Source organism: Pseudophryne corroboree, chromosome 2, assembly GCF_028390025.1.
Source record: "Pseudophryne corroboree isolate aPseCor3 chromosome 2, aPseCor3.hap2, whole genome shotgun sequence".
NCBI classification, from domain to species: domain Eukaryota; kingdom Metazoa; phylum Chordata; class Amphibia; order Anura; family Myobatrachidae; genus Pseudophryne; species Pseudophryne corroboree.
The window spans coordinates 514,989,073-515,060,874 of NC_086445.1; the positions used below are offsets into that span (position 1 = coordinate 514,989,073).

Genomic DNA, 71,802 nt, shown 5'->3' on the forward strand with positions numbered 1-71,802 from the left:
TGCTGTTTATATCGATTTTTGCGCCTAATTATGTGCCCCCCCCCTCTCTTTTTATCCTCTTCTACCGTGTATCTGCAGGGGAGAGGCCGGGGAGCTTCCTCTCAGCGGTGCTGTGGAGAAAAAACATGGTGCTGGTGAGTGCTGAGGAAGAAGCCCCGCCCCCTCGACGGCGGGCTTCTGTCCCGCTTAAATATAAATTTTCTTGGCGGGGGCTCATTCATATATACAGTGCCCAACTGTATATATGTTCACTTTTGCCAAAAGAGGTCCATATGCTGCCCAGGGCGCCCCCCCCCCCCCCCCCCCCCCCCTGTGCCCTGCACCCTTACAGTGACCGGAGTATGTGAGGTGTGTTTGGAGCAATGGCGCACAGCTGCAGTGCTGTGCGTTACCTCATGTGAAGAACGGAGTCTTCTGCCGCCAATTTCGAAGTCTTCTTGCTTCTCATACTCACCCGGCTTCTGTCTTCCGGCTCTGCGAGGGGGACGGCGGCGCGGCTCTGGGATCGGACGACGAGGGTGAGATCCTGTGTACGATCCCTCTGGAGCTAATGGTGTCCAGTAGCCTAAAAAGCAGGACCTAGCTTCAGAGAGTAGGGCTGCTTCTCTCCCCTCTGTCCCACGATGCAGGGAGTATGTTGCCAGCAGAGCTCCCTGAAAATAAAAAACCTAACAAAATACTTTCTTACAGCAAGCTCAGGAGAGCTCACTGAACAGCACCCAGCTCGTCCGGGCACAGATTCAAACTGAGGTCTGGAGGAGGGGCATAGAGGGAGGAGCCAGAGCACACCAGAATCTAAATTCTTTCTTAAAGTGCCCATGTCTCCTGCGGAGCCCGTCTATTCCCCATGGTCCTTACGGAGCCCCCAGCATCCACTAGGCCGTTAGAGAAATATGAACTAAATGTTTTAGTCTTGCAGCCAATTTTTCCCTGCAGTTTCCTGACCTCAAAACGTTTTGCGAGAGCTACCTCGTCAGGGGTTTCAGCCCTTCAGGCTGTATTACAGAGAAAGATTGGATAATAGATGGTAATAAATGGAATCTGTAAATGGTATTATACTAAGTCAACGCCTAGTCAGGATGAAATAATTTATCCAGACAAACCGTGTAAAGGCAAAAATCCACCTATGATCAAACAAAAAATTAATAGTTATGATAAATGAAACAAATTTTGCACAACTGAGCTTTGCTAAACTAACCCAGCTGTTCCGCCACACGCAAGATGGCCGCATAATGGCACCTTGTGACTCGCTGCGTGAGGCGGCGACTTCTAGGGAGAGGCGCATTCACGTGACCCACGCCGGGGTTAGATCCGCTTAGCGGCTGCGACTTATTGTTTCTTCTCGGGGGTCAGAGGTCACCGGGGCGGTGTGTGACATAGCTCCGGTGCATGTGCGGAAACAACATGTCTGTGCCGCTACTCACCGACGCTGTGACCGTCCCCGGAGGGGAGCGAGAGACGGCGGCGGTAAGACCCATCTGCGTCCAGACATTGGGGTAGATGAGCATGTGCACCATAGGCGGGTCTGGCCATGACCATAGAGCCCCTTTATAGTGTGCGGCCGTCCTGCCACTCCGCTGCTGCTGGGTTCCCTGTGTGTGGTCAGACTGCGGCTGTCTAGTCACTGGCTGGTGGTGAGCGCTGGGTGGGGACTCCCCTCTGATTACCATCACCTTCCTCTAGTATACGGCTGTAGGTAACGCTGCCTATATGTGTCCCCCTACTGATGTGATTTATGTGTCTCTGCTGCCAACAGGTGATCTTCCTGCATGGGCTGGGGGACTCCGGGTAAGTTCAGTGTTTTGATTTGACCGACAAGTGACTACTACACAACGTTAGATTTGGATTAATATGTACAAAATGAAATTATTTTCATCCTTTCTGAATGCATGCTGGTCAGTGTGGTGCTGGTTGTTTATGGACTACTTACATTGATAAAAGCTAATATTAAGAGACAAATAATATCATATTGTACGTTCCAGTCAGTTTAGTGTATAGGTCGCTATAGTCTGAGAAAACTATTAGTGAAATTGCATGATCTTGACTTGGGAAACTGCTAATATTGGAAACATAGCGCAGGCAATATAAAATTGTTTCCCTTATGAGTTTGGGATTGGTGCATGTAATTTCATTTTATACAATAGTGCTCCTTTGTTTTAGTGTCAGTTTGTCAAACTTGAAACTTTTTATTTAAGATTTTCTATATCCACATTAACCATTACTTCCCTGGGGTTGGGTATGAAATGCCGGCTGTCGGGATGCTGGCGGTCAGGAGACCGACAGCGGGATCCCGACAGTTGGAAGTCCTAGCAGGGGTTGGCAAGTGCTCTAACCCTCCCTTTAAGGTGCCTAACCCAAAAGACCCCCACCCACCCGGTAACGCCTAAGCCTAACCCCCACTCTTCCTGCACTCTAAACCTAACTAACTGTCCGCTCTTCTCCGCCCCTCCCCCCTCTTCCCCGCACACTGATCCTAAATCCCAGGGGGTTTCCTAAACCGAACCCCCATATCCATAGTACTTACCCGGTCTGCTGTGTGTACAGTCGGGATTCCATCAGTGTTTTGTCCTCTTTCAGTATTTCGGTGCGACTGTAGGGATATTAACCGCATCCCCTTCCCTGTAACGATCAACAGCCATCCACAACCATCCACCACTGCTGTAGATCTGCTCAGCTAGTCCACTCTATTCTCCTGTAACCCACCAGCTGTTCCCTTCAAACTAAGGGGAATTTTTAATTACGAGTGATATTCTTGTTATCACTCGTTCCTAAACTTAAATGATGCTCCAGCCAATCAGCTCATGTAATTGTTCAAACATCACAGGAGCAGATTGGTGTACCATTTAAGATGAGTGATAACAAGAATATAAATAGTTATTAAATATGACCCTTAGCCCACCCCCTTTTTTTTTTTTTTTTAAGAACGTGACGGGGCTCTAATGTCAATCACAGCAGCCACAGCTCTAGGACAGCCAACCAATCATCAGATCAAGTTAAAAACCATTGCTTGTAGGTTACATTCTTTCTCAATGGGGTGAATTTAAATGTTTTGGATGTCTAATCCATCTAAATGGGACATTTTAGACGTCCAAACAATTGTCACAATTCAATTGATGTTTGGGCACACATGCATATCCGCTGACTCCAATTCGGACATGCAAAGTGCTGATTTAGCACACATTTCTCTTCGCACCTCAGTAGGCTGCATGAAGATATGTCATCCCCGCAGCTTCAGGGCGTCTAAATGGAGCAGCAATTGAATTATTCTGTTTTGCACATCCTAATGAGAGCGGCGGGGTAGAACGTTTGAATCTGCCCCATTGACTGCTGTATACCTTTCTTTTCCAATAATGGAGTTTTGACTCCACCCACATCTTCTGCATTAATTTGCAAAAGAATATTATTGAAGGATATGTAAAACAAAACAAACAAAATACACCGAACAAGTCATGTTTTGAGGATTTCTGTTTGTGGAAGTATGTGGGATAGTTACTGACCCAGCAAAATAGACTAATTCACTTGTTCAAGAATAAAGAACGCCACCAAACAGGTCCTGTTTTGTGGTACTTGAGGTCTGCAGACGGAGACGTGGCCAGAGTCTGCGTGTCAACATAGGTAAGTCGGCATGTATGTAATAAAGTTTTATTTTCAAGGTGTGTGTGTCCTGTTTTTATTTGGGTATTTTTTTTGCAGTAGAACTACAGGTACCAGCGGGCCCGTTTCCCCCCCGCATGCTGGTACTTGTGGTTCTCCAAGTACCGGCTTGCGGGTGAGGCTTGCTGGGACTTGTAGTTCTTCTGCAAAAAAACAATATTCTTAGATTTTACTCAAGGCTATCAGCCCCCCATCCGCAGCCCTTGGATGGGGGGGACAGCCTCGGGCTTCACCCCTGGCCCTTGGGTGGCTGGGGGGACGGACCCCTTGATTGAAGGGGTCCCCACTCCTCCAGGGTACCCCGGCCAGGGGTGACTAGTTGGATATTTAATGCCACGGCCGCAGGGCGCTGTATAAAAGTGACCACCGGCTGTGGCATTATCTGTCCAGCTAGTAAAGCCCGGTGCTGGGCCAAAAAATACGGGGGACCCCTACTCTTTTTGTCCCCCGTATTTTAACAACCAGGACCGGGCGCAGAGCCCGGTGCTGCGCCCGGTCCTGGTTGTTAAAATACGGGGGATCCCCTGTCATTTTTTTTCCCGTATTTTGGCAACCAGGACTGGCTCAAAGAGCCCGAGGCTGGTTATGCTTAGGAGGGGGGACCCCACGCAATTTTTTTTCGGGGTTTTTCCTGTTTTTTTAGCATTTTTAAAAATCGAATCAAAATCCGTCAAAACGGGCGTTTTTCGACAGCGGGACTGTCGAATTCGTTTTTTATTGAATATGTCGAATTCCGGCACCCACCTGCCGGAATTCGACGGTCGAATTAAAAATCGGGCGAAAAATTGCCGCAATTCGCCCGGAATTGCATATACCCCTATAAATGTCACATAGAATTCCATCACCATAGAAAGTATGAAGTGAATGCTGATATCTGCAATCTACAGCGGGAGTTTCTTTATCCCTTTTTATAATCCACACAATTTACTAATGAATACTGAAATGCTGATATTAGAACTCTTTACACAGCTTCTATTTACAGAAACCATTCACATCAGTTTGTGTATGTATGTATACATGTGTGTGTGTGTGTGTGTGTGTATATATATTTCTCTGACGTCCTAGTGGATGCTGGGAACTCCGTAAGGACCATGGGGAACAGACGGGCTCCGCAGGAGACTGGGCACTCTAAAAGAAAGATTAGGTACTATCTGGTGTGCACTGGCTCCTCCCTCTATGCCCCTCCTCCAGACCTTAGTTAGAATCTGTGCCCGGCCAGAGCTGGGTGCTCCTAGTGGGCTCTCCTGAGCTTGCTAGAAAGAAAGTATTTGTTAGGTTTTTTATTTTCAGTGAGATCTGCTGGCAACAGACTCACTGCTACGTGGGACTGAGGGGAGAGAAGCAAACCTACCTGCTTGCAGCTAGCTTGTGCTTCTTAGGCTACTGGACACCATTAGCTCCACAGGGTTCGAACACAGGGCCTGACCTCGATCGTCCGGAGCCGCGCCGCCGCCCCCCTTGCAGAGCCAGAAGACAAGCGATGAAATCGGCGGCAGAAGACTCCTGTCTTCATTAAGGTAGCGCACAGCACCGCAGCTGTGCGCCATTGCTCCCACAGCACACCACACACTCCGGTCACTGTAGGGTGCAGGGCGCTGGGAGGGGCGCCCTGGGCAGCAATAAAAATACCTTTGGCATAAAAATACACATAATACAGTCTGTGACTGTATATGTGTAAAACCCCCGCCATTTTTAGTCAGAAACAGGACAGAAGCCTGCCGCTGAGGGGGCGGGGCCTTCTTCCTCAGCACACCAGCGCCATTTTTTCTTCACAGCTACGCTGGAAGGAAGCTCCCCAGGCTCTCCCCTGCAGTATCCTGGTACACAAAGGGTGAAAAGAGAGGGGGGGGGGGGGCACATAAATTTAGGCGCAAAAATGGTATATACAGCAGCTACTGGGTAAACACTGAGTTGTAGTGTAATCCCTGGGTTATATAGCGCTGGGGTGTGTGCTGGCATACTCTCTCTCTGTCTCTCCAAAGGGCCTTGTGGGGGAACTGTCTTCAAATAGAGCATCCCCTGTGTGTGGGGTGTGTCGGTACGCGTGTGTCGACATGTCTGAGGTAAAAGGCTCCTCTAAGGAGGTGATAGAGCGGATATGTATGTGAGAGGGTGTCTCCGTCGACAACGCCGACACCTGTTTGGATATGTGTAAGTGCTAAGGTGAATTTATTGCACAAATTGTTAGGGAACAGACAGGAAATCTACCCATGTCTGTCCCTATGTCACAGAGACCTTCAGAGTCTCACAATGCTCACTATCCAAAATAACAAACACTGGTATCGACACGGAGTTTAACTCCACTCAAAAATGTTTTGCATATCACTAATGACTCATCTGTCCCTGACACGAGAGTACACATGTTTAAGGGGAAGAATGCTGAGGTAAATTTCCCTCCTCTCATGAGGAAAAAGAGCGGGAATCTCCAGACAAGAGACGGCAGCTTCCCACAAGAGAATTCTCAGGCTGTATCCTTTCCCCACTAGGGCCAGGATGTGTTGAGAATCTTCCTCTAGGGTGTCCTGTTTGCACAGACGGTAGCACTTGCTATTCTCAGGGATCCTGCAGATAGCGTGCACATTCTAGTATACTACCCAGACCGGCGATTGTGTCGGCATGGGTTTATAGCGCTGTGGCAGCGTGGACAGGTACCTTATCAGCAGAGATTGAGACCCTAGTAAATATATTAAAGATGCTGTCTTAAGTGATAGATATATAGTTATAAAGCATGCCCAAAGAGACATGAGTATACTGGGTCCTAGAGTCAAAGCTATGTCGATCTCTGCTTGACGTGTCCTGTAGAATATGCATTGGACAGATGATGCCGACTTAAGAGGCATATGGAAGGCTGAGGATTGTGTGGAGAAGGGTTCTCGGGCCTGGTCTCCACAGCTATAGCTGGTAATTCTGCTAGTTTGCCTTATATTCCTGCACAGCCTAAGAAAGCACGACATTATTAAATGCAGCCTTTCGAATAAAGAAACAAGAAAGTCTGAGGTGCGTCCTTTCTTGTCAGAGCCGGGATCAACACAGCTAGTTCCCAGGAACAGAAGTCCTCCCCGGCCCCTACAAAAATCCACCTATGCCGCTGGGGCTCCACAGGCGGAGCTAGGCCCGGTGGAGACACGCCTTCGTAAGTTCAGCCACAAGTGGGTTCACTCCCTGTTAGGTCCCTGGGCAATAGATATTGTGTCTTAGGGATACAAGCTGGACTGTGAGAAGATGCCCCCTCACCGACGGCCCTGCGGGCTTCCCCCCAAGAGGGGGAGCCAGTGTTAACTGCAATTCACAAATTGTATCTTTAACAGGTGGTGGTCAAGGGTCCCCTCCTTCAACAAGAGGGTGTTATTATTCGACCATGTTGTAATCCCGAAACCAGACTGTTCGGTCAGACCCATATTGAATTAAAAATCCCTGAACATATACCTGAGAAGGTTCAAGTTCAAGATGGAATCGCTAAGAGCGGTCAGGGCAAGCCTAAAAAGAGGGAGACTTTATCGTGAATCGGGTCATAAGGGATGCATACCTTCATGTCCCCATTTATCCACCTCATTAGGCGTACCTCAGAATTGCGGTACGGGATTGTCATAACCAAGGTAATGGCGGATATGATTGTGCTCCTGCGGAAGCAAGGTGTCACTATTATCACGTACTTGGACGATCTCCTCATACAAGCGAGATCAAGAGAGCAGTTGCTGAACAGCGTATCACTTTCTCTGGAAGTGTAACGGCAACACGGCTGGATTCTATATATTCCAAAGTCGCAGTTGGTTCCTACAGCTCATCTGCCTCTCCTAGGCACGATCCTAGACACAGACCAGAAAAGGGTTTATCTACCGATAGAGAGAGCTCAGGAGCTCATGACACTGGTCAGGAATCTATTAAAACCAAAGCAGGTGTCAGTGCATCACTGCACTCGAGTCCTGGGAAGGATGGTGGCATCATACGAGGCCATCCCCTTAGGCAGGTTCCATGCGAGGACCTTCCAATGGGAGTTACTGGACAAGTGGTCCGGATCACCTCTTCAGATGCATCGGTTAATCACCCTATCCCCCAGGGCCAGGGTGTCACTCCTGTGGTGGCTGCAGAGTGCTCACCTTCTCGAGGGCCGCAGATTCTGCATTCAGGACTGGATCCTGGTGACCACGGATGCAAGCCTCCGAGGGTGGGGGGCAGTTACACAGGGAAGAAATTTCCAAGGTCTGTGGTCAAGTAAACAGACTTGCCTTCACATCAATATCCTGGAACTAAGGGCCATATACAACGCCCTAAGTCAAGCGGAGATCCTGCTTCGCGACCAACCGGTTCTGATCCAGTCAGACCGCAGGGGTTCATGTAAACCGCCAAGGCGGCACAAGGAGCAGGGTGGCGAGGGTAGAAGCCACCAGAATTCTTCGCTGGGCGGCGAATCAAGTAAGCGCACTGTCAGCAGTGTTCCTTCCGGGAGTGGACAACTGGGAAGCAGACTTCCTCAGCAGGCACGACCTCCACCCGGGAAAGTGGGTACTTCATCAGGAAGTCTTCACGCAGTTTGCAAATTGATGGGAACTGCCTCAGGTGGATTAGATGGCGTCCCACCTCAATAAAAAGCTAAAAAAGGTTTTAAGCCGGGTCAAAGGACCCTCAGGTGATAGCTGTGGTCGCACTAGTAACACCGTGGGTGTTCCAGTCGGTCTATGTATTCCCTCCTCTTCCTCTCATACCCAAGGGCTGAGAATTGTAATAAAAGGAGGAGTGAGAACAATATTCTTTGCTCCGAATGGGCCAAGAAGGACTCGGTACCCGGAGCTACAAGAAATGCTCTCAGAGGACTCGGGGCTTCTGCCTCTCAGACAGGACATGTTGCAACAGGGGCCCTGTCTGTTCCAAGACTTACCGCGGCTGCATTTGACGGCATGGCGGTTGAACGCCGGATCATAGCGGAAAAGGGCATTCCGGATGCAGTTATTCCTACGCTGATAAAGGCTAGGAAAGACGTGACAGCAAGACTTTTTCACTGTATATAGCGAATATAGGTTGCTTGGTGTGAGGCCGGGAAGGCCCTACAGAGGAATTCCAGCGGGGTCGATTCCTGCACTTCCTACAGTCAGGAGTGACTATGGGCCTAAAATTAGGATCCATAAAGGTCAAGATGTCGGCCCTATCCATTTTCTCTCAAAAAAAACTGGCTTCACTGCCTGAAGTTCAGACGTTGTTCCGGGGGTGCTGCATATTCAGCCTCCTTTTGTGCCACCGGTGGCACCTTGGGATCTTAACGTTGTGTTGGATTTCCTGAAATCCCACTGGTTTGAGCCACTTAAGACCGTGGAGCTAAAATATCTCACGTGGAAAGTGGTCATGCTATTGGCCTTAGCTTCGGCTAGGCGTGTGTCAGAATTGGCGGTTTTGTCATGTAAAAGCCCTTATCTGATCTTCCATATGGACAGGGCAGGTAGGGTGGTATCATCGTTTCATTTGAACCAGCCTATTGTGGTGCCTGCGGCTACTAAGGACTTGGAGGATTCCAAGTTGCTGGACGTAGTCCGGGGCTTTGAAAATTTATGTTTCCAGAACGGCGGGAGTCAGAAAGTCTGACTCGCTGTTTATTCTGTATGCAGCCAACAAGGTTGGCGCTCCTGCTTCGAAGCAGACTATTGCTCGCTGGATCTATAGCACGATTCAGCGGGTTCACTCTGCGGCTGGATTGCCGCATACAAAATCAGTAAAAGCCCATTCCACAAGGAAGGTGGGCTCTTCTTGGGCGGCTGCCCGAGGGGTCTCTGCTTCACAGCTTTGCCGAGCTGCTACTTGGTCGGGGTTAAACAAGTTTGCTAAGTTCTACAAGTTTGATACCCTGGCTGAGGAGGACCTTGAGTTTGCTCATGCGGTGCTGCAGAGTCATCCGCACTCTCCCGCCCGTTTGGGAGCTTTGGTATAATCCCCATGGTCTTTACGGAGTTCCCAGCATCCACTAGGACATCAGAGAAAATAAGAATTTACTCACCGGTAATTCTATTTCTCGTAGTCCGTAGTGGATGCTGGGCGCCCATCCCAAGTGGCGGACTCTCTGCAATACATGTATATAGTTATTGCTTAACTAAAGGGTTATTGTTATGAGCCATCTGTTAAATGAGGCTCAGTTGTTGTTCATACTGTTAACTGGGTATGGTTATCACAAGTTGTACAGTGTGATTGGTGTGGCTGGTATGAGTCTTACCCTGGATTCCAAATCCTTTCCTTATTGTGTCAGCTCTTCCGGGCACAGTATCCTAACTGAGGTCTGGAGGAGGGGCATAGAGGGAGGAGCCAGTGCACACCAGATAGTACCTAATCTTTCTTTTAGAGTGCCCAGTCTCCTGCGGAGCCCGTCTGTTCCCCATGGTCCTTACGGAGTTCCCAGCATCCACTACGGACTACGAGAAATAGAATTACCGGTGAGTAAATTCTTTTATATATATTGTCAAAGTCAGAAAAATATCACGCTGCACGTTGCCATATATGCACTTCATGCGTGTGCACGCTGCATATTTAATCAAAATGATGTATTTTATAAGTTAATTTCTCTATCGTCCTAGTGGATGCTGGGGTTCCTGAAAGGACCATGGGGAATAGCGGCTCCGCAGGAGACAGGGCACAAAAGTAAAGCTTTTCCGATCAGGTGGTGTGCACTGGCTCCTCCCCCTATGACCCTCCTCCAGACTCCAGTTAGATTTTTGTGCCCGGCCGAGAAGGGTGCAATTCTAGGTGGCTCTCCTAAAGAGCTGCTTAGAGAAAGTTTAGCTTAGGTTTTTTATTTTACAGTGAGTCCTGCTGGCAACAGGATCACTGCAACGAGGGACTGAGGGGAGAAGAAGTGAACTCACCTGCGTGCAGGATGGATTGGCTTCTTGGCTACTGGACATCAGCTCCAGAGGGACGATCACAGGTACAGCCTGGATGGTCACCGGAGCCGCGCCGCCGGCCCCCTTGCAGATGCTGAAGTTAGAAGAGGTCCAGAATCGGCGGCTGAAGACTCTGACAGTCTTCTAAAGGTAGCGCACAGCACTGCAGCTGTGCGCCATTTTCCTCTCAGCACACTTCACACGCTGTCACTGAGGGTGCAGGGCGCTGGGGGGGGCGCCCTGGGAGGCAAATGTAAACCTATATACTGGCTAAAAATACCTCACATATAGCCCCCAGAGGCTATATGGAGATATTTAACCCCTGCCAAACTTCACTAAAGAGCGGGAGACGAGCCCGCCGGAAAAGGGGCGGGGCCTATCTCCTCAGCACACAGCGCCATTTTTTCTCTCACAGAAAGGCTGGAGAGAAGGCTCCCAGGCTCTCCCCTGCACTGCACTACAGAAACAGGGTTTAAACAGAGAGGGGGGCACTAATTGGCGATATAAATATATATATAAAGATGCTATTAGGGAGAAACACTTATATAAGGTTGTCCCTATGTAATTATAGCGTTTTTTGGTGTGTGCTGGCAAACTCTCCCTCTGTCTCTCCAAAGGGCTAGTGGGGTCCTGTCCTCTGTCAGAGCATTCCAGGTGTGTGTGCTGTGTGTCGGTACGTGTGTGTCGACATGTATGAGGACGATGTTGGAGGAGGCGGAGAAATTGCCTGTAATGGTGATGTCACTCTCTAGGGAGTCGACACCGGAATGGATGGCTTATTTAAGGAATTACGTGATAATGTCAACACGCTGCAAGGTCGGTTGACGACATGAGACGGCCGACAAACAATTAGTACCGGTCCAGGCGTCTCAGAAACACCGTCAGGCATTTACCTCAGTCGGTCGACACAGACACGGACACTGAATCCAGTGTCGACGGTGAATAAACAAACGTATTCCTCATTAGGGCCACACGTTAAGGGCAATGAAGGAGGTGTTACATATTTCTGATACTACAAGTACCACAAAAAAGGGTATTATGTGGGAGTGAAAAAACTACCTGTAGTTTTTCCTGAATCAGATAAAATAAAATGAAGTGTGTGATGATGCGTGGGTTTACCCCGATAGCAAATATTGGCGTTATACCCTTTCCCGCCAGAAGTTAGGGCGCGTTGGGAAACACCCCTTAGGGTGGATAAGGCGCTCACACGCTTATCAAGTGGCGTTACCGTCTCCAGATACGGCCGCCCTCAAGGAGCCAGCTGATAGGCAGCTGGAAAAATATCCTAAAAAGTATATACACACATACGGTGGTTATACTGCGACCAGCGATCGCCATCAGCCTGGAGATGCAGTGCTGGGTTGGCTTGGTCGAATTCCCTGACTAAAAATATTTTATTGATATAGAGCATTTAATAGGATGCATTCTATATATATATATGTATGCGAGATGCACAGAGGGATATTTGCACTCTGGCATCAAGATAAGTGCGTTGTCCATATCTCCCAGAAGATGTCATGGACACGACAGTGGTCAGGTGATACAGATCCCATACGGCACATGGAAATATTGCCGTATAAAGGGAAGGAGTTATTTGGGGTCGGTCCATCGGACCTGGGGGCCACGGCTACAGCTGGGAAATCCAACCTTTTTACCCCAAGTTACATCTCAGCAGAAAAAGACACTGTCTTTTCAGCCTCAATCCTTCCGTTTCCCATGTGGGCAAGCGGGCAAAAGGCCAGTCATATCTGCCCAGACATAGAGGAAAGGGAAGTAGACTGCAGCAGGCAGCCCCTTCCCAGGAAAAGAAGCCCTCCACCGCGTCTGCCAAGTCCTCAGCGTGACGCTGGGGCCGTGCAAGCGGACTCAGGTGAGGTGGGGGGGTAGTCTCAAGAGTCTCAGCGCGCAGTGGGATCACTCGCAAGTTGACCCCTAGATCGTACAAGTATTATCCCAGGGGTACAGATTGGAGAGTCGAGACATTTTTTCCTCGCAGGTTCCTGAAGCCTGCTTTACCAACGGCTCCCTCCGACAGGGAGGCAGTATTGGAAAAAAATTCACAAGCTGTATTTCCAGCAGGTGATAATCAAAGTACCCCTCCTACAACAAGGAAAAGGGTATTAGTCTTCCACACTATATTGTGGTGCTGAAGCCAGAAGGCTTGGTGAGACATAGTCTAAATCTGAAATCTTTGAACACTTACATAAAAAGGTTAAAATCAAGATGGAGTCACTCAGAGCAGTGATAGAGAACCGGAAAAAAGGGGACTATATGGTGTCCCTGGACATCAAGGATTACCTCCATGTCCAAATTTGCCCTTCTCAACAAGGGTACCTCTGGTTCGTGATACAGAACTGTCAATATCAGTTTCAGACGCTGCCGTTGAATTATCCACGGCACCCCGGGCCTTTACCAAGGTAATGGCCGAAAAGATGATTCTTAAAAGAAGAAAGGCATCTTAATTATCCCTTACTTGGACGATATCCTGAAAGGGGCAAGTTTCCAGAGAACAGTTGGAGGTCGGAAAAGAACTATCTAAAGTAGTTCTACGACAGCACGAGTGGATTCTAAATATTCCAAAAATCGCAGCTGTTTTCCGATGATACGTCTGCTGTTCCTAGGAATGATTCTGGGCATAGTCCAGAAAGAGGTATTTCTCCTGGAGGGGAAAGCCAGGGAGTTATCCGACCTAGTCAGAAACCTCCTAAAACCAGGCCAAGTATCAGTGCATCAATGCACAGGAGTCCTGGGAAAAATGGTGGCTTCTTACGAAGCGATTCCATTCGGCAGATCTCACGCAAAAACTTTTCAGGGGGATTTGCGGGACGAATGGTCCGGATCGCATCTTCAGATGCATCAGCGGATAACCCTGTCTCCAAGGACAAGGGTGTCTCTTCTGTGGGGGCTGCAGAGTGCTCATCTTCTAGAGGGCAGCACATTCAGCATTCAGGACTGTGTTCTGGTGACCACGGATGCCAGTCTGAGAGGCTGGGGAACAGTCACACAGGGAAGAAATTTCCAAGGAAGTGTGGTCAAGTCTGGAGATTTCTCTCCACATGAATATACTGGAGCTAAGGGCAATTTACGATGCTCTGAGCCTAGGAAGACCTCTGCTTCAAAGTCAACCGGTGCTGATCCAGTAGGACATCATCATGGCAGTCGCCCACGTAAACAGACGGGGCGGCACAAGAAGCAGGAGGGCAATGACAGCAAGGATTCTTCGCTGGGCGAAAAATCATGTGATAACACTGTCAGCAGTGTTCATTCCGGGAGTGGACAACTAGGAAGATTTCCTCAGCATGAATGAATTCCACCCGGAAAAGTGGGAACTTCATCTGGAAGTTTCCACATGTTTGTAAACCGTTGGGAAAGACCAAAGGTGGTTATGATGGCGTCCCACATGAAGCGCCAGGTCTAGAGACCCTCAGGCAATAGCTGGGACGCTCTGGTAACACCGTGGGTGTACCAGTCGGTGTATGTGTTCCCTCCTCTGCCTTTCATACCCAGTGTATGGAGAATGATAGGAAGGAGAGGAGTAAGAACTATACTCGTGGCTCCGGTTTGGCCAAGAAGAACTTGGTACCCGGAACTTCAAGAGATACTAGAAAGGATCTTGATTCAGCAAGAATCATGTCTGTTCCATGACTTACCGCAGCCGCGTTGACGGGTGAACGCCGGATCCTAAGGGAAAAAGGCATTCCGGAAGAGGTCATCCCTACCCTGGTCAGAGCCAGGAAGGAGGTGACCGCACAACATTATCACTGCTTAGGTGAAAATGTGTTCCATGGTGTGAGGCCAGGAAGGCTCCACGGAAGAATTTCAACTAGGTTAATTCCTACATTTCCTGCAAACAGGAGTGTATATGGGTCTCAAATTGGGGTCCATTAAGGTTCAAATTTCGACCGGTCGATTTTCTTCCAGAAAGAAATTGGCTTCAGTTCCTGAAGTCCAGAAGTTGTTAAGGAAGTACTGCATATACAACCCCCTTTTGATGTCTCCAGTGGCACTGGGCGATCTCAACGTAGTTTGGGATTCCTAAAATCACATTGGTTTAAACAACTCAAATCTGTGGATTTGATATATCTCACATGGAAAGCGACCATGCTGTTGGTCCTGGCCTCGGCCAGGCGAGTGTCAGAATTGGCGGCTTTATCTCACAAAGCCATATCTGATTGTCCATTCGGATAGAGCAAAGCTGTGGACTCGTCCCCAGTTTCTCCCTAAGGTGGTGTCAGCGTTTCACCTGAACCAGCTTATTGTGGTACCTGTGGCTACTAGGGACTTGGAGGACTCCAAGTTGCTGGATGTTGTCAGGGCCCTGAAAATATAGTTTCCAGGTTGGCTGGAGTCAGGAAATCTGACTTGCTGTTTATCCTGTATGCACCCAACAAGCTGGGTGCTCCTGCTTCTAAGCAGACTATTGCTCGTTGGATTTGTAGTACAATTCAGCTTGCACATTCTGTGGCAGGCTTGCCACAGCAAAAAATATGTAAATGCCCATTCCACAAGGAAGGTGGGCTCATCTTGGGCGGCTGCCCGAGGGGTCTCGGCATTACAACTCTGCCGAGCAGCTACGTGGTCGGGGGAGAACACGTTTGTAAAATTCTACAAATTTGATACCCTGGCAAAAAGAGGACCTGGAGTTCTCTCATTCGGTGCTGCAGAGTCATCCGCACTCTCCCGCCCGTTTGGGAGCTTTGGTATAATCCCCATGGTCCTTTCAGGAACCCCAGCATCCACTAGGACGATAGAGAAAATAAGAATTTACTTACCGATAATTCTATTTCTCGGAGTCCGTAGTGGATGCTGGGCGCCCATCCCAAGTGCGGATTATTCTGCAATACTTGTACATAGTTATTGTTACAAAAATCGGGTTATTGTTGTAGGAAGCCGTCTTTCAGAGGCTCCTTTTGTTATCATACTGTTAACTGGGTTTAGATCACAAGTTGTACGGTGTGATTGGTGTGGCTGGTATGAGTCTTACCCGGGATTCAAAATTCCTCCCTTATTGTGTACGCTCGTCCGGGCACAGTACCTAACTGGAGTCTGGAGGAGGGTCATAGGGGGAGGAGCCAGTGCACACCACCTGATCGGAAAAGCTTTACTTTTGTGCCCTGTCTCCTGCGGAGCCGCTATTCCCCATGGTCCTTTCAGGAACCCCAGCATCCACTACGGACTCCGAGAAATAGAATTATCGGTAAGTAAATTCTTATTATTCCCCTGAGTTCAACAGGTATCAGTGGGTCTCAAGATGGCTCTTTGACCTTAGAGATTCCCCAAACAATAGCTTTCATGTTGGGAGGGCTTCACATGTTCTTATGCATAGTTAAGCACAGGAATAGTAATTGAAGATTAATTGTATTCCGAATCAGTTTCTTTCCCGCAGACGGAGTACAATAGCCTTTAATGACACTAAGCTTTGAGATTCAATGAGGAGGGCCAACACCTGTGTTTACGAATGGGGCTGGATTTGTCTCCAGAAGAATGATTGCTGGGATGTCATTGTCTCAACTGAAAGTGGACAGTGAGACAGTATTCGCCAAACAATAGCTTCCCACAAGACAGGAATTTGAAACAAGTGCATAACCAAGATCACATGGTCAGCTCTGCTCACTGATACAGCTAGCCCACATGCTGTGAAAGACACACACTTCCTGTGGTTGACACACCCCCACAGCTGTAATGCAGGTATGATATATCCACTGGAAATCACAGGGCACACTCACTCACACAGCTACATAGCACCCAGAAGCATGGCTGGCTCATCACCAGGACTGACCTCCTTACGAAGGCTAAGTATTGAATTCACATGGCTTAATGGCATAGAATAGTTTAAATATGTGTTTGTGGTAAAGTAGTTGTGAAATGATTGGCATAGAATAGTTAGTTTGGAGATACAAATGGCTTAAGGTTAATGGTGCTTGTGCAGTTGTGTGATTGTTGGGTGTTGGGATGATACTCTATGAAATCTGTAATGAATTGGAACAGTAGACAATCTGTAGCATAGCATCTCTGGTATACATTTATGGATGGTGATTTGTAACAGATTATAGTAGTTTTACATGATACATCTTGCTGAAGGTTAGAAGTCAAAACATACTTCCTTTTGTTACTGTAGTCATGTGCTTGTAGCAATAGCAGGCTGATACTTGAGGGTACCTGGTTATTGAGATACTGTGTTGGCTTGAAATTGTGAAAGGTGATTTAGATGGTTTGGAATTGTAAAATCAGAACATATGCATTGTGTTGAGGCTTGGACATTTTGGAATATAGTGGAGTCTTGTGTCTTCTGCTATGTGATTGTGGTGTAGCAGAGAGTGCCATGTGTTTGGACTTGCAAATCTAAAATGGCTGCTAGCATTCCCTTTTAAATCATATGTTACAGACTTTGGAATCATGGGAGTTTTTCCCAAAATGGAGTCTAGCTTCTGTCCCATGCGGTATTGTAGGGACCATTGTGTTGTTGCTGGGTGTTGTGTATATAGGGACAGCCAGCCTGGGTGAGCTCAATTTTTCTCTCCACAAAGGGTCTCAGCATTGACTAACTGCGCAGCGATTGTTTCTCACATGTGTAAATTCTCTGCAGACATATTGTCTCTTATTTAATGTTATAAGCCATTCTCTCTCTCTCTCCTTCCCCCCCCCCTTTAAATGTAATTGTATCTTTATTGTATTTTGTGTGTAGTGATTCGGTTAGGTATTTTATGTTATCTTGGTAGTGTATAACTTGTATTGTATTATTCTTTTGCGATTGAACGTTCATTCATTTCCTTAAAAGGCGTTAGACCCTTAGACCGGTATTTGAGTGTTTATTATATTGCTAAGGGGTTCTCAGAGCGTCACATACGCTCATACAGCTTTTAAACTAACAAGGTTACACTGTGTTGCATTTACACCTTATCACTGCACAAGGGTTTACAGTATAAGTACATTGTTTATGGTATAGTTATAAAAGTTTAATTCTGTAAGTGTCTGCGACGCCTGTGCTCACACCCTGTGCACAGCGTCTGCTACACTAAGGGCGTACCCTTGCGGTACCTTTTGCGCCAATTGCGTACTGTGTTTCTTAACCTTTTTAAAGTGTTTTAAATAGGATAAGCATATAGGCTTTGTCAATATATATATATATATATATATATATATATATATATATATATATATATATATATATATATGTATATATTATGATTCCAAGTAGCTGCTCCCTTAATTCTGTTCCTAATGAAAAGCAATAAATAAATAAATTATATATATATATATATATATATATATATATATATATATATATATATATATATAATTTTCTCATATCTCTTTGTGTGATGTGTGACCTATTTTTTTTATTGTATTCTTTTTTTCTTTTTTTTATAGACATGGCTGGGCTGAGGCACTATCTGCTATTAAATTGCCCTATGTGAAGTACATATGTCCACATGCGTGAGTATGATTCTGAAATATTTTGTTCTGCTGTTAGAGGATTCCTTGACTAAATAGTGTGCCTCACTTCTGGCTTACACATTAAGTATGATGCAATTTTTACTCCTGCAGACCTCGTATTCCCGTATCACTGAACATGAAGATGGTGATGCCAGCTTGGTAAGCATGTGTCCATGGCCAATACCTCTTTCATGGTAGAACCGCTGGGGTTTCCCATTTAAAAAAAAAAAATTTGCTTCTCCTTTCACTGCAGGTTTGACTTAATGGGCCTAAGTCCGGACGCTCCTGAAGATGAAGCAGGAATTAAGAAGGCTGCAGATAGCAGTAAGAATACATCTAGTGAATGCTGCAGAGTTACCTATCAAACTACAGAAGTTAACCTACTTAATGTTTTAAAGAAAAATAAAATTCACATCTTACTTTCTTTTAGTTAAGAGCATCATTGAGCATGAGGTAAAGAATGGAATTCCGGCAAATAGGATTGTCCTTGGTGGATTCTCTCAGGTGCGTAGTGTTACCCTTGTGGCAGTTGTGTGCTTTGACATGGGATACAGCCATGTTAGGTACCAGCATAAACACTGGATGATTACTGCTGCCTTGATTCATAGATCATCTTATTATGCCTACCTGTTGCAGAGAAATTTAATTAAAAGTGACCACTACATTATATTTTTATTTCTCCAACTTCTTAGCACTGTTCTCAAAAATCCACTAACTTGCACAAAACATTACATCTGCATAAGTATATTATCATAGTTTAAACCAGTCTTTACCCTTCATTGTCCTTTTCAGGGAGGTGCTCTATCTTTGTATACAGCGCTGACCTGTCAACACAAACTTGCTGGAATAGTTGGGCTCAGCTGTTGGCTGCCGCTACACAAGACATTCCCTCAGGTAAGGTTAGCGCAAGTTCTGTATTGCTGACTCTACATTTTAGTGACTGGATCCATAGAACACCACATTCCTTATTTTTAGCTGTTTGGATGGAGGTAAGGTCAGAGCATAATGTTGTATGGGCAAGAGTTTAAACGCTGAAATTTTTGATGCATGTACTTTCCAGGTTTAGTGTGCCTGAAAAATAAGATTTTACTCACCGGTAAATCTATTTCTCGTAGTCCGTAGTGGATGCTGGGACTCCGTAAGGACCATGGGGAATAGCGGCTCCGCAGGAGACTGGGCACAACTAAAGAAAGCTTTAGGACTACCTGGTGTGCACTGGCTCCTCCCACTATGACCCTCCTCCAGACCTCAGTTAGGATACTGTGCCCGGAACAGCTGACACAATAAGGAAGGACTTTGAATCCCGGGTAAGACTCATACCAGCCACACCAATCACACCGTATAACTCGTGATACTATACCCAGTTAACAGTATGAAATAGAACTGAGCCTCTCAACAGATGGCTCAACAATAACCCTTTAGTTAGGCAATAACTATAAACAAGTATTGCAGACAATCCGCACTTGGGATGGGCGCCCAGCATCCACTACGGACTACGAGAAATAGATTTACCGGTGAGTAAAATCTTATTTTCTCTGACGTCCTAAGTGGATGCTGGGACTCCGTAAGGACCATGGGGATTATACCAAAGCTCCCAAACGGGCGGGAGAGTGCGGATGACTCTGCAGCACCGAATGAGCAAACTCTAGGTCCTCCTCAGCCAGGGTATCAAACTTGTAGACTCTTGCAAAAATGTTTGAACCCGACCAAGTAACAGCTCTGCAAAGTTGTAAAGCCGAGACCCCTCGGGCAGCCGCCCAAGAAGAGCCCACTTTCCTCATGGAATGGGCTTTTACAGATTTAGGGTGCGGCAGTCCAGCCGCAGAATGTGCAAGTTGAATCGTGCTACAGATCCAGCGAGCAATAGTCTGCTTAGAAGCAGGAGCACCCAGCTTGTTGGGTGCATACAGGATAAATAGCGAGTCGGTTTTCCTGACTCCAGCCGTCCTGGAAACCTATACTTTTCAGGGCCCTGACTACGTCCAGTAACTTGGAATCCTCCAAGTCCCAAGTAGCCGCAGGCACCACAATAGGTTGGTTCACATGAAAAACTGATACCACCTTAGGAAGGAATTGGGAACGAGTCCTCAATTCCGCCTTATCCATATAAAATACAGATAAGGGCTTTTGTATGACAAAGCCGCCAATTCTGATACACGCCTGGCCGACGCCAAGGCCCACAGCATGACCACTTTCCACGTGAAGTATTGTAGCTCCACGGATTTCAGTGGCTCAACCCAATGCGACTTCAGGAAATCCAACACCACGTTGAGATCCCACGGTGCCACTGGAGGCACAAACGGGGGCTGACTATGCAGCACTCCCTTAACAAAAGTCTGAACTTCAGGCAGTGAAGCCAGTTCTATTTTGGAAGAAAATCGATAGAGCCGAAATCTGGACCTTAATGGAACCCAGTTTTAGGCCCATAGTCACCTCTGACTGTAGGAAGTGCAGAAATCGACCTAGCTGAAATTCCTCCTTTGGGGCCTTCCTGGCCTCACAGCATGCAACATATTTCCGCCATATGCGGTGATAATGGTTTGCGTTCACTTCTTTCCTAGCTTTAAATAGTGTAGGGATAACTTCCTCCGGAATGCCCTTTTCCTTCAGGATCCGGCGTTCAACCGCCATGCCGTCAAACGCAGCCGCGGTACGTCTTGGAACAGACAGGCCCCCTGCTGCAGCAGGTCCTGTCTGAGCGGCAGAGACCATGGGTCCTCTGAGATCATTTCTTGGATTTCTGGGTACCAAGCTCTTCTTGGCCAACCCGGAACAATGAGTATAGTTCTTACTCCTCTCCTTCTTATTATTCTCATTACCCTGGGTAAGAGAGGCAGAGAAGGGAACACATACCCCGACTGGTACACCCACGGTGTTACCAGAGCGTCCACAGCTATCGCCTGAGGGTCCCTTGACCTGGCGCAATATCTTTGTAGCTTTTTGTTGAGGCGGGACGCCATCATGTCCACCTGTGGCCTTTCCCAACGGTGTACAATCATTTGGAAGACTTCTGGATGAAGTCCCCACTCTCCCGGGTGGAGGTCGTGTCTTCTGAGAAAGTCTGCTTCTCAGTTGTCCACTCCGGGAATGAACACTGCTGACAGTGCTAACACATGATTTTCCGCCCAACGGAGAATCCTTGTGGCTTCTGCCATCGCCATCCTGCTTCTTGTGCCGCCCTGTCGGTTTACATGAGCGACCGCCGTGATGTTGTCTGACTGGATCAGCACCGGCCGGTGTTGAAGCAGGGGTCTAGCCTGACTTAGGGCATTGTAAATGGCCCTTAGTTCCAGAATATTTATGTGTAGGGAAGTCTCCTGACTTTTCCATAGCCTTGGAAGTTTCTTCCCTGTGTGACTGCCCGCCAGCCTCGAAGGCTGGCATCCGTGGTCACCAGGACCCAGTCCTGTATGCCGAATCTGCGGCCCCCTAGAAGATGAGCACTCTGCAGCCACCAAGGAGATCGTCCAAGTACGGGATAATTATTTCGGCCATTACCTTGGTAAATACCTCGGTGCCGGGGACAGACCAACGGCAACGTCTGGAATTAGTAATGACAATCCTGTACCACAATTTTGAGGTACTCCTGGTGAAGAGGGTAAATAGGGACATGCAGGTAAGCATCCTTGATGTCCAGTGATACCATGAAATTCTCCAGGCTTGCAATAATCGCCCTGAGCGATTCCATTTTGAACTTAAACCTTCGTATATAAGTGTTCAAGGATTTCAATTTTAGAATGGGTCTCACCGAACCGTCTGGTTTCGGTACCACAACATTTTGGAATAGTAACCCCGGCCTTGTTGAAGGAGGGGTACCTTGATTTCACCTGCTGGAAGTACAGCTTGTGAATTGCCGCCAGTACTACCTTTCTCCGAGGGCAGCATGCAAGGCTGATGTGAGGTAACGGCGAGGGGGAGTCGCCTCGAACTCCAGCCTGTATCCCTGTGATACTACTTGCAGAACCCAGGGATCCACCTGTGGGCAAGCCCACTGGTCCCTGAAGTTCCCGAGACGCGCCCCCACCGCATCTGTCTCCACCTGTGGAGCCCCAGCGCCATGCGGTGGACTCGGAGGAAGCGGGGGAAGATTTTTGATCCTGGGAACTGGCTGTCTGGTGCAGCTTTTTCCTTCTACCCTTGTCTCTGTGCAGAAAGGAAGCGCCTTTGACCCGCTTGCTTTTCTGAAGCCGAAAGGACTGTACCTGAAAATACGGTGCTTTCTTAGGCTGTGAGGAAACCTGAGGTAAAAAAATTTCTTCCCAGCTGTTGCTGTGGATACGAGGTCCCAGAGACCATCCCCAAACAATTCCTCACCCTTATAAGGCAGAATCTCCCATGTGCCTTTTTAAAGGCAGCATCACCTGTCCACTGCCGGGTTTCTAATACCCTCCTGGCAGAATGGACATTGCATTAATTCTGGATGCCAGCCGGCAAATATCCCTCTGTGCATCCTTCATATATAAGACGACGTCTTTAATATGCTCTATGTTAGCAAAATATTATCCCTGTCTAGGGTATTAATATTATCTGACAGGTTATCAGACCACGCTGCAGCAGCACTATTTATGCTGAGGCAATTGCAGGTCTCAGTATAGAACCTGAGTGTGTATATACAGACTTCAGGATAGCCTCCTGCTTTTTATCAGCAGGCTCCTTCAAGGTGGCCGTATCCTAAGACGGCAGTGCCACCTTTTTTTTTTTTTTTTTTTAATGCAACATTTTTATTGAAATTGAAAAAGTGCCACCTTTTTTGACAAACGTGTGAGCGCCTTATCCACCCTAGGGGATATCTCCCAACGTGACCTATCCCCTGGCGGGAAAGGGTACGCCATCAGTAACTTTTTAGAAATTACCAGTTTCTTATCGGGGGAACCCACACTTCTTTACACACTTCATTCACTCATCTGATGGGGGAACAAAACACTGGCTGCTTTTTCTCCCCAAAAATAAAACCCCTTTTATGTGGTACTTGGGTTCATGTCAGAAATGTGTAACACATTTTTCATTGCCGAGATCATGTAACGGATGTTCCTAGTGGATTGTGTATATATCTCAACCTCGTCGACACTGGAGTCAGACTCCGTGTCGACATCTGTGTCTGCCATCTGAGGTAACAGGCGTTTTTTTGAGCCCGTGATGGCCTTTGAGACGCCTGGGCAGGCGCGGGCTGAGAAGCCGGCTGTTCCACAGCTGTTACGTCATCCAGCCTTTTATGTAAGGAGTTGACATTGTCGGTTAATACCTTCCACCTATCCATCCACTCTGGTGTCGGCCCCACAGGGGGCGACATCCCATTTATCGGCCTCTGCTCCGCCTCCACGTAACCTTCCTCATCCAACATGTCGACACAGCCGTACCGACACACCGCACACACACAGGGAATGCTCTGACTGAGGACAGGACCCCACAAAGTCCTTTGGGGAGACAGAGAGAGAGTATGCCAGCACACACCAGAGCGCTATATAATGCAGGGATTAACACTATAACTGAGTGATTTTTTCCCTCAATAGCTGCTTGTATACATATATTGCGCCTAAATTTAGTGCCCCCCCCCCCTCTCTTTTTAACCCTTTGAGCCTGAAAACTACAGGGGAGAGCCTGGGGAGCTGTCTTCCAGCTGCACTGTGAAGAAAAAATGGCGCCAGTGTGCTGAGGGAGATAGCCCCGCCCCTTTTTCGGCGGACTTTTCTCCCGCTTTTTTATGGATTCTGGCAGGGGTAATTTATCACATATATAGCCCTGGGACTATATATTGTGATGATTTGCCAGCCAAGGTGTCTTATATTGCCCTCAGGGCGCCCCCCCCCCCCCCCCCAGCGCCCTGCACCCATCAGTGACCGGAGTGTGAGGTGTGCATGAGGAGCAATGGCGCACAGCTGCAGTGCTGTGCGCTACCTTGTTGAAGACAGAAGTCTTCTGCCGCCGATTTTCCGGAACACTTCTTGCTTCTGGCTCTGTAAGGGGGCCGGCGGCGCGTCTCCGGGAACGAACACCAAGGTCGGGTCCTACGGTCGATCCCTCTGGAGCTAATGGTGTCCAGTAGCCTAAGAAGCCCAAACTACCACCTGTTGGGTAGGTTCGCTTCTTCTCCCCTTAGTCCCTCGCTGCAGTGAGTCTGTTGCCAGCAGATCTCACTGTAAAATAAAAAACCTAAATATACTTTCTTTCTAGGAGCTCAGGAGAGCCCCTAGTGTGCATCCAGCTCAGCCGGGCACAAGATTCTAACTGAGGTCTGGAGGAGGGTCATAGTGGGAGGAGCCAGTGCACACCAGGTAGTCCTAAAGCTTTCTTTAGTTGTGCCCAGTCTCCTGCGGAGCCGCTATTCCCCATGGTCCTTACGGAGTCCCAGCATCCACTTAGGACGTCAGAGAAATAACTTTTTAAAAGAGATGTCAATCGGAGAGTAACTGCCTACAGGGAGCCATCCTCCAAAGATCTGGTAGAATATTGTGGTCCCTTGTCTGGGAGATGCTCTATAGAGCAGTGTAGTAAGCAGTGACTAACGCCCTGATTCTTAGATGTTTATTACGTTTGAAATAGTATGTAGCCGAGCTGCTCCAGAGGAACGATGTGACACCTTTTTGTTGAACCTTTTGATTTAAAACGCATTTAGACTTTCAAACAAGTTTCCATTCAGGCCCAAGAATACATATTTGCAATGCAGCTTGGTACATGTGAATTTTAGAAAAGATGGTACTGCCATTTTCCCTTCTGTTTATGCAGGCTTAATAATGTCTGTCTTGTTCTCCTCCCACTCTAAACTCCCATCTGCATCTCTGTACAGGCAGGATCTAAACTACAACCAGGTTGTAGGCAGCTCACTCATGATGTTACAGGGATAAAAATTAATAGATGTATAATGTTTTGTGAATTTTCCTAAGGCAAGAGGTGCACTCCCAATAGGGGACTAAGCACTAACCACAGGAGGCAGGCCACTTGGCATAGGAGAAGATCCCATTCCTTCAGATATCTTTTAAGTGTAATTTGAAAGGTGATATGGGCCATGATAGTGTCTTGTTTGTCTTGCGGCTTAAACCCTTAAGAAAAGCATGACTTTAAATGAGTAAAAAGTGAGTACTGGTTTGCCTGTTTATGCTAAAATGTGCTCTTTTAGTGAGGTAGACTAAATAAAGGGCAGGTTTTCTAAGTTAGATTGACTTGCAAAGGTACCCACGCATGGCACAATTTTTTTAAACGATGTGGGTGTTTCCATCCGCTCGGAACGACACATTTAAAAAGGGCCATGTGTGGGCATGATAACGACGTCAGTGCGCGCACCCGACTAAGTGGAGAACGATGCCCCGATTTCTCCCACCCCCTCCTCCCGTTGCCAGTATGGGCGGCACCTCACTGTGTCACGTCACTTGCAATGGGTCCCTGGAGGACACATCGCTCCGTGTGTGGGGTCCTTCAATCTAACTGCACAATAAGTTAATAAATGGAAAAAAAAGTTCTTATGTCCCTTTTTATTTATTTATTTTCTTCTTTTTGCTTTAAATTGCAGGCTGCATGTGGCGTAAATAAGGACATTTCTATCTTGCAATGTCATGGGGAAGCAGATCCTATGATTCCTGTCCGCTTTGGAACACTCACCTCAGAGAAACTGAAATCTGTGGTGAACCCATCAAAGGTTCATTTCAAAACATATCCGGGAGTCATGCACAGCACTAGTCAAGAGGTGAGTATGATGCTCTCAGCGTGTCCCCTTACTCTGCTTTCTATTTTGTGTCTCTGCTATGCTTCCTCACACTGCAGTCTGTAGTCACCATTTACTTTAAAATGCAATTCAGTTGAGTCTTCATTTGTCACTGAAGGGGGGCAACTGGGCTTTCTTACGTAGGGAATGTCCAGGAAAGGCATGTTGTTGGAACTGTAGCCTATGCAGAGCTGTGTAAATACGCCTGTATCCAAACGTAATCTTTTGTGCCACAGTTAGTGATGGTGCAAGTGTGTATTGGTGACTGGTTTCAAACCTAGTGTATGTAGGGCAGCTTACAAAGTGTGTGGTCTGCTTACAAAGATTCTCTGACGTCCTAGTGGATGCTGGGAACTCCGTAAGGACCATGGGGAATAGCGGGCTCCGAAGGAGACTGGGCACTCTAAGAAAGAATTAGGACTACCTGGAGTGCACTGGCTCCTCTCTCTATGCCCCTCCTCCAGAACTCAGTTAGAATCTGTGCCCGGCTCGAGCTGGATGCACACTAGGGGCTCTCCTGAGCTTCTAGAAAAGAAAGTATATTTAGGTTTTTTATTTTCAGTGAGATCTGCTGGCAACAGACTCACTGCTACGAGGGACTTAGGGGAGAGAAGCGAATCTACCTGCTTGCAGCTAGCTTGGGCTTCTAGGCTACTGGACACCATTAGCTCCAGAGGGATCGAACACAGGCCCAGCCTCGGTCGTCCGGTCCCGGAGCCGCGCCGCCGTCCCCCTTGCAGAGCCAGAAGCAAGAAGAACGTCCAGGAAATCGGCGGCTGAAGACTCCGGTCTTCCTTAAGGTAGCGCACAGCACTGCAGCTGTGCGCCATTGCTCCCCATGCACACCTCACACTCCGGTCACTGATGGGTGCAGGGCGCTGGGGGGGGGGGGGGCGCCCTGGGCTGCAATAAGATTACCTTACATTGGCAAAAAAATACACATAATATAGTCATTAAGACTATATATGTGTAGAATCCCCTGCCATATATCCATAAAAAAAGCGGGAGAAGTCCGCCGTGAAGGGGGCGGGGCTATCTCCCTCAGCACACTGGCGCCATTTCCTCTCACAGCTCCGCTGGAAGGACGCTCCCCAGGCTCTCCCCTGCAGTTTCCAGGCTCAATAGGGTAAAAAAGACAGGGGGGGCACTAAATTTAGGCACAAATACTATATATATATATATATATATATATATATATATATATATATATATATATATATATATATATCTATCTCTCTATCTGCTATAGGGTAAAATCACTCATTATAGTGTACATCCCTGTGATTTATAGCGCTGTGGTGTGTGCTGGCATACTCTCTCTCTGTCTCCCCAAAGGACTTTGTGGGGTCCTGTCCTCAGTCAGAGCATTCCCTGTGTGTGTGCGGAGTGTCGGTACGGCTGTGTCGACATGTTTGATGAGGTTTATGTGGAGGCGGAGCAGGTGCCGATAAATGTGATGTCACCCCCTGCGGGGTCGACACCTGTGTGGATGGATATGTGGAAGGAATTACGTGACAGTGTCAACTCCTTACATAAGAGGTTTGATGACATAGCAGATGTGGGACAGCCGGCTTCTCAGTCCGTGCCTGCCCAGGCGTCTCAAAAGCCATCAGGGGCTCAAAAACGCCCGCTACCTCAGATGTCGACACGGATACTGACTCCAGTGTCGACGACGATGAGACTAGTGCACATTCCAATAGGGCCATCCGTTACATGATTACGGCAATGAAAAATGTGTTGCACATTTCTGACATTAACCCTGGTACCACAAAAAAGGGTATTATGTTTGGGGAGAAAAAGCAACCTGTGGTTTTTCCCCCTTCTGAAGAGTTAAATGAAGTGTGTGATGAAGCGTGTGTTTCCCCCGATAAGAAACTGGTAATTTCCATTACCCCATGTTCCCTCACAGCCAAAGAAAGCACCGTATTATCAGGTACAGTCCTTTCGGCCCCAGAAAGGCAAGCGGGTTAAAGGCGTGTCCTTTCTGCCCAGAGGCAGAGGTAGGGGGAAAAAGCTGCACCAAAGAGCAAGTTCCCAGGAACAAAAGTCCTCTCCCGCTTCCTCTAAGTCCACCGCATGACGCTGGGGCTCCACAGGTGGAGCCAGGTGCGGTGGGGGCCTGTCTCCGGAACTTCAGCGACCAGTGGGTTCGCTCACGGGTGGATCCCTGGATTCTACAAGTGGTATCTCAGGGGTACAAGCTGGAATTCGAGACGTCTCCCCCTCGCTGTTTCCTCAAATCAGCCTTGCCAACTACTCCCCCAGACAGGGAGGCGGTGCTGGAGGCGATTCACAAGCTGTACTCCCAGCAGGTGATAACCAAAGTATCCCTCCTTCAACAGGGACGGGGTTACTATTCCACAATGTTTGTGGTACCGAAACCGGACGGTTCGGTGAGACCCATTTTAAAATTGAAATCCTTGAACACTTATATAAGAAGGTTCAAGTTCAAAATGGAATCGCTCAGGGCGGTTATTGCAAGCCTGGACGAAGGGGATTACATGGTATCACTGGACATCAAGGATGCTTACCTGCATGTCCCCATTTACCCTCCTCACCAGGAGTACCTCAGATTTGTGGTACAGGACTGTCATTACCAATTCCAGACGTTGCCGTTTGGTCTGTCCACGGCACCGAGGGTATTTACCAAGGTAATGGCCGAAATGATGATACTCCTTCGAAAAAAGGGAGTTATAATTATCCCGTACTTGGACGATCTCCTTATAAAGGCGAGGTCCAGGGAACAGTTGTTGATCGGAGTAGCACTAGCTCGGGAAGTGCTACAACAGCACGGCTGGATCCTGAATATTCCAAAGTCGCAGCTGGTTCTTACAACGCGTCTACTGTTCCTGGGGATGGTTCTGGACACAGAACAGAAAAAGGTGTTTCTCCCGGAGGAGAAGGCCAAGGAATTGTCATCTCTAGTCAGAGACCTCCTAAAACCAAAACAGATGTCGGTGCACCACTGCACGCGAGTCCTGGGAAAGATGGTAGCTTCTTACGAAGCAATTCCATTCGGAAGGTTCCATGCAAGGATCTTTCAGTGAGATCTGTTGGACAAGTGGTCCGGCTCGCATCTTCAGATGCATCGGCTGATAACCCTGTCTCCAAGGACCAGGGTGTCGCTGTTGTGGTGGCTGCAGAGTGCTCATCTTCTAGAGGGCCGCAGATTCGGCATACAGGACCTGGGTCCTGGTGACCACGGATGCCAGCCTTCGAGGTTGGGGGGCAGTCACACAGGGAAGAAACTTCCAAGGACTATGGACGAGTCAGGAGACTTCCCTACACATAAATATTCTGGAACTAAGGGCCATTTACAATGCCCTAAGTCAGGCAAGACCCCTGCTTCAACACCAGCCGGTGCTGATCCAGTCAGACAACATCACGGCGGTCGCCCATGTAAACCGTCAGGGCGGCACAAGAAGTAGGATGGCGATGGCAGAAGCCACAAGGATTCTCCGATGGGCGGAAAATCATGTGTTAGCACTGTCAGCAGTGTTCATTCCGGGAGTGGACAACTGGGAAGCAGACTTCCTCAGCAGGCACGACCTCCACCTGGGAGAGTGGGGACTTCATCCAGAAGTCTTCCAAATGATTGTACACCGTTGGGAAAGGCCACAGGTGGACATGATGGCGTCCCGCCTCAACAAAAGGCTAAAAAGATATTGCGCCAGGTCAAGGGACCCTCAGGCGATAGCTGTGGACGCTCTAGTGACACCGTGGGTGTACCAGTCGGTTTATGTGTTCCCTCCTCTGCCTCTCATACCCAAGGTACTGAGAATAATAAGAAGGAGAGGAGTAAGAACTATACTTGTGGTTCAGGATTGGCCAAGAAGAGCTTGGTACCCAGAACTTCAAGAAATGATCTCAGAGGACCCATGGCCTCTGCCGCTCAGACAGGACCTGCTGCAGCAGGGGCCCTGTCTGTTCCAAGACTTACCGCGGCTGCGTTTGACGGCATGGCGGTTGAACACCGGATCCTAAAAGAAAAGGGCATTCGGGAGGAGGTCATTCCTACGCTGATTAAAGCTAGGAAAGATGTGACCGTAAGACATTATCACCGCATATGGCGAAAATATGTTGCTTGGTGTGAGGCCAGGAGGGCCCCAACGGAGGAATTTCAGCTCGGTCGATTTCTGCACTTCCTACAGTCAGGAGTGACTATGGGCCTAAAATTGGGTTCCATTAAGGTCCAGATCTCGGCTCTGTCGATTTTCTTCCAAAAAGAACTGGCTTCACTGCCTGAAGTTCAGACTTGTTAAAGGAGTGCTGCATATTCAGCCCCCTTTTGTGCCTCCAGTGGCACCGTGGGATCTCAACGTGGTGTTGGATTTCCTAAAGTCGCATTGGTTTGAGCCACTTAAAACCGTGGAGCTAAAATACCTCACGTGGAAAGTGGTCATGCTGTTGGCCTTGGCGTCGGCCAGGCGTGTATCAGAATTGGCGGCTTTGTCTTGTAAAAGCCCTTATCTGATTTTTCATATGGATAGGGCGGAATTGAGGACTCGTTCCCAATTCCTTCCTAAGGTGGTTTCAGCTTTTCATGTGAACCAACCTATTGTGGTGCCTGCGGTTACTCGGGACGTGGAGGATTCCAAGTTACTGGACGTAGTCAGGGCCCTGAAAATATATGTTTCCAGGACGGCTGGAGTCGGGAAAACTGACTCGCTATTTATCCTTTATGCACCCAACAAGCTGGGTGCTCCTGCTTCTAAGCAGACTATTGCTCGCTGGATCTGTAGCACGATTCAACTTGCACATTCTGCGGCTGGACTGCCGCATCCTAAATCTGTAAAAGCCCATTCCACGAGGAAAGTGGGCTCTTCTTGGGCGGCTGCCCAAGGGGTCTCTGCTTTACAACTTTGCCGAGCTGCTACTTGGTCGGGTTCAAACACATTTGCAAAATTCTACAAGTTTGATACCCTGGCTGAGGAGGACCTTGAGTTTGCTCATTCGGTGCTGCAGAGTCATCCGCACTCTCCCGCCCGTTTGGGAGCTTTGGTATAATCCCCATGGTCCTTACGGAGTTCCCAGCATCGACTAGGACGTCAGAGAAAATAAGAATTTACTCACCGGTAATTCTATTTCTCGTAGTCCGTAGTGGATGCTGGGCGCCCGTCCCAAGTGCGGATTGTCTGCAATACTTGTATATAGTTATTGCCTAACTAAAGGGTTATTGTTATGAGCCATCTGTTCGTGAGGCTCAGTTGTTGTTCATACTGTTAACTGGATATAGTATCACGAGTTGTACGGTGTGATTGGTGTGGCTGGTATGAGACTTACCCGGGATTCCAAATCCCTTCCTTATTGTCAGCTCTTCCGGGCACAGTTTCCTTAACTGAGGTCTGGAGGAGGGGCATAGAGGGAGGAGCCAGTGCACTCCAGGTAGTCCTAATTCTTTCTTAGAGTGCCCAGTCTCCTTCGGAGCCCGCTATTCCCCATGGTCCTTACGGAGTTCCCAGCATCCACTACGGACTACGAGAAATAGAATTACCGGTGAGTAAATTCTTATTTCTCTAACGTCCTAGTGGATGCTGGGGACTCCGTAAGGACCATGGGGAATAGCGGCTCCGCAGGAGACTGGGCACAGCTAAGAAAGAATTAGGACTACCTGGTGTGCACTGGCTCCTCCCACTATGACCCTCCTCCAGACTTCAGTTAGAATCCTGTGCCCGGCCGAGCTGGATGCACACTAGGGGCTCTCCTGAGCTCCTAGAAAGAAAGTATATGTTAGGTTTTTTATTTTACAGTGAGATCTGCTGGCAACAGACTCACTGCAGCGAGGGACTAAGGGGAGAAGAAGCGAACCTACCTAACTGGTGGTAGCTTGGGCTTCTTAGGCTACTGGACACCATTAGCTCCAGAGGGATCGACCGCATGGAACCGGCCATTGGTGTTCGGTCCCGGAGCCGCGCCGCCGGCCCCCTTACAGAGCCAGAAGCAAGAAGAATCCGGAAAATCGGCGGCAGAAGACATCAGTCTTCACCAAGGTAGCGCACAGCACTGCAGCTGTGCGCCATTGCTCCTCATACACACTTCACACTCCGGTCACTGAGGGTGCAGGGCGCTGGGGGGGGGGGGGCGCCCTGAGAAGCAATAAATACACCTTGGCTGGCAAATATATCACAATATATAGCCCCAGAGGCTATATATGTGATAAATACCCCTGCCAGAATCCATAAAAAAGCGGGAGAAAAGTCCGCCGAAAAAGGGGCGGAGCTATCTCCCTCAGTACACTGGCGCCATTTCTCCCTCACCGTTCCGCTGGAAGGAAGCTCCCTGGCTCTCCCCTGCAGTCTACACTACAGAAAAGGGTAAAAAAGAGAGGGGGGGCACTAAATTTAGGCGCAAAATACATATATAGCAGCTATAAGGGGATATAATTTAGTTAATCCCTGTATTATATAGCGCTCTGGTGTGTGCTGGCATACTCTCTCTCTGTCTCCCCAAAGGGCTTTGTGAGGTCCTGTCTTCTGTCAGAGCATTCCCTGTGTGTGTGCGGTGTGTCGGTACGGCTGTGTCGACATGTTTGATGAGGAGACTTATGTGGAGGAGGAGCAGGTGCCTATAAATGTGTTGTCACCCCCTGCGGGGCAGACACCGGAGTGGATGGACTTGTGGAAGGAATTACGCAAAAGTGTCGACTCCTTACATAAAAAATTTGACGACATGCCAAATGTGGGGCAGCCGGCTTCTCAGCCCGTGCCTGCCCAGACGTCTCAAAAGTCATCAGGGGCTCTAAAACGCCCGCTACCTCAGGTGGCAGACACAGATGTCGACACGGATACTGATACCAGTGTCGACGACGAAGAGACTAATGTAATGTCCAATAGGGCCACTCGTTATATGATTGAGGCAATGAAAAATGTTTTACACATTTCTGAAGTGACCCCAGGCAGCTGCATGGTCAGACTCCCTGTCAGAGAACATTGACACCCTAGACAGGGACACTATATTGCTAAACGTAGAGCATATTAAAGACGCTGTCTTTTACATAAGAGATGCACAGAGGGATATTTGCCGGCTGGCATCAAAAATAAGTGCACTGTCCATTTGTGCCAGGAGAGGGTTATGGACCCGGCAGTGGACAGGGGATGCAGATTCCAAAAGGCACATGGAAGTTTTGCCTTATAAGGGTGAGGAGTTGTTCGGGGATGGTCTTTCAGACTTAGTGTCCACAGCAACAGCTGGGAAGTCAGCATTTTTGCCACATGTCCCCACACAACCAAAGAGAGCACTGTATTATCAGGTGCAGTCCTTTCGCCCCCAAAAGAGCAGACGGGGTAGAGGCGCGTCCTTTCTGCCCAGAGGCAGAGGTAGGGGAAAAAAGCTGCAGCATACAGCCACTTCCCAGGAACAAAAGTCCTCCCCCGCTTCTTCTGCTAAGTCCGCCGCATGACGCTGGGGCTCAGCAGGCGGAGCCAGGTACGGTGGGGGGCCGTCTCAAAAACTTCAGCAATCAGTGGGCTCGCTCACAGGTAGATCCCTGGATCCTTCAAGTAGTATCTCAGGGGTACAGGCTGGAATTCGAGACATCCCCCCCCCCCCCTGCCGTTTCCTCAAATCTGCCTTACCAACGACTCCTTCAGAAAGGGAGGCTGTGTTAGAGGCAATTCACAAGCTGTATTCCCAGCAGGTGATAGTCAAGGTGCCCCTACTTCAACAAGGACGGGGTTACTATTCCACAATGTTTGTGGTACCGAAACCGGACGGTTCGGTGAGACCCATTTTAAATTTGAAATCCTTGAACACATATTTAAGAAAATTCAAGTTCAAGATGGAATCGCTCAGGGCGGTTATTGCAAGCCTGGAAGAGGGAGATTACATGGTATCTCTGGACATCAAGGATGCTTACCTGCATGTCCCCATTTACCATCCTCACCAGGAGTACCTCAGATTTGTGGTACAGGATTGTCATTACCAATTCCAGACGTTGCCGTTCGGCCTGTCCACGGCACCGAGGGTATTTACCAAGGTAATGGCCGAAATGATGATACTCCTTCGGAAAAAGGGAGTTTTAATTGTCCCATACTTGGACGATCTCCTGATAAGGGCAAGGTCCAGAGAGCAGTTGTTGGTCGGCGTAGCATTATCTCAGGAGATGCTACACCAGCACGGTTGGATTCTGAATATTCCAAAGTCTCAGCTGGTTTCGGCGACACGTATACTGTTCCTAGGGATGATTCTGGACACAGTCCAGAAAAAAGTGTTTCTCCCAGAGGAAAAAGCCGAGGAGCTGTCGACTCTAGTGAGAGGCCTCCTGAAACCAAAACAGGTGTCGGTGCATCATTGCACGCGAGTCCTGGGAAAGATGGTAGCTTCCTACGAAGCGATTCCATTCGGCAGGTTCCATGCCAGAACTTTTCAGTGGGACCTTTTGGACCAATGGTCCGGATCGCATCTTCAAATGCATCGGTTGATAACCCTGTCTCCAAAGACCAGGGTGTCTCTGCTGTGGTGGCTGCAGAGTGCTCACCTCAGAGAGGGCCGCAGATTCGGCATACAGGACTGGGTCCTGGTGACCACGGATGCCAGCCTTCGGGGCTGGGGGGCAGTCACTCGGGGAAGAAACTTCCAAGGACTTTGGTCGAGTCAGGAGACTTCCCTACACATAAATGTTCTGGAACTGTGGGCCATTTACAATGCCCTAAGTCAAGCAAAGCCCCTGCTTCAAAACCGTCCGGTTCTGATCCAGTCAGACAACATCACGGCTGTCGCCCATGTAAATCGACAGGGCGGCACAAGAAGCAGGACGGCGATGGCAGAAGCCACAAGGATTCTCCGATGGGCGGAAAATCACGTGTTAGCACTGTCAGCAGTGTTCATTCCGGGAGTGGACAACTGGGAAGCAGACTTCCTCAGCAGGCACGACCTCCACCCGGGAGAGTGGGGACTTCATCCAGAAGTCTTCCAACTGAGTGTAAACCGTTGGGAAAGGCCACAGGTGGACATGATGGCGTCCCGCTTAAACAAAAAGCTGGAAAAATATTGCGCCAGGTCAAGAGACCCTCAGGCGATAGCTGTGGACGCTCTAGTGACACCGTGGGTGTACCGGTCGGTTTATGTGTTCCATCCTCTTCCTCTCATACCCAAGGTACTGATGATAATAAGGAGAAGAGGCGTAAGAACTATACTCATTGTTCCGGATTGGCCAAGAAGAGCTTGGTACCCGGAACTTCAAGAAATGATCTCAGAGGACCCATGGCCTCTGCCGCTCAGACAGGACCTGCTGCTGCAGGGGCCCTGTCTGTTCCAAGACTTACCGCAGCTGCGTTTGACGGCATGGCGGTTGAACGCCGGATCCTAAAAGAAAAGGGTATTCCGGAGGAAGTCATTCCTACGCTTATTAAAGCTAGAAAAGATGTAACCGTACAACATTATCACCGCATATGGCGAAAATAGGTTGCGTGGTGTGAGGCCAGGAGGGCCCCAACGGAGGAATTCCAGCAAGGTCGATTTCTGCACTTCCTACAGTCGGGTGAATATGGGCCTAAAATTGGGTTCCATTAAGGTCCAGATTTCGGCTCTGTCGATTTTCTTCCAAAAAGAACTGGCTTCTCTGCCTGAAGTTCAGACATTTGTCAAGGGAGTGCTGCATATTCAGCCTCCTTTTGTGCCCCCAGTGGCACCGTGGGACCTCAACGTGGTGTTGGGTTTCCTAAAGTCACATTGGTTTGAGCCACTCAAAACCGTGGATTTAAAATATCTCACGTGGAAAGTGGTCATGCTTTTGGCCTTGGCTTCGGCAAGGCGGGTGTCAGAATTGGCGGCTTTGTCATGTAAAAGCCCCTATTTGATTTTCCATATGGATAGGGCAGAATTGAGGACTCGTCCCCAATTTCTTCCTAAGGTGGTATCAGCTTTTCACTTGAACCAACCTATCGTGGTGCCTGCGGCTACTAGGGACTTGGAGGACTCCAAGTTACTGGACGTAGTCAGGGCCTTGAAAATTTATGTTTCCAGGACGGCTGGAGTCAGGAAGACTGACTCGCTATTTATCCTGTATGCACCAAACAAGATGGGTGCTCCTGCTTCAAAGCAGACTATTGCTCGCTGGATTTGTAGCACAATTCAGCTTGCGCATTCTGTGGCTGGCCTGCCACAGCCTAAATCTGTAAAAGCCCATGTGGGCTCTTCTTGGGCGGCTGCCCGAGGGGTCTCGGCTTTACAACTTTGCCGAGCTGCTACTTGGTCAGGGGCAAACACGTTTGCAAAATTCTACAAATTTGATACCCTGGCTGAGGAGGACCTTGAGTTCTCTCATTCGGTGCTGCAGAGTCATCCGCACTCTCCCGCCCGTTTGGGAGCTTTGGTATAATCCCCATGGTCCTTACGTAGTCCCCAGCATCCACTAGGACGTTAGAGAAAATAAGATTTTACTCACCGGTAAATCTATTTCTCGTAGTCCGTAGTGGATGCTGGGCGCCCGTCCCAAGTGCGGACTGTCTGCAATACTTGTATATAGTTATTGTTACCTAAAAGGGTTATTGTTGAGCCATCTGTTGAGAGGCTCTGTTGTGTTCATACTGTTAACTGGGTATAATATCACGAGTTATGCGGTGTGATTGGTGTGGCTGGTATGAGTCTTACCCGGGATTCAAAATCCTTTCCTTATTGTGTCAGCTCTTCCGGGCACAGTATCCTTACTGAAGTCTGGAGGAGGGTCATAGTGGGAGGAGCCAGTGCACACCAGGTAGTCCTAATTCTTTCTTAGCTGTGCCCAGTCTCCTGCGGAGCCGCTATTCCCCATGGTCCTTACGGAGTCCCCAGCATCCACTACGGACTACGAGAAATAGATTTACCGGTGAGTAAAATCTTATTTTTTTACTGGCTCAGAGCGCACCACCAAGAGATATTAATCAATCTATTCTTAGATAGTATCCCTTTATTTTTGGTTATATTATATCTTAGGACATATTAGAAGACTTGTGTGGAATCACTACTTCTTACGTTCTGTATGATGATCTATGCTTCTAAACAAATCTTTCAAGAAAATCTTTTGGTAACTATTACTGGAATATAGAAACAATTCAGAATATAAATGCTAAGCACACATAGCATGCTGCGGTTGAGCCAGATGACAGGACGGTGGGATTTCAATGTATGTGTTCGCAGTGTGTTCTATTGAAATCCCGGCATGTCACTGACCGGATCCTGTTCTGTGCCATCCCGCAGAATAAGATCTGTGTGCACACAAAAAAAAAACCTCCCGGCCAAGCAGGTCCTGAACGGGACCCACTTGGCCGCTATGTGTGGCCCTAGCCTAATGTTTACATTAATAGATTTCTGTATTCTGTCCTAAAAATTAGTAGCCTAGAATTTGACGGTAGATAAGAACCATGTTGCCGCAGTCTGCCCCTTTTTTAACCTTATTGTTACTTCAAACTCTATTAGATACTTAGGATATTCTTATTCCTATCCCAAGCATGTTTAAATTGCTCTACTGTGTTAACCTCTACCACCTTTGATGGAGGGCTATTCCACGTATCCACTACCCCTTCTGTGAAGTAAGTTTTCCTCAAATTTCCCCTGAACCTACCTCCCTCCAGTTTCAGTACTTCTCCTCGTGTTCTAATACTTCTTGTCCTTTGATGAATGTCTTCCTCCTGTACCTTGTTAAAACCCTTGATATATTTAAAATCTTTGTTCATGTACCCACTTTCCCTTCTCTGCTCCAAACTATAGTCCATGCACCATTTTAGTTGCCCTTCTTTGTAACGCTAACGTATTTTTCTCTAACGTCCTAGTGGATGCTGGGAACTCCGTAAGGACCATGGGGAATAGCGGGCTCCGAAGGAGGCTGGGCACTCTAGAAAGATTTATGACTACCTGGTGTGCACTGGCTCCTCCCACTATGACCCTCCTCCAAGCCTCAGTTAGATCTTGTGCCCGGCCGAGGTTGGATGCACACTAGGGGCTCTCCTGAGCCCTTAGAAAGAAAGTATAGATTTAGGTTTTTTATTTTCAGTGAGAACTGCTGGCAACAGGCTCACTGCAGCGAGGGACTAAGGGGAGAAGAAGCGAACTCGCCTGCTTGCAGCCGGATTGGGCTTCTTAGGCTACTGGACACCATTAGCTCCAGAGGGATCGACCGCAGGCCCAGTCCTTGGTGTTCGGTCCCGGAGCCGCGCCGCCGTCCCCCTTACAGAGCCAGAAGCAAGAAGAGGTCCGGAAAAACGGCGGCAGAAGACATCAGTCTTCACCAAGGTAGCGCACAGCACTGCAGCTGTGCGCAATTGCTCCTCATGCACACCACACACTCCGGTCACTGATGGGTGCAGGGCGCTGGGGGGGGGCGCCCTGAGCAGCAATGTAAACACCTTGGCTGGCAAAAATACATCACATATTACCCCCAGGGCTATATGGATGTATATTAACCCCTGCCAGATTCCATAAAAATGCGGGAGAAAAGTCCGCGAAAAAGGGGCGGAGCCTATCTCCTCAGCACACTGGCGCCATTTTTCCCTCACAGCTCCGTTGGAGGGAAGCTCCCTGGCTCTCCCCTGCAGTCTACACTACAGAACAGGGTTAAAACAGAGAGGGGGGGCACTAAATTTAGGCGCAGTATAAATTATATAAAAGCAGCTATAGGGGACATAACTCAGTTAGTCCCTGCATTATATAGCGCTCTGGTGTGTGCTGGCATACTCTCACTCTGTCCCCCCAAAGGGCTTTTGTGGGTCCTGTCATCATTGGAGCATTCCTTGTGTGTGTGCGGTGTGTCGGTACGGCTGTGTCGACATGTTTGATGAGGAGACTTATGTGGAGGCGGAGCAGTTGCCGATAAATGAGATGTCGCCCCTGTGGGCCGACACCAGAGTGGATGGATAGGTGGAAGGTATTAACCGACAGTGTCAACTCCTTACATAAAAGGCTGGGTGACGTAACAGCTATAGGACAGCCGGCTTCTCAGCCCGCGCCTGCCCAGACGTCTCAAAGGCCATCAACGCTCCCTCAGATGGCAGACACAGATGTCGACACGGAGTCTGACTCCAGTGTCGACGAGGTTGAGACATATACACAATCCACTAGGAACATCCGTTACATGATCCCGGCAATATAAAATGTGTTACACATTTCTGACATTAACCCAAGTACCACTAAAAACAAAGGGTTTTATGTGTGGGGAGAAAAAGCAGGCAGTGTTTTGTTCCCCCATCAAATGAGTGAATGAAGTGTGAAAAAGCGTGGGTTTCCCCGATAAGAAACTGGTAATTTCTAACAAGTTACTGATGGCGTACCCTTTCCCGCCAGAGGATAAGTTACGCTGGGAGATATCCCCTAGGGTGGATAAGGCGCTCACACGTTTGTCAAGGTGGCACTGCCGTCTTAGGATACGGCCACTTTGAAGGTACCTGCTGATAAATAGCAGGAGGCTATCCTGAAGTCTGTAATTACACACTCAGGTACTAGACTGAGACCTGCAGACTGCTGCAGCGTGATCTGTACCCCTTTCAAACAGGGATACTATTTTGCGAACATAAGACGTCGTCTTATATATGAGGGATGCACAGAGGAATATTTTGCCGGCTGGCATCCTGAATTATTGCAATGTCCATTCTGTCAGGAGGGTATTGGAGACCCGACACTGGACAGGTGATGCTGACTTTAAAAGGCACATAGAGCCTTATAAGGGTGAGGAATTGGTTGGGGATGGTCTCTGGGACCTCGTATCCACAGCAACAGCTGGGATGAAAATATTTTACCTCAGGTTTCCTCACAGCCTAAGAAACGCACTGTATTATCAGGTACAGTCCTTTCGGCTTCAAAAAAGCAGGCGGGTCAAACGAGGGAAGAGGGAAAAAGCTGCACCAGCAGCCAGTCCCCAGAATCAAAATTCTTCCCCTGCTTTCTCTGAGTCCACCGCATGACGCGGGGGCTCCACAGGCGTAGCCAGGTACGGTGGGGGGCCGCCTCAAAAATTTCAGCGATCAGTGGGCTCGCTCACAGGTGGATCCCTGGATCATTCAAGTAGTATCTCAGGGGTACAAGCTGGAAGTCGAGGCGTCTCCCCCCCGCCGTTTACTCAAATCTGCCTTGCCGACAACTCCCTCAGGCAGGGAGGCTGTGCTAGAGGCAATTCACAAGCTGTATTCCCAGCAGGTGATAGTCAAGGTGCCCCTACTTCAACAAGGACGGGGTTACTATTCCACACTGTTTGTGGTACCGAAACCAGCCGGTTCGGTGAGACCCATTTTAAAATGGAAATCCTTGAACACTTACATAACAAAGTTCAAGATGGAATCGCTCAGGGCGGTTATTGCAAGCCTGGACGAGGGGGATTACAGGGTATCCCTGGACATCAAGGATGCTTACCTGCATGTCCCTATTTACCTTCCTCACCAGGAGTACCTCAGATTGTGGTACAGGATTGCCATTACCAATTCCAGACACTACCGTTTGGACTGTCCACGGCACCGAGGGTGTTTACCAAGGTAATGGCAGAAATGATGATACTCCTTCAAAAAAGGGAGTTTTTATTTATCCCATACTTGGATGATCTCCTTATAAAGGCAAGGTCCAGGGAGCAGTTACTGGTCGGAGTAGCACTATCTCAGGAGGTGCTACAACAGCATGGCTGGATTCTGAACATTCCAAAGTCACAGCTGGTTCCTTCCACTCGCTTACTGTTCCTGGGGATGATTTTGGACACAGAACAGAAAAAAGTGTTTCTCCCGCAGGAGAAAGCCAAGGAGCTGTCATCTCTAGTCAGAGACCTCCTAAAACCAAAAAGGGTATCGGTGCATCGTTGCACACGAGTCCTGGGAAAAATGGTGGCTTCATACGAAGCAATTCCATTCGGCAGGTTCCATGCAAGGACCTTCCCGTGAGACCTCTTAGATAAGTGGTCGGGATCGCATCTTCAAATGCATCAAATGATAACCCTGTCTCCAAGGACCAGGGTGTCTCTACTGTGGTGGATGCAGGGTGCTCATCTTCTAGAGGGCCGCAGTTTCGGCATACAGGACTGGGTCCTGGTGACCACGGATGCCAGCCTTCAAGGCTGGGGAGCAGTCACACAGGGAAGAAACTTCCAGGGCCTATGGTCAAGTCAGGAGACTTCCCTACATATAAATTCTGGAACTGAGGGCCATTTACAATGCCCTAAGTCAGGCAAGACCCCTGCTTCAAAACCAGCCGGTACTGATACAGTCAGACAACATCACGGCAGTCGCCCATGTGACCCGACAGGGCGGCACAAGAAGCAGGATGGCAATGGCAGAAGCCACAAGGATTCTCCGATGGGCGGAAAATCACGTACTAGCACTGTCAGCAGTGTTCATTCCGGGAGTGGACAACTGGGAAGCAGACTTCCTCAGCAGACACGACCTACACCCGGGAGAGTGGGGACTTCATCCAGAAGTCTTCCTGCTGTTGGTAAACCGTTGGGAAAGGCCACAGGTGGACATGATGGCGTCCCGCCTCAACAAAAAGCTAAAGAGATATTGCGCCAGGTCAAGGGACCCTCAGGCGATAGCTGTGGACGCTCTAGTGACACCGTGGGTGTACCAGTCGGTTTATGTGTTCCCTACTCTGCCTCTCATACCAAAGGTACTGAGAATAATAAGATGGCGAGGAGTAAGAACGATACTCGTGGTTCCGGATTGGCCAAGAAGGGCTTGGTACCCGGAACTTCAGGAAATTATATCAGAGGACCCATGGCCTCTGCCGCTCAGACAGGACCTGCTTCAGCAGGGGCCCTGTCTGTTCCAAGACTTACCGCGGCTGCGTTTGACGGCATGGCGATTGAGCGCCGGATCCTGAAGGAAAAGGCTATTCCGGAAGAAGTCATTCCTGCGTTTATTAAAGCCAGGAAAGATGTTACGGCAAAGCATTATCACCGCATGTGGCGGGAATATGTTGCATGGTGCGAGGCCAAAAAGGCCCCAACAGAGGAATTTCCACTAGGTCGATTTCTTCATTTCCTGCAAGCAGGAGTGAATATGGGCCTAAGTCTAGGCTCCATTAAAGTACAGATCTCGGCTCTGTCGATTTTTCTTTCAAAAAGAATTAGCTTCAGTACCTGAAGTTCAGGCATTGTGAAAGGAGTGCTGCATATTCAGCCCCCGTTTGTCCCCTGTGGCACCTTGGGATCTCAACGTGGTGTTGAGTTTTCTTAAAATCACATTGGTTTGAGCCACTAAAAACCGTGGATCTAAAATATCTCACGTGGAAAGTGGTCATGTTATTGGCCTTGGCTTCAGCCAGGCGAGTGTCAGAATTGGCGGCTTTATCATGTAAAAGCCCTTATCTGATTTTCCATATGGATAGGGCAGAATTGAGGACTCGTCCCCAATTTCTTCCTAAGGTGGTGTCAGCGTTTCACCTGAACCAGCCTATTGTGGTGCCGGCGGCTACTAGTGAATTGGAGGACTCCAAGTTGCTAGACGTTGTCAGGGCCCTGAAAATATGTTTCCAGGACGGCTGGAGTCAGAAACTCTGACTCGCTGTTTATCCTGTATGCACCCAACAAGCTGGGTGCTCCTGCTTCTAAGCAGTCTATGGCTCGCTGGATTTGTAGGACAATTCAGCTTGCACATTCTGTGGCAGGCATACCACAGCCAAAATCTGTAAATGCCCATTCCACAAGGAAGGTGGGCTCATCTTGGGCGGCTGCCCGAGGGGTCTCGGCTTTACAACTTTGCCGAGCAGCTACTTGGTCAGGGGCAAACACTTTTGCAAAATTCTACAAATTTGATACCCTGGCTGAGGAGGACCTGGAGTTCTCTCATTCGGTGCTGCAGAGTCATCCGCACTCTCCCGCCCGTTTGGGAGCTTTGGTATAATCCCCATGGTCCTTACGGAGTTCCCAGCATCCACTAGGACGTTGGAGAAAATAAGAATTTACTCACCGGTAATTCTAATTCTCGTAGTCCGTAGTGGATGCTGGGCGCCCATCCCAAGTGCGTATTGTCTGCAATACTTGTAAAGGGTTATTGAGGTTATTGAGAGGCTCAGTTGTTTTCATACTGTCAAACTGGATATAGTATCACGAGTTGTACGGTGTGATTGGTGTGGCTGGTAAGAGTCTTACCCGGGATTCTAAATCCTTCCTTATTATGTCTGCTCGTCCGGGCACAGTGTCCTAACTGAGGCTTGGAGGAGGGTCATAGTGGGAGGAGCCAGTGCACACCAGGTAGTCATAAATCTTTCTAGAGTGCCCAGCCTCCTTCGGAGCCCGCTATTCCCCATGGTCCTCACGGAGTTCCCAGCATCCACTACGGACTACGAGAAATAGAATTACCGGTGAGTAAATTCTTATTTGATTCTGGAGATAAAGGGCCTGGATGTAATGAAGCCCGAGATCGCTGGAGGTGCTGGATGGCGGCCGATCTTGGATATTTTTTTTTTATAGGGGCAATCCCTTACAAGGCATGGTTTTGCCTTGTTAGTGATTGCCCCTTTAAAAAAGTCAGATCGTCCGTCATCTCGCACCTCCGGCGATCTCGAGCTTCATTACATCCAGCCCATGGTCTCCAGAACTGAACACAGTATTCTAGATGAGGCTGTACTAATGACCTATACAGTGGCATTATTACTACTTTCTGCTGCTGATTCCTCTCCCTGTGCAACCAAGCATCTGACTAGCCTTCCTCATTGCTTTATTACATTGCTTACCTGCCTTTAAGTCCCCTAAAATAGCGGCACCTAGATCCCTTTCCTGCTTGGTAATTTCCATTATAGTGTCGCTAATACTATAGTTTAGTGTTTTGTTTTGGTTTTCTTTTGCATTAACCTGTAGCTGCAATGCTCTTAACCATTCCTGTAGTCCAGTAGTTCCCAAAGTTTCTTAAATCACAGCTCCCTAGAGTATCAGCATTTCTCTAACGTCCTAAGTGGATGCTGGGACTCCGTAAGGACCATGGGGATTAGCGGCTCCGCAGGAGACTGGGCACAACTATAAAGAAAGCTTTTAGACTGCCGGTGTGCACTGGCTCCTCCCACTAAGACCCTCCTCCAGACTTCAGTTAGATTCTTGTGCCCGGCTGAGCTGGATGCACACTAGGGGCTCTCCTGAGCACCTAGAAAGAAAGTATATTTAGGTTTTTTATTTTACAGTGAGATCTGCTGGCAACAGACTCACTGCAGCGAGGGACTAAGGGGAGAAGAAGCGAACCTACCTAACAGGTGGTAGTTTGGGCTTCTTAGGCTACTGGACACCATTAGCTCCAGAGGGATCGACCGCAGGACCCGACCTTGGTGTTCGTTCCCGGAGCCGCGCCGCCGTCCCCCTTACAGAGCCAGAAGCAACGAAGAGGTCCGGAAAATCGTCGGCAGAAGACTTCGGTCTTCACCAAGGTAGCGCACAGCACTGCAGCTGTGCGCCATTGCTCCTCATGTACACCTCACACTCCGGTCACTGATGGGTGCAGGGCGCTGGGGGGGGGGCGCCCTGCGGGCAATATATATCACCTTGGCTGGCAAATCTACATCATATATAGTCCTAGAGGCTATATAGATGTAAAATTACCCCTGCCAGTATTCCAGAAAAAGCGGGAGAAAGTCCGCCGAAAAAGGGGCGGGGCGTCTCCCTCAGCACACTGGCGCCATTTTTCCCTAACAGTTCCGCTGGAAGGAAGCTCCCTGGCTCTCCCCTGCAGTCTGAACACTACAGAAGGGTAAAAAAGAGAGGGGGGGCACTAAATTTAGGCGCAGTATAGATAATATATATATGATATATATAAAAAAGCAGCTATAAGGGAAAACACTCATTTATAGTGGGATCCCTGTGTTATATAGCGCTCTGGTGTGTGCTGGCATACTCTCTCTGTCTCCCCAAAGGGCTTTGTGGGGTCCTGTCCTCTGTCAGAGCATTCCCTGTGTGTTTGTGGTGTGTCGGTACGGCTGTGTCGACATGTTTGATGAGGAGGCTTATGTGGAGGCGGAGCAAATGCCTGTAAACGTGATGTCACCCCCTGCGGGGTCGACACCTGAGTGGATGGTGCTGTGGAAGGACTTACGCGACAGTGTCGACTCCTTGCATAAAAGGTTTGACGACATACCTATTGTGGGACAGCCGGCTTCTCAGCCTGTGCCTGCCCAGGCGTCTCAAAAGCCATCAGGGGCTCAAAAACGCCCGCTACCTCAGATGGCAGACACAGATGTCGACACGGATACTGACTCCAGTGTCGACGACGATGAGACTAATGTAACTTCCAGTAGGGCCACACGTTACATGATTGAGGCAATGAAAAATGTGTTGCACATTTCTGATGTTACCCCCGGTACCACATAAAAGGGTATTATGTTTGGAGAGAAAAAACTACCAGTAGCTTTTCCTCCATCTGAAGAGTTAAATGAAGTGTGTGAAGAAGCGTGGGCTTCCCCTGATAAAAAGCTGGTAATTTCTAAGAGGTTACTAATGGCGTACCCTTTCCCGCCAGAGGATAGGTCACGCTGGGAAACATCCCCTAGGGTGGATAAAGCGCTCACGCTTGTCAAAGAAGGTGGCACTACCGTCTCCGGATACGGCCGCCCTGAAGGAATCTGCTGATAGAAAGCAGGAGGCTATCCTGAAATCTATATATACACACACAGGTGTTCTACTGAGACCGGCTAATGCTTCAGCCTGGATGTGCAGTGCTGCTGCTGCGTGGTCGGATTCCCTGTCAGATAATATAGATACCCTAGACAGGGACACTATTTTGCTAACCGTAGAGCATATAAAAGACGCACTTTTATACATGAGGGATGCACAGAGGGATATTTGCCGGCTGGCATCCAAAATTAGTGCAATGTCCATTTCTGCCAGGAGAGGGTTATGGACTCGGCAGTGGACAGGAGATGCAGATTCCAAACGACACATGGAAGTTCTGCCTTATAAGAGTGAGGAGTTGTTCGGGGATGGTCTCTCGGACCTCGTTTCCACAGCAACAGCTGGGAAGTCTACATTTTTACCCCATGTTCCCTCACAACCAAAGAAAGCGCTGTATTATCAGGTACAGTCCTTTCGGCCCAATAGGGGCAAGCGGGTTAAAGGCGCGTCCTTTCTGCCCAGAGGCAGAGGTAGGGGAAAGAAGCTGCAGCATACAGCCAGTTCCCAGGAGCAAAAGTCCTCCCCCGCTTCCTCTAAGTCCACAGCATGACGCTGGGGCTTCACAGGCGGAGCCAGGTACGGTGGGGGCCCGTCTCAAATATTTCAGCAATCAGTGGGCTCGCTCACGGGTAGATCCCTGGATCCTTCAAGTAGTATCTCAGGGGTACAAGCTGGAATTCGAGACGTCTCCCCCCCCGCCGTTTCCTCAAATCTGCCTTGCCAACCACTCCCTCAGGCAGGGAGGCAGTGTTACAGACAATTCACAAGCTGTATTCACAACAAGTGATAGTAAAGGTGCCCCTACTTCAACAAGGAAAGGGTTACTATTCCACAATGTTTGTGGTACCGAAACCGGACGGTTCGGTGAGACCCATTTTAAATTTGAAATCCTTGAACACATATATAAAAAATTTCAAGTTCAAGATGGAATCGCTCAGCGCGGTTATTGCAAGCCTGGACGAGGGGGATTACATGGTATCACTGGACATCAAGGATGCTTACCTGCATGTCCCCATTTACCATCCTCACCAGGAGTACCTCAGATTTGTGGTACAGGATTGTCATTACCAATTCCAGACGTTGCCGTTCGGTCTATCCACGGCTCCGAGGGTCTTTACCAAGGTAATGGCCGAAATGATGATACTCCTTCGAAAGAAGGGAGTTTTAATTATCCCGTACTTGGATGATCTCCTGATAAAGGCAAGGTCCAGAGAGCAGTTGTTGGTCGGGGTAGCACTATCTCGGGAAGTGCTACAACAGCACGGCTGGATTCTAAACATTCCAAAGTCACAGCTGGTCCCTACGACACGTCTACTGTTCCTAGGGATGGTTCTGGACACAGAACAGAGAAAAGTGTTTCTCCCGGAGGAGAAGGCCAAGGAGCTGTCATCTCTAGTCAGAGGCCTCCTAAAACCAAAACAGGTGTCGGTGCATCACTGCACGCGGATCCTGGGAAAAATGGTAGCTTCCTACGAAGCGATTCCATTCGGCAGGTTTCATGCAAGAACCTTTCAGTGTGTTCAGTGTGTTCACTGTTGGACAAGTGGTCCGGATCGCATCTTCAGATGCATCGTCTGATTACCCTGTCTCCGAGGACAAGGGTGTGTCTGCTGTGGTGGCTGCAGAGTGCTCATCTTCAAGAGGGCCGCAGATTCGGCATACAGGACTGGGGAGCAGTCACACAGGGAAGAAACTTCCAAGGACTATGGTCAAGTCAGGCAAAACCCCGGTTTCAAAACCAGCCGGTACTGATCCAGTCAGACAACATCACGGCGGTCGCCCATGTAAATCGACAGGGCGGCACGAGAAGCAGGACGGCAATGGCAGAAGCCACAAGGATTCTCCGATGGGCGGAAAATCACGTGTTAGCACTGTCAGCAGTGTTCATTCCGGGAGTGGACAACTGGGAACCAGACTTCCTCAGCAGGCACGACCTCCACCCGGGAGAGTGGGGACTTCATCCAGAAGTCTTTCAAATGATTGTAAACCGTTGGAAAAGGCCACAGGTGGACATGATGGCGTCCCGCCTAAACAAAAAGCTAGAAAAATATTGCGCCAGGTCGAGAGACCCGCAGGCGATGGCTGTGGACGCTCTAGTGACACCGTGGGTGTACCGATCGGTTTATGTGTTTCTTCCTCTCATACCAAAGGTACTGAGGATAATAAGGAGAAGAGGAGTAAGAACTATACTCATTGTTCCGGATTGGCCAAGAAGAGCTTGGTACCCGGAACTTCAAGAAATGATGTCAGAGGACCCATGGCCTCTACCGCTCAGACAGGACCTGCTGCAGCAGGGGCCCTGTCTGTTCCAAGACTTACCGCTGCTGCGTTTGACGGCATGGCGGTTGAACACCGGATCCTGAAGGAAAAGGGCATTCCGGAGGAGGTCATTCCTAAGCTGATTAAAGCTAGGAAAGAAGTAACCGCAAACCATTATCACCGCATATGGCGAAAATATGTTGCGTGGTGTGAGGCCAGGAAGGCCCCAACGGAGGAATTTCAGCTGGGCCGTTTCCTGCACTTCCTACAGTCAGGGGTGACTATGGGCCTTAAATTGGGTTCCATTAAGGTCCAGATTTCGGCTCTATCAATTTTCTTCCAGAGAGAACTGGCTTCACTACCTGAAGTTCAGACTTTTGTTAAGGGAGTGCTGCATATTCAGCCCCCTTTTGTTCCTCCAGTGGCACCTTGGGATCTCAACGTGGTGTTGGATTTCCTAAATTCACATTGGTTTGAGCCACTGAAAACCGTGGATTTGAAATATCTCACGTGGAAAGTGGTCATGTTGTTGGCCTTGGCTTCGGCCAGGCATGTGTCAGAATTGGCGGCTTTGTCATGTAAAAGCCCTTATCTGATTTTCCATATGGATAGGGCAGAATTGAGGACTCGTCCCCAGTTTCTCCCCAAAGTGGTATCAGCTTTTCATCTGAACCAACCTATCGTGGTGCCTGCGGCTACAAATGACTTGGAGACTTCCAAGTTGTTGGACGTAGTCAGGGCCCTGAAAATCTATGTTTCCAGGACAGCTGGAGTCAGAAAGACTGACTCGCTCTTTATCCTGTATGCGCCCAACAAGTTGGGTGCACCTGCTTCAAAGCAGACTATTGCTCGCTGGATCTGTAGTACGATTCAGCTTGCACATTCTGCGGCTGGACTGCCGCATCCTAAATCAGTAAAAGCCCATTCCACGAGGAAGGTGGGCTCTTCTTGGGCGGCTGCCCGAGGGGTCTCGGCTCTTCAACTTTGCCGAGCAGCTACTTGGTCGGGGTCAAACACGTTTGCTAAATTCTATAAGTTTGACACCCTGGCTGAGGAGGACCTAGAGTTTGCCCATTCGGTGCTGCAGAGTCATCCGCACTCTCCCGCCCGTTTGGGAGCTTTGGTATAATCCCCATGGTCCTTACGGAGTCCCAGCATCCACTTAGGACGTTAGAGAAAATAAGAATTTACTCACCGGTAATTCTATTTCTCATAGTCCGTAGTGGATGCTGGGCGCCCATCCCAAGTGCGGATTGTCTGCAATACTTGTATATAGTTATTGCTTAACTAAAGGGTTATTGTTGAGCCATCTGTTGAGAGGCTCCGTTGTTGTCATACTGTTAACTGGGTATTGTATCACGAGTTATACGGTGTGATTGGTGTGGCTGGTATGAGTCTTGCCCGGGATTCAAAATCCTCCCTTATTGTGTCAGCTCTTCCGGGCACAGTATCCTAACTGAAGTCTGGAGGAGGGTCTTAGTGGGAGGAGCCAGTGCACACCAGTAGTCTAAAAGCTTTCTTTATAGTTGTGCCCAGTCTCCTGCGGAGCCGATAATCCCCATGGTCCTTACGGAGTCCCAGCATCCACTACGGACTATGAGAAATAGAATTACCGGTGAGTAAATTCTTATTTTATTTTTTTTACTGCACCCCTATGATTTAAAATGTTTTTGAAAATTTCTCAATTAAAAAAAAAAAAAAAAAAAATAAGTAAATTGTGACTACATGTCATCCTTAAGTTCAGTCATGTGGTGGTGCACAGTTTTGCCTCTGTCCACATGTTTTATGGTTGGCAGCCACTAGCACTAGTTTTGCCAGTCACTTTGACCATTAATGATTTGATTTGGTCCTGGTCTACCAGCCTGAGGCACCCCAGAGTGCCTAGGCACACAGTTTGAGAACCACTTCTCTAGTCTATCTAGATCATCAATCATATGTTTTACCCCTCCTGGTGGGTCTATCCTATTGCATAACTTTGTGTCATCTGAAAAAAATAAAAAAAAATAAAGTCCTACTTTTCCTCCAAAAATTTCAGTTTTTTTTTTTTTTCTTCTTTTGCATACACTTCTGTTTCTGGTAGGATGCAGTTCCAGAAATGATCTCCTGCTTCTCTGACCCTTCTTTTTAAGTCTTTATAAAAAAAATTAAAAAAAAAATAGCTGAAGTTTAGTTGCAATTATTTTCTGCAATGTATTGTTAATCTTGATGCATAACTTTTTTTAAATAAAGCTTTTTTTAAATAAAGCTGGATACACAAAGGATCTGCAGATAGATCTATAGCCGGATCGGGCAGTGTGTTGTGCATACACACTGCCCGATCCGTTGTGACTGACGTCATGAACTGGGCGAGCATTTACATGCGCTCGCCCAGTTCAGCCGTCCATCACCGCCGGCTGCTGCAGCATGTGTACGGCCGGTCAGTTGACCGCCTGTACACAGACAATGATGCACCAATATATCTGTACATATATTGGTCATCGTGTGTGTTGTAAGGCCTATGCGATATGTCTGAACGACGGTGTTCACAGAATCTCGTTGGTACACACTAGCCGACTGGCCAGCGATATATCGGTTATTCACTAGAATGGCCAATATATCGGCTAGTAAGTACTCAGCAGAACTGTATTTGGTTTTGATAAAATACACCAATGAGTCGAGTGAGCTTTGTTCAGTTTTTCTAGGGCTTCTGGTCTATATTCTGATTTTCTTGTCTCTGGTTGGTTGCAGGAAATGATGTCCGTGAAAGATTTCATGGAGAAGGTGATCCCACGAGTATAACTTGCAGATGGTTTCACTGCAGAAACATGCCACTTGGCACCACCTCCAGTGTTTCTTCCCGGAGCCCAAATCCTCTTACCCCACCTCTATCCCCCAAACTGTGCTGATTTATGACAAAAGTATTCTGTCCTGCCAGATGTGATTGGAGTTATTTAAAGGTACAGTGTGGGGGTTGCTGCTCCTACACCCATTCCATTATTCCTGCCTAGAACAGGTCTTCTCATTGCTGCTGCTTCACAGATCCTCCTAGTGTTACATTTCATATTCTTCTACGGTCACAGGTTCTCATCTAGTGACAGGGGAAGCCAACATATACCTCAGAGGAGCAGCTGAGTATTGAGATATGTGAATTTGCCTTATACACTCCGTCCTGTCAGGAGCAGAGCTCAGGCCCACTACAGCTGGTACTGTGCCCCAATTTAGGTATTTTTCACAGCCATTTGCCCAGCTCCAGATAGACGTTATGTTTTTGGCCATGTTCTCTGAGCTCAAACTAGGGACTTGAAAGGTACAGCATGCACTGGGGAAAAGAGCAGTGTTCCTACTTAAGCAGCATTACAGTCAAATTTTGTTTTTCTATTCACAATAAAAAGCCTTCTACCCTTTTTTAGTCTTTTTTCCTTCCTTTTATTGTGGTTAATTTACTGAAGTCTTGACAAATTGAAAATGTTAATACAAGTGCAACTTTTTAAATCTGGTCAATTCTTTGAGTGGTCTGCCTCTTTCCCATACTGATTACGCTGGAGGCCTTCTTAGTGGGTTTGGATTGACTAGCCAAGTGAGAAAGTTGCTGAGTGTTACTTCATGTACAGGCCACTAGTTTATGAGTCTTTAATTATTCTGCAGTAGACTAGCAAAGATTGGCTTACTAAACTTATTTTAGTTACTTAGTGGTGGTTTTTACAATAGACACTTAGCAATCTAAAAGATATAAAAATTAAAAGAACAAATACTAATACAAATCAGGAATAGAAATAATAATGGAAATTAACGAGTGGGAAGGAAGGGAGAGGGGAATGATCCAGATGCAAAGGGATTATTACAGCATACGAGAAATCAGAAAGTCAAATACATAAGAAATATCAGAAGGAAAGATTAAAACAATAAAAGACCAAACACGGTCCAACAGTTTATCCATGAATCTTATGTCATTGTGGAGATACAGTTCCGATGGCGGCCATAATGTAGAATATTATTCAGACAACCACCTCCACTTAATCATAGGGAAAAGTAGTTGAAGTAGAATATTTAAACCCTAGAATCTCCATATCACAACTATTTCTGCTGCGGGGTACACTGAGCTCCACAAGGAAAGACACGGGGTGTAGAGTAGGATCTTGATCCGAGGCACCAACCAGGCTCAAAAGCTTTGACTGTTCCCAGAATGCATAGCGCTGCCTCCTCTATAACCCCGCCTCCCTGCACAGGAGCTCAGTTTTGTAGTTGGTGCCGCAGATAGCAGGCACATAACAGAGGGGCTGCTCTGGGCAGCCCTAAGAAGAGCTTTTTTGAAAAGAAAAGTGAAGACTTCAAGGGCTGTAGCAGTGTGTACATGTCTAGTGACATTCACTGTTGCAGCTCCATCTCTCCCCAGCGGCGCTGTACACTCCCAAGCCCTGGTTGCCGGGTAACTACAGCAGGAGGCTTCGGATTTCTTCTGGTCAGGCACACACGACGGGGGCTCTCCGGGATCGCGTGGCCGCGCTTCGGGAGGTGGTGAGTGGGTCCCGCTCGCGGGACCCGTGCTTTATCGCGATCCGGCACGGTCGGTGGACACTGTGGCAGTACAGGCGATCCCACTAGATCACCAAGGCATGGGTGCAGGTCAGGTTTTCCCCTAAAACCTTTTTTATGTGTAGCCCGCAGTACCTGGTGGTTTTGCCAGCAGAGGGGATAAGGCTTAGACCTGGAGCCCCAGGGCGCCATTTCCAGCAAATGTTCCCGCCCTGGAGCTGCATATCTGTGACTCCCTGTCAGTGTCTGGGCGCCATTTCTCTCGGCTACACTGTTCCTGGGACTGCTTGGGCAAATCCTCCTGTGTAAAGCCGCCTGGTTGTCAGCGCTGTGACTTTACATGACACTTATTTATTCTACATGTCAATTAGACAGTGTTAGTTAAGAAAGAGTGCATTTAGTCAGGGTTCTTTGGTACAAGTACCCTGTGATATACATCCACTTCTTACTGTACAGTGTTATATCTATTGACTACATAGCTATATACACTGCTCAAAAAAATAAAGGGAACACTACAATAACACATCCTAGATCTGAATGAATGAAATATTCTTATTAAATACTTTGTTCTTTACATAGTTGAATGTGCTGACAACAAAATCACACAAAAATTATCAATGGAAATTACATTTATTAACCCATGGAGGTCTGGATTTGGAGTCACCCTCAAAATTAATGTGGAAAAACACACTACAGGCTAATCCAACTTTGATGTAATGTCCTTAAAACAAGTCAAAATGAGGCTCAGTAGTGTGTGTGGCCTCCATGTGCCTGTATGACCTCCCTACAACCCACACAGGTGGCTCAGGAAGTGCAGCTCATCCAGGATTGCACATCAATGCGAGCTGTGGCAAGAAGGTTTGCTGTGTCTGTCAGCGTAGTGTCCAGAGCATGGAGGCGCTACCAGGAGACAGGCCAGTACATCAAGAGACGTGGAGGAGGCAGTAGGAGGGCAACAACCCAGCAGCAGGACCGCTACCTCCGCCTTTGTGCAAGGAGGAACAGGAGGAGCACTGTCAGAGCCCTGCAAAATGACCTACAGCAAGCCACAAATGTGCATGTGTCTACTCAAATGATCAGAAACAGGCTCCATGAGGGTGGTATGAGGGCCTAACGTCCACAGGTGGGGGTTGTGCTTACAGCCCAACACCATGCAGGATGTTTGGCATTTGCCAGAGAACACCAAGATTGGCAAATTCGCCACTGGCGCCCTGTGCTCTTCACAGATGAAAGCAGGTTCTCACTGAGCACATGTGACAGACGTGACAGACGTGACAGAGTCTGGAGACGACAAGGAGAACGTTCTGCTGCCTGCCACATCCTCCAGCATGACCGGTTTGGCAGTGGGTCAGTAATGGTGTGGGGTGGCATTTCTTTGGGGGGCCGCACAGCCCTCCGTGTGCTTGCCAGAGGTAGCCTGACTGCCATTAGGTACCGAGATGAGATCCTCAGACCCCTTGTGAGACCATATGCTGGTGCGGTTGGCCCTGGGTTCCTCCTAATGCAAGACAATGCTAGACCTCATGTGGCTGGAGTGTGTCAGCAGTTCCTGCAAGACAAAGGCATTGATGCTATGGACTGGCCCGCCCCCGTTCCCAGACCTGAATCCAATTGAGCACATCTGGGACATCATGTCTCGCTCCATTCACCAATGCCACGTTGCACCACAGACTGTCCAGGAGCTGGCAGATGCTTTAGTCCAGGTCTGGGAGGAGATCCCTCAGGAGACCATCCGCCACATCATCAGGAGCATGCCCAGGCATTGTAGGGAGGTCATACAGGCACGTGGAGGCCACACACACTACTGAGCCTCATTTTGACTTGTTTTAAGGACATTACATCAAAGTTGGATCAGCTTGTAGTGTGTTTTTCCACTTTAATTTTGAGGGTGACTCCAAATCCAGACCTCCATGGGTTAATAAATTTGATTTCCATTGATAATTTTTGTGTGATTTTGTGGTCAGCACATTCAACTATGTAAAGAACAAAGTATTTAATAAGAATATTTCATTCATTCAGATCTAGGATGTGTTATTTTAGTGTTCCCTTTATTTTTTTGAGCAGTGTATAAGCTGGTCCAGTGCAGTATTATTGTTAGTCATAACCTCTGCATTGTTTAACTGTGACTATATGTGTGTGCATTAGCTTGCTGAGTGGTTTCCATTTCGTGTCTCACTCAACTTGCTATCCCTATATTCTATAACCTGAGGGGGCTTGGTGCGTCAGGTTTTAGAATTATATAGGATTTTCACAAGATATACTTTAATACGTATTTTTCTCTGTGATTTTAGTCACTATATCTCTCCTGTATCTCTGTTTGTGCTGACTACACTGCGCAGGGGTTTGGGCAAGAGGTATTGTGCTGCTGACAACTGTACTGTGTTACCCGATACTGCAAGTTTTATATCATGTCTGCTTCCGAGGGTAATGGTTCTGGGGCTGAACACACTGCAGGTGTTGCTGAAGCCACAGATCCCTATGAGGAGACTACAGCAGCTGTGGGCTCTGGTTCTGGGGGCTCCTTGCCCCCCAGTGGGACGGTGGCAATGGGGGTACATAATGACCCACCATGGGCTACTTTCTCCACGCTTCTACATACGCTAGTTACTAAACTAACACCCCCTATGGGACCTCCTATGCCGGTGCAACCGTATGTGGTCCCCGCAGCTAACCCGCCGTGGGCGGATAATTTATCTGCTCAATTGAACCAGTCCTTGACTACTAAAAAGTCTGACCCTCGCTCGCCTAAGACCAAGGGGTCCTCTAAGCCAGCGCATATCTCCTCACAATCCACTGCTGTCACTGACACCTCGTCTGATGAAGATGGCGCTTACACTGACCCCACAGATTCTGACACTGATACTGCTGGTGGGGAGGGTAGTTAACATGTGGATGTTCCTGATCTTTTGGAGGCTATTAAATTAATTTTACAGATTACGGATGATCCCGAGCCATCCGCCCCTCCTAAGAAACCAGATGGGTTCAAGCGTCAGAAGATGGTTAAACAAGTTTTACCTCACTCTGACTACCTAGTGGATATACGTCAGGAACCCTGGGGAAACCCGGGTAAAAAGTTTGTGCCTCAAAAGAAGATGCTGGATCGCTATCCCCTCGCGCCAGAGCTGTCTAAAAATTGGGAAATGCCTCCTCCAGTAGACTCGCATGTGGCTAGGATGGTGGTTTCCTCAGCTCTACCTGTCACTACCGTCATGTCTCTAAAAGAGCTTACGGATAAACGTGTGGAGGGTTGTCTGAAAGCGATTTACACCCTCACGGGTGCTGCACTATTGCAGCAACATAGGCTGCAGAGGCTATTGAAGCATGGGCCCTAGAGTTAGAAGCTGAAATCTCTTCTGACCATGCTAGACAATGCTTGTCATATATTGTCCCAGCTTCTCACCATATTAAAGAGGTGGTTTCTGATGCCGGTATCCTAGCAGCCAAGGCCTCTACTACGTCAGTCCTGGCTCGCCGGATATTGTGGCTGAGATCCTGCTCTGTGGATCTGGACTCTAGAAAAACCCTGGAGATACTCCCTTTCAAGGGAGTTTTTCTGTTTGGGGAGAACTTAAATAAGATAGTGGCTGACTTGGCTACTGCCAAAACTGCCTGTCTGCCAAGTACCGCTCCTTCTGTGTCCAAGGCTAAAGGTACTTCCTTTCGCCCCTTTCGTCCTTCAGGTAAAGCAAAAGGTCAGGCGTACAACAAGCAGGCCCGCACTTCCAAACCTGCTAAGCCGAAGCCCAAAAGAGCCTGGGCTGCCCGTCAGCCAGCTTCCAAGACCGATAAGCCTGCCGCATGACGGGGCGGGCCTCCCCCTGGGGGATCGGCTTCTAGGGTATACCCAGGAATGGTTGAAGACCACTTCAGATGCCTGGGTACGGGAAGTAGTCACTCGAGGTTACGCCATAGCCTTCAAAAACCAACCCCCTCATCGATTTTGCCGAACAGACATCCCATTGGACCAGACAAAGGCAAACACTACATTCAGTGGTACAGACCCTCCTGGATACAGGAGTTGTAGTACAGGTGCCTCTTGCGCAGAGGGGCCGGGGGTACTATTCTCCGCTGTTTCTAGTCCCGAAACCGAATGGGTCCTCCCAGCCCATTCTCAACCTCAAGGCATTGAACAGGTTTGTGAAGATTTCCAAGTTCCGTATGGAAACCCTTCGCTCTATAGTTCTGGCCTTGGAACCTGGGGACTACATGGTCTCCCTGGACATACAGGATGCTTACCTGCATATTCCTATAACAGTGTCACATCAGCAATACCTGAGGTTTGCGATTGGCAACCTCCATTACCAGTTTCGGGCGTTACCTTTTGGTTTAACTACGGCTCCGCGAGTCTTCACCAAAGTTATGGCGGTGGTGACGGTGGTACTCCGCCGTCAAGGGGTCAGGATACTGCCGTATCTGGACGACTTGTAAATCCTGGCAAATTCCCCAGAACTTCTACGTCATCTGGATATGACTGTCCAGTTTCTACAAGCCCACGGGTGGCTCATCAACTGGAAGAAATCCTCCCTGGACCCTGCTCAGAGCATGGCGCACCTGAGAGCGTTATTGGATACTCACAACCAGCGGTGGTTGTTGTCTCAAAGTCCGGAAGCTTCAAGGCAGGTTTCATTGCTTCCTTTCTCGTCCGCAAGTGTCGATACCATGAGGCCCAGCACCTGCATTGCCGAATGTATCAGCATTCGACATGGTGGAGTATGCTCAATTTCATTCTCGTCCTCTCCAGAGGCAGATTCTAGCCAAGTGGGACGGCCTGCCTCACCTGATCAGGTCTCACATGATCTCATTGACTCCGGAGGTCCGTCTGTCGCTGCACTGGTGGCTCCAGGACCAACGACTGTCCCTTCTGGATATCTGACTGGGTCCTGTTGACGACAGATGCCAGTCTAAGAGGTTGGGGAGCGGTGCTGGAGCAACACTCCTTTCAGGGTCGGTGGACCAAGGAGGAATCTCTCCTCTCGATCAACATTCTGGAATTGCGGGCGGTATTCAATGCGTTGAACCTGGCCCAGCATTTAATTCAGAACCGTCCTGTTCAAGTACAGTCTGACAACGCCACCACAGTGGCTTACATAAGTCATCAAGGCAGCACTCAAAGCCGTTTGGCAATAAAGGAAATCTCACGGATTCTACATTGGGCGGAACGCCATCTACCGGCCATATCGGCAATATTCATTCCGGGAGTCCTGAATTGGGAAGCAGACTTTCTCAGTCGTCAGGATGTACATGCCGGAGAGTGGGGCCTCCATCCAGAAGTGTTTCAACTCCTAGTGGAAAAGTGGGGCCTTCCAGACGTAGATCTGATGGCATCTCAACGCCATCACAAGGTTCCGGTCTTCGGAGCAAGGACAAGGGATCCTCAAGCAGCATTCGTGGATGCGCTGGCGGTGCTGTGGAGGTTTCGACTGCCGTATGTGTTCCCTCCGGTGTCACTCCTGCCCAGGGTAATTCGTTAGTTCAAGCAAGAAAGAGGAATTCTGCTTCTCATAGCTCCAGCGTGGCCCAGACGGCACTGGTTCTCAGACCTGCAGGGCCTATCGTCAGAGCGTCCAATTCTACCTCCACAACGCCCAGACCTCCTCGTTCAGGGCCCTTGCGTCTACCAGGACCTGGCCCGGCTGTCTTTGACGGCGTGGCTCTTGAAGCTTCCGTCTTGAGGGCAAAGGGGTTTTCTGAGGCGGTCATTCAAACTATGTTGCGGGCCCGGAAACCGGCTTCTGCTCGGACTTACCATAGGGTCTGGCATTCTTACTTTGTTTGGTGCGCATCTAACAATTTATGACGCTTCCAAGTTTAGTACAGCCAAGTTGTTGGCCTTTCTTCAGCAGGGCCTGGACTTAGGCCTGCGTCTGGCCTCCCTCAAGGTTCAAATATCTGCCTTGTCGGTGTGGTTTCAGAGAAAGATTGCAACCTTACCTGATGTGCATACCTTTACTCAGGGTGTGTTGCGTATCCAACCTCCCTATGTCCCGCCTGTGGCTCCTTGGGACTTGTCGGTGGTTTTGGAGGCGTTACAAGAGTCTCCGTTTTGAATCTCTTGGTTCAGCTGATCTTAAGTGGCTTTCCCTTAAGGTGGTGTTTCTGCTGGCTATTGCTTCAGCTAGAAGAGTGTCGGATTTGGGTGCCTTGTCTTGTAGTTCCCCATATCTGATATTTCACCGTGACCGGGCGGTTCTTAGGACTCGTCCCGGTTATTTGCCTAAGGTGGTTTCTTCGTTCCACCTTAATCAGGAGATTGTGGTACCAGCCTTTGTCTCTCCTGATCTGTCTCCCAAAGAGCGGTCTTTGGATGTGGTAGGGCTCTCCGTATCTATGTGAAGAGAACGGCTTCTGTTAGGAAATCTGATTCTCTCTTTATTCTGTTTGGGTTTCACAAACGGGGCTGTCCTGCTCACAAGCAGACTTTGGCCAGATGGATTAGAATGGTGATTGCACATGCTTATGTGATAGCTGGTCTGTCAGCTCCTGCTCACATTACGGCCCATTCTACTCGGTCTGTTGGACCTTCTTGGGCGGCCCGCTGTGGTGCGACCCTTGAACAATTGTGCAAGGCGGCTACGTGTTCCTCTGTGAACACGTTTATAAGGTTCTATGCCTTCGATACTGCCGCTTCCCAGGATGCTTCCTTTGGACGCCGGGTTCTTGTGCCTGCTACAGTGCGTCCCCTCCCATAAGGAACTGCTTTAGGACATCCCCTCCCATTAGGAACTGCTTTAGGACATCCCCTATGTCTTTTCTTGTGGAGCCCAGTGTACCCCGCAGCAGAAATCGAGTTTTATGGTAAGAACTTACCTTTGTTAAAACTCTTTCTGCGAGGTACACTGGGCTCCACAAGGCGCCCACCCTGATGCACTTAGCTTCTTTGGGTTGGTATGGCATTAGCCGCTGACACTTCTCCTGTCGGGAGAGTGTGGTGTATGTGGCTACTAACCGTTGTCGTCTCTTCCTGCTACTGCATTGGGCTGCTTAACTAAAAACTGAGCTCCTGTGCATGGAGGCGGGGTTATAGAGAAGGTGGCGCTATGCATTCTGGGAACAGTCAAAGCTTTTGAGCCTGTTGGTGCCTCGGATCAAGATCCTACTCTACACCCCCTATGTCTTTCCTTGTGGAGCCCAGTGTACCTCGCAGAAAGAGTTTGAACAAAGGTAAGTTCTTACCATAAAACTCGTTTTTTGTTTTTGCTTGTATGTGATTATCTTAGAAATTGCTAGTGGATTAGGATTTTTTCAGCACTCCAAAGGTGAGTGAGCAATGCTGACAGTGGGAATCTGGGTCATTCGCACCCCTGCTAGACCACCATGACACAGGTAACGGGACACTACCCTGTAGGCAGTCGTTGCCTAGGGGTGCCCTGTCAGTAGGCTCTCCCTCTTTGCTCCTCCCCAGGGGCCATATTGTGTTCCCTCACCGCAAGTGGGCTTCTCCTCCTTTGCTCACCTCACACACACACTCTGAGTGGCCATTTCATAGCACTGCCAGCTGCAGTTGGGCTTCTGTCTCCCTTTATACATCAATCTCAGATCAGGTTATACTGTTAAGCTCCTTCCAGCTGACTGGGAATTGGACTGTTGAGCACTCGCTGCCCATTTTATTTTGCATTGAATGTGTCTATGTGCTTGTCCTCATGGAAGGGTACTTTTTCTCTTTTTGCCTGTCCTGTAACTGTTATATCTTTCTACAGTCTCTCTACCTTTCCTGGACAGATACCTCTTGCGCCGGCAGAGATAGGAAATTCACTGTGTTAGCCCCTCTATTATGCACCACTGATTACTTAATTTGTGTTGACTTACATTCTGCACTATCCCTTGATTGCACACCTCTGTTACTATAACCTAGTGTGCGGGGGATTGCCTTGAGTTTACGGGTGTGTGTACACACGGTGAGATAAATCTGTAAGATTTTGATTATAGAGTGAGGTGTCTTCAAAGTGAAATCTAAACTGCAGTGTAAAAATAAAGCAGCCAGTATTTACTCGGCACAGAAACAAAATAACCCACCCAAATCTAACTCTCTGCAGAAGTTATATCTGCCCCACCTGCAGTGCACATGATTTTGCCCATTAGAGAGAGATTTTGCTGCTGCGATCAGGTCTGAATTAGGCCTCATATCCGGTGCTGCACAGATACACAGCGAGAGGTCCCATCAGCAACTTGCAGAACTTTTAGCGAAGGCTTGGGTTTTTCAGGTCTCAAAGTGCATTGCAGCCTTCTACCTGCTCTCTGCCAAGGAATGTACCAAGTGGGAGTCTCCTCCCCCAGTTAATGCTAATTTCGCCCATCTGGTAAAGAGGTCTACATTCCTATCCCTAATACAGCTTCTCTGAAGGATCAGACTGATAAGAAGTTAAAGGCCTTCCTTACAGTTATTTTTCTCTTGCGTCCTAGAGGATGCTGGGGTCCACATTAGTGCCATGGGGTATAGAATGGTCCACCAGGAGCCATTGGCACTTTAAAAGTTTGAGAGTGTGGGCTGGCTCCTCCCTCTATGCCCCTCCTACCACACAGTTTTGAAAATGTGCCTGGAGGAGCCAGACACAGCAAGGGGAGCTCTACAAAGTTTCTTTAGTCAAAGTTTTTTTTAGAGTTTATTAATTTACAGGGAGGCTGCTGGCAACAGCCTCCCTGCTTCGTGAGCCTAAGGGGGATGAGTAGTGTCCACCCTGCGGGGTCTGAGCCACTATCTCCGCTGACAGGACACTGAGCTCCTGAGGGGATCAATCGTTCCCTGCCACAGGGGATCGCTCACCCCAGCAGCATGCCGCCACCCCTTTACAGAGCCAGAACATTGGTGGCGAGTGAGTCACCTACCCCCTTAGCAAGCGGGGGGCCGGTGTGAAGATGGCAACAAGGTATGGAGCGCAGTACTAACTGCACTCCGGTCCTCAGCGGTACATAGTGCGGTGCTGTGAGGGGCGCCCTGAGCCAGCGCCTACACTGGTCACACAGCCTGTCGGGGTCCCGGGATTCCTTAGGCCAGTATAATCCTATGAAGAGCGGGAAGACAGTGCCATTTTGGGGGCGGAGCTTCTCAGAGCAGACCCAGCAGCGTTCAGCACCATTTTACTGCCTGCACCACACTGTCAGTAAAGAGCAAGTCCCTCAGAACAACTCCAGCTATCTCTCACGGTACCAAGGGGTTGTAGGAAGGGGTGAGGCTGTATAACCTATTAAGGTGCACAGGCGGCGCTGGTTGGGGGTCTCCCTTTACCTAAGGAGCGCTGTGTGTGGGTTGGCTCCAATCTCTGTGTCTCTCTTGCCATTCTTGGGGGTGAAACTCTGTCTGCCCTTCCCTGTGTGTGGAGTGTGTGTGGTCTCCATTAAGCTATGTCCAGGGACTCTGTGTCATATGCTGCAGAGGATATGTCCTGATCCCATGTAATCAAGATTGCACTGTTTTAGCACAGATACCGGTAAGGGAGCCTGAGTGGTTATCCTCTATCAAATCTATGATTTCTCAGATTTCTACTAGGGTTGCACAGAATGAGTCTGAAACTCAGGCTTTACAGAGCGCTATGGCAGTCTGGCCCAGTTCTGTTATCTCAGGGCCAACCGCTGTATATTCCCAAAAACGTGCTCTTGCACAGATTATGCAAGATGACACAGATTCTGACATTGAGGACTGTGATGGGGATGTGTTGAGGGGGGCAGCATCTCTTGCACAAGGGGTGCAGTTGATGATAGAGGCCATTAGACATGTGTTGAATATTACTGATACAACACCTGTGCAGGTTGAGGAGGTTTACTTTACTGAAAATAAGAAAGCCTCGCTAACTGTGTCAAAAGAACTAAATGCTATTTTTGAGAAAGCATGGGGAAAACCCTGAGATCCCCAGATCCCTAAAAGGGTCCTGGTGGCGTTTCCTTTCCCTGTGGTGGATAGAAAAAAATGGGAAAACCCGCCCATTGTTGACGCTTCTGTATCCAGACTCTCAAAAAAGGTGGTTTTACTTGTTCCAGGATCCACAGCCTTGAAAGAGCCGGCTGATCGTAAAATTGATAATACGCTCAAATCCATGTACACGGCTTCAGGGGCTATATTACGTCCCACTATTGCCAGTGCTTGGATTGCAAAAGCTATAGTAAAGTGGTCAGGTACATTACTTGAAGATTTGGATACTATGGATAAATCTGATGTTGAATTGTTTTTACGTAACATTCAGGATTTGGCAGGTTTTCTCGTGGAATCCATGAAAGACCTGGGTTCCATGGCTGCAGGAATTTCTTACATGTTTGTCTCAGCTCGTCGAGGACTGTGGCTGCGACAGTGGTCTGCCGATGCGGAATCCAGGAGAAGTGTGGAGACCCTACCCTACACAGGTCAGGCTCTCTTTGGGGAAGTGTTAGATGCATGTATCTCCACGGCTACGGCGGGTAAGCCACCTTTTCTTCCCTCAGCTGCACCTGCTACGAAGAAACCCTTTTGTTCAACTGCATCACAGCCCTTTCGGGCTGCCAAGCCACGAAAGGCCAGACCATCCAACACCTTCTTTAGGGGAGGTCGGCCCAAATCCAAGAAACCAGCTGCAACCGGTTCCCAGGAACAGAAACCTGTTTCAGGTACGCCAAAGTCCTCCGCATGACGGTGAACTGCACGCACCGGAGGTGGGGCCGGTGGGAGCGAGACTCATGCTTTTCTGTCACGTCTGGGTGTCGTCCGGCCTGGACCCCTGGGTGCAAGATATCGTGTCCCAGGGGTACAGGCTGGAATTTCAAGATCTCCCTCCTCACAGATTCTTCAAATCAGGCTTGCCAGCTTTGCTGGCAGACAGGGCTGTCCTGCAGGCAGCCGTCCAGAAGTTGGTGGAGACACAGGTTATTGTACCGGTCCCTCCTCATCTGCAAAATAAAGGTTACTATTCAAACCTTTTCGTGGTACCGAAACCGGATAGTTCGGTCAGGCCCATTCTGAACCTAAAATCGCTAAACCCCTTTCTGAAGGAGTTCAAGTTCAAAATGGAATCTCTAAGGGTGGTGATTTGAAGTCTGGAAGAGGGGGAATTCCTGGTATCCCTGGATATCAAGGATGCGTACCTCCACATTCCGATTTGGCCGCCGCATCAGGCTTCTCTCCGATTCGCACTGTTAAACTGTCACTATCAGTTCCAGGCTCTGCCATTTGGGCTCTCCACAGCACTGAGGGTTTTCACCAAGGTGATGGCGGAAATTATGGTTCCCCTCCGCAGACAGGGGGTGAACATAATTCCATATCTGGACGATCTGCTGATAAAGGAGAAGCTGTTACAGTCCATCCTTCTCACGACCCACCTGCTCATGGAACACTGTTAGATCCTGAATCTTCCAAAATAAAATTTGGAACCAACCAGGAGGTTGTCCTTTCTGGGAATGATCCTCAACACAGGAGTGCAGAGGGTGTTTCTTCCAGAGGAAAAAGCGTTGGTGATACAAACAATGGTCCGGGATGTCCTGAAGCCAGCCCGGGTGTCGGTTCATCAATGCATTTGCCTTCTGGGGAAGATAGTGGCCTCTTACGAGGCTCTACAGTATGGGAGGTTTCGTGCTCGGTCCTTCCAACTGGATCTCCTGGTCAAGTGGTCGGGATCCCATCTACATATGCACCAGCGGATACGTCTGTCACCAAAGGCCAGGATTTCACTCCTCTGGTGGTTGCAACTACCTCACCTTCTGGAGGGCCGCAGGTTCGGGATTCAGGACTGGATCCTTCTAACCACGGATGCAAGTCTCCGAGGCTGGGGCGCAGTTACTCAAGGGGAGACCTTCCAAGGAAGGCGGTCAAGTCTAGAAGCCGGCCTGCCGATAAACATTCTAGAACTAAGAGCCGTCTACAACGGTCTTCTCCAAGCGGCCCATCTTCTGAGAAATCGGGTTCTAGTGCAGTCGGACAATGTAACGACAGTGGCTTACCTCAACCGACAGGGCGGAACGAAGAGCAGAGCTGCAATGTCAGAGGTAACAAGAATCATCCTCTGGGCAGAAAAACATGTGTTGGCGCTGTCAGCAATCTTCATTCCGGGAGTAGACAACTGGGAAGTGGACTTCCTCAGCAGAAACAATCTCCATCCAGGAGAGTGGGGACTCCATCTGGAGGTGTTCACAGAAGTGACAAATCTTTGGGGTATACCTCAAATAGACATGGTGGCCTCTCGTCTCGTCTCAACAGGTATTGTTCAACAGGTATTGTTCCAGGTCGAGGGACCCGCAAGCCATGGTGGTTGATGCCCTAGTGACTCCATAGGTGTTCCAGTCGGTGTACGTATTTCCTCCACTTCCACTCATTCCAAGAGTGCTAAAGCTCATAAGGAGAACAAGGGTTCAAGCGATCCTCATTGCTCCAGATTGGCCAAGAAGGTCTTGGTAAGCGGATCGTCTGGATCTACTGCTCTTTGGGAGGACCTGCTGCAGGGGCCGTTCGCCTACCAAGACTTACAGCGGCTGCGTTTGACGGCATGGAGGTTGAACGCCAGATACTAGCTTGGAAGGGCATTCCGAACAAGGTTATTCCTACCCTGATACAGGCTAGGAAAGGAGTTACGTCTAAACATTACCATCGTATTTGGAAAAAATATGTCTCTTGGTGTGAGTCCAAGAGGTTTCCTATGGTGGAGTTTCAACTGGTACGTTTTCTCCTCTTCCTGCAAGCAGGTGTGGATATGGGCCAGTGGTTGGGATCCATAAAGGTACAATTACGATCCTATCCGTTTTCTTCTAGAAACAGTTGGCTGCCCTCCCTGAGGTTCAGACTTTTTTGAAGGGAGTTCTGCACATCCAACCTCCCTTTGTGCCGCCTACGATGCCCTGGGATCTTATTGTGGTGTTGCAGTTCCTCCAGTCGGACTGGTTTGAGCCTCTGCAGGAGGTTGAGGTCAAGTTTCTCACGTGGAAGGCTGTCACTTTGTTGGCCTTAGCTTCTGCTAGACGTGTCGGAGTTGGGGGTTTTGTCCTGTAGAAGCCCATACTTTATCTTCCATGAAGATAGGGCTGAGCTTCGGACACGTCAGCAGTTTCTTCCGAAGGTTGTGTCGGCATTTCATATCAACCGACCTATTGTGGTGCCAGTTGCTACTGATTCCTCAATTTCATCAAAAGTCCTTTGGATGTTGGTAGGGCTCTGAAAATCTATGTGAAGAGGACTGCTCGTCACAGAAACTCGGACTCTGTCCTGTATGATCCCAAGAAACTTGGGTGTCCTGCTTCTAAGCAGATGATCTCTCGCTTGATCAGGTTCACTATCCAGCATGCGTATTCTAGAGCAGGATTGCCATGTCCTACGTCTGTTAAGGCCCACCCTACTCGTAAGGTGGGTTCTTCCTTGGCGGCTGTCTGGGGTGTCTCGGCTTTACAGCTTTGCTGAGCGGCTACTTGGTCTGGGTCGAACACGTTTGCACAGTTCTACAAGTTCGATACTTTGACCAAACTTCAGGTCCTCAGTGCCCAATCAGTTCTGCTGGAGCCTCCGCGCTCTCCCTCTCGTTCTGGGAGCTTTGGTACATCCCCATAGTACTAATATGGACCCCAGCATCCTCTAGGACGTAAGAGATAGGATTTTGGTTACCTACCGGTAAATCCTTTTCTCGTAGTCCGTAGAGGATGCCGGGCGTCCGCCCAGCGCTTCGTTTTCCTGCTATCGTTATTTGGTTCAGTACAACTTCGTTTTAGTGGAGTACTGCATTGTTACTTGGTACAGACGGGTCCACGGTTATCTTGGCTAGTTTGCTGCGCCTAGGCACAACATGGTTTATTAATATAAACCCTTCATCTATTGTTTTCAGCTGCAATACAATACAGAGAACAATACAGCAGGGGATTAAGTCCGACTGCCCAGTCTCAGTTAATCCTATTAAAGGTCAAGATAAACATGGACCCATCTGTAAGTAATGTTTCAGCGGTTGCTGCGTTTCAGGCTAGTTAGCTTAATGTGCCTTGTATGTGTGAGCTGGTGTGAATCTCGACAATATCTGTGTAAAATCCTTCTCTCAAAGATGTCAGTCTTCTCGGCCACAGTTTCTAGACTGAGTCTGGTAGGAGGGGTATAGAGGGAGGAGCCAGCCCACACACTCAAACTCTTAAAGTGCGAATGGCTCCTGGTGGACCCGTCTATAGCCCATGGTACTAATGTGGACTCCAGCATCCTCTACGGACTACGAGAAAAGGATTTACTGGTAGGTAACCAAAATCCTATTATTCCCATGCAGGTGTTATCGCATGTCAAGCTCTGGCGTCTGCTTGGGTGGCTAAGGCCATTGTTTGTTGGTTAGATGCCCTGGAAAAGAGGGACCAGTTATCCCTAGTGGCACATACCTTTATAGATTGTAAGCTTGCAAGCAGGGTCCTCCTACCTCTGTTTTTTACTATGTTTGTTCTATTACTGTTCTAATTGTAAAGCGCAATGGAATATGCTGCGCTATATAAGAAACATAATAAATAAATAATAAAGGGAAGTGACCTATCTGGGCAAGGCAGCTCTTGACACTGGTATCCTAAACTCCAAGATATCTGCTTCCTCCATTTCTGCTATGCCTCTTGTGGTGCCCCCTGGGGTCCCACGTTGACAAGGGACGCCCCATTTTGCATGGGTGGGAGGTAGTAACCTTCCCGCAGTCCTTTCAAGGTAGGTTGACTGCTCAAGAGGGCCACCTTAATATCATTATTCTGGAACTCCGAATGGTCTTCCAGGCTATCTGTCTAGCAGAGCCGCTCCTCCAGCATCATCCTGACGTAGCACATTCTGATAAACACAACCACAGTCTCCTACGTCAACCATCAGGGTGGGACTCGCAATCGAGACGCCATGAAGAAGGGAAGTCGCATTCTCAGTTGGGGAGAGCATCATCTGCCTGCTCTATTGCAATTTTCATTGCAGCAGTCCAGAATTATAAAGTGGACTTCCTAAACAGCCTGGGTGATTCTTCATCAGATGGACTTTTAGCTACTTGCTTGTCATTGGGGCCTCATGGACATTGACTTGTGGCACAACCACAAGCTGAAGAGGTATTGCTCTCACACCAGGGATCCGAGAGCTTTTCTGGTGTATGCCTTAGTGGTTCAGGCGGAAGATGTACATCTTCCCCTCAATCTCAGTCATTCTACGTATTCTCCGCAAGTAGAAATTGGAAGGCAGCACAGTGATCCCGGTAGCTCATGATTGGCTGCGATGAGCTTGGTATGCAGATCTTCTTGCCCTCTGCAGCTTCCTCTTCAACTGGATCTGCTGTCACAGAGCCCATACTTTCATCCAGACTGCTTTGACGGGTTGGCTCTTTCCTGAGACATGAGTTTTTCCAGACCGGTTGTTTGTACCATATTGAATGCCCTTAAACCCGGCTCTGCAAGGATTTATCACCAGGTTTGGCGGACTAACTTTTCTTGGTGTTTGATCACAAGTCTTAATCCCAGATCCTCCACCTGCAGCCCCTGTTTGTTTCTCCAGTGGCTCCATGGCTCGTCTTTTTGTGTTTCAGGCTCTTTAGTCTTCTCCCATTGAGCTCTTAGACTCAGACATTTGTTGGCTCTCATAGAAGACAGTCTTCCTTCTGGCTATTCGAGGCAAAGCAAGAAGCTAAACTGCCAAGATGTATTAACATCTTGTCTGCCGGAGTGGGGGGAGTGAAAACTCCCACCTCTGGCAATTCCCATTAGTGCGCACAACACATCAGCCTAGTGCTGATGCATTGTCTCTCCCCTAGTTGACATGAGCAAGATCTCTAGTGCAGCCTGGTGCTGGCAGGAACAGTCCTGTCCATGCTCTAGAGATAGGCCAACAACACCTGCACCTGTATTTGCAGGTGTCGGAACGCTATCTTTTAAGATCGGTCATGCAGCACACACTGGCACAGTAATACATTTGAAGAGAGGCTTTCCCCCACCTTCCACGTGAGAAACTTGAATTCAGCCTCCTGCAGAGGCTCAAACCAATCCAACTGCAGGAACTGCAACACCACATCAAGATCCCATGGGGCCTTTGGCGCCACAAAAGGAGGCTGGATGTGCAGAACCCCTTTCAAAAAGGTCTGAACCTCAGGGAGGACAGCCAATTGTTTCTGGAGGAAAATGGATAAGGCCGAAATCTGGACTTTGATGGAGCCCAATCTCAGGCCCATATCCACACCTGCTTGCAGGAAAAGGAGAAACCATCCAAGTTGAAACTCCACCGCAGGAAACTTCTTGGATTCACACCAAGACACATACTTTTTCAAATACGATGGTAATGTTTAGACGTTACTCCCTTCCTAGACTTATCAGGGTAGGAATAACCTCGCTCGGAATACCCTTCCGAGCTAAGATCTGGTGCTCAACCGCCATTCCGCTAAACGTAGCCATGGTAAGTCTTGATAAGCAAGCGGCCCCTGTAGTAGAAGATCCTCCCGAAGAGGCAGAGGCCTTGGATCTTCCAGCAGTAGATCCGCGTACCAAGCCCTCCTTGGCCAGTCCGGAGCAATGAGGATTGCTAGAACCTTTGTTCTGCTTACAAGTTGTAGAACTCTTGGGATAAGAGGAAGTGGAGGGAACGCATACACTGACGTGAACACCCACGGTGTTACTGGTGTGTCCACCGCCACTGCCTGTGGGTCTCTCGACCTGGAACAGTACCTCCTCAGCTTCTTCTTGAGGTGGGAGGCCATGTCTATGTGAGGAACCCCCCACCAACCGGTTACCTCCTCGAACACCTCCGGGTGGAGGCCCCACTCTCCTGGATGGAGATCGTGTCTGCTGAGGAAGACCGCTTCCCAGCTGTCTACTCCCGGAATGAAGATCGCCGACATCGCTACAGCATGCTTTTCTGCCCAGAGGAGCCTCCGACATTGCAGCCCTGCTCTTCGTTCCGCCTTGTCGGTTTATGTAGGCTACTGTGGTCACGTTGTCCGACTGCACCTGAACAGCCCGATCCTGTAGAAGGTGTGCTGCTTGAAGAAAGCTGTTGTATACGGCTGTTAGCTCTTGGATGTTTATCGGAAGAAGGGATTCCTGACTTGACCACCGTCGTTGGAAGGTTTCCCCTTGAGAGACTGCTCCCCAACCTCTTAAACTTGCATCCGTGGTTAGAAGGATCCAGTCCTGAATTCCGAACCTTCGGCCCTCCAGAAGGTGAGGTAGTTGCAGCCACCAGAGGAGCGAAATCCTTGCTTTCGGCGACAGACGTATCCTCTGGTGCATATGTAGGTGAGATCCCGACCACTGGTCCAAGAGATCCAGTTGAATGGACAGAGCATGAAACCCTCTGAACTGCAGAGTCTCGTAGGAGGCAACCATCTTCCCCAGAAGGCAGATGCACTGATGAACCGATACCCGGGCCAGCTTCAAGACATCCTAGACCATTGTTTGAATCACCAACGCTTTCTCCACCGGTAGAAACTCTGCACCTCCGTGTCGAGGATCATCCCCAGGAAAGACAGCCTCCTTGTCGACTCCAGATGAGACTTTGGAAGGTTCAGGATCCAACTGTGCTCCTTGAGCAGATGCGTTGTGAGAGCAATGGATCTTAACAACTTCTCCCTGGACGATGCCTTGATCAGCAGGTCGTCCAGATATGGAATTATGTTCACCCCCTGCTTGCGGAGGAGAACCATCATCTCTGCCATCACCTTGGTGAAGATCCTCGGTGCCATGGAGAGAACGAATGGCAGTGCCTGAAACGGATAGTGATCGTGTAACAGTGCAAAACCTGAGATAAGCCTGATGCGGCGACCAAATTAGAATGTGGAGGTATGCATCCTTGATGTCACAACTGAGGGCCTGAGCTGACGGGAGGCAGCCTCAGTTGTAGGGGCTGAGATGTACCGGAACCTGGGAGGTTGTATCAGACCCCTGGACATGTAAGTAACATGAATAATAACTGCCCGAAGGCGTGACCACGACAACTTGGATAAAAGTCAATGATGTTTATTATGACAACTCCGCAACACAGCAGCAGTAAAAGAAAACGTAAAAGTCAGCAAAGAATAAATACAGTTCCTGGGTACTACAGGATGGCAGGAGCCACAGGGCACTGGTAGTGTGAGATAGTTCTTATGATCTTCTAGATGGAAAGTCCTTACCAGGCCCGACTGTAGCAATGGAGATAACCCAGGATTGTGCCAGCTGGTGTTCCAGGAAAAGCTGGGTTGCTGAAGATAAAACAGCTGCTGTGGATACTGGCTGGAACCAGACTGTTGTTAGCACGGAGTGGATACTGGCTGGAACCAGTTAAATAATAAATGAACTTGGGAGCGATGAAGTATGAACTGAAATGTAGAACTTGAGAGCGGAGAAATAATAATACCGGTGGAGAGTGGTAAAGTGTAGAAAGGACACCGGCCCTTTAAGGGAAGCTGTACTCTGCTGGAAGCTGAGCTGGAAACAGATGAATCCACAATGGATTGGAGAGTCAGGCTACACCGCAGGTGGAATGCTGGTGCGGGTCTCTATGGTGGAAGTCTTGAGACAGGAGCTGGAACCTGGAAGACAATCACAGGAGAGAGACAAACAGGAACTAGGTTTGACAACCAAAGCACTGACGCCTTCCTTGCTCAGGCACAGTGTATTTATACCTGCAGCAAGGAAGGGATTGGCTAGGCAATTATGCAGATTATCAATACTGAGAACAGATTGGTGGAAATGATCAGCTGACAGAATCCAAGATGGCTGCGCCCATGCAGACACTTGGAGGGAAGTTTGGTTTGTAATCCATGTGGTAATGAAAACAGTAATGGCGGCGCCGGCCACCGGAGACAGGAGGCGCCAGGCTGACAGATGCACATCCAACCACGCGGACACAGCGGAGGCCGCGGCTGACGTAATCGCCACTCAGACACTCTGCATGCAGAAGTTCAGGGACGGCGGCGGAGGCCGCGGGAGACGCCATGCCAGGTGTAATATGGCGTTTACTGTGACAGCGTCCCAGAGTGACAGGAGAGGATACAGGAATGTACACATCAGGATAACAGATGGAATCCGGTCCTGGAGCGCTGAGCCAGCCTTAGGAGGCATCTGATGGGTAAGAAATGGCGTCCAGATACCCGGATCGTGACAGCACCCCCCCCTTTAGGAGTGGAGTGGCCCCAGGACACTTCTTTGGCTTTTGAGTAAACTTGGAATGGAATCTCCGGACCAAGGCAGGAGCATGGACATCAGAAGCATTGGTCCATGAACGTTCCTCAGGACCATAACCTTTCCAGTCAATAAGATATTGTAGTTGACCGTAACGGTGACGTGAGTCCAGGATCTTGGCCACTTCATACTCAACGCCTCGTTGAGTTTGGACTTTCGGAGTTGGAGGAAGTGAGGAATGAAACCGATTCAAGATCAGCGGTTTCAACAGGGAAACATGGAATGTCCTGGGTATTTTTAAGAAGGGAGGCAACTGGAGTCTGTAAGCAACAGGATTGATGACTTGTTCAATCTTGAAAGGACCGATATAGCGAGGTGCAAACTTCATACTGGGAACTCTTAACCTCAAATTCTTCGTGGATAACCATACCCGATCACCCACCTTGAGAGCAGGAACTGCTCGACGCTTCTTATCCGCAAACTTCTTGTACCTGAACGATGCCTTGAGCAGAGCTGATCGTACGCTCTTCCAGATATTGGCAAACTGATGCAAGGTGATATCCACTGCGGGGACAGAAGTTGCTGGAAGCGGTTGGAACTCAGGGACTTTAGGGTGGAATCCAAAGTTAGTGAAGAATGGTGTTGAAGCAGATGAAGAATGATACTGGTTGTTATGACAGAACTCGGCCCAGGGAAGTAATTGAACCCAGTCATCTTGAGAGGAGGACACATAGATGCGGAGGAAGGCCTCCAAGTCCTGATTCACCCTCTCGGTTTGACCATTGGTCTGAGGATGGTAAGCCGTGGAAAACTTTAGCTTGACTTGGAGG

General features: G+C 48.7%; 1 protein-coding gene across 2 annotated transcripts; it reads left to right on the top strand.

Annotated features, from left to right (window-relative positions):
* Positions 1 to 1,270: 1,270 nt before the first annotated feature.
* Positions 1,271 to 50,826, top strand: LYPLA2 (lysophospholipase 2). Of its 2 annotated transcripts, none has more exons than XM_063954100.1 (9): positions 1,271 to 1,467; positions 1,757 to 1,788; positions 17,886 to 17,951; positions 18,063 to 18,110; positions 18,205 to 18,275; positions 18,382 to 18,455; positions 18,744 to 18,845; positions 25,456 to 25,629; positions 50,171 to 50,826. In XM_063954100.1, exons 1-9 carry the CDS (start codon positions 1,390 to 1,392, stop codon positions 50,219 to 50,221), a joined length of 696 nt encoding a protein of 231 aa, XP_063810170.1. In that variant the 5' UTR covers positions 1,271 to 1,389; the 3' UTR covers positions 50,222 to 50,826. The 2 variants fall into 2 exon arrangements, with proteins under 2 accessions (XP_063810170.1, XP_063810171.1); XM_063954101.1 differs by lacking the exon at positions 1,271 to 1,467 and adding an exon at positions 1,581 to 1,634.
* Positions 50,827 to 71,802: the final 20,976 nt, after the last annotated feature.

What these genes read in the sequence shown, in the direction of transcription:
- LYPLA2 (XM_063954100.1), top strand. Translation starts at nt 1,390, where the DNA reads ATGTGCGGAAACAACATGTCTGTGCCGCTACTCACCGACGCTGTGACC. An exon ending in GGGAGCGAGAGACGGCGGCG is followed by an intron (nt 1,468 to 1,756) that starts GTAAGACCCATC and finishes TGCTGCCAACAG; the next exon opens with GTGATCTTCCTGCATGGGCT. An exon ending in TACACAAGACATTCCCTCAG is followed by an intron (nt 18,846 to 25,455) that starts GTAAGGTTAGCG and finishes TTTAAATTGCAG; the next exon opens with GCTGCATGTGGCGTAAATAA.